Raw genomic sequence first — 72089 nt, forward strand, 5'->3', positions numbered from 1 at the left:
TCATTGTTATTACAAGTGTATAATAGCCAATAGGTACAGTATAGATCATCGTAGTGCCACCAAACTTGTAGTATACATAGATAACTTCATCTAGTTCATACTACAACTCTTACTTTGGGAAAATACGCTAAACTTTATTTTTTGAAATTTTTTATTGTTATTACAAGTATATAATAGCCAATAAGTACAGTATAGATTATTGTAGTGCTACCAAACTCATCATACACATAGATAACCTCATCTAGTTCATACTACAACTCTTACTTTAAGAAAATGTGCTTAACTTTATTTTTTGATATTTTTTCTTTGTTATTACAAGTGTATAATAGCCAATAGGTACAGTATAGATCATCGTAGTGCCACCAAACTTGTAGTATACATAGATAACTTCATCTAGTTCATACTACAACTCTTACTTTGGGAAGATGGGCCACAGATATTTCTAATATTCTCCATGTAACATTAAGGGCAGAAACTATTATCCATCCATCCGTCCATCCATTTTCTGACCCGCTTTATCCCTCATGGAGTCGTGGGGGTGTGCTGGTGCCTATCTCCAGCGTTCACTGGGCGAGAGGCGGGTTTCACCCTGGATAGGTCGCCAGTCTGTCGCAGATAAAGTATTACCATCATCCACAAAGTAACTTTTATAAGTTGTAGGGTGACAAAAATCACATCTACACCTTATCAGATGTATTTACACAGCAACACTTGGCTTGTGAATTTTGACTCTCAATTCTGAGGAATAATTTCACATAAAAAATAATACAAATCTTTCTCCATCGTTTTTATTAGCAGTACTCAGTTTGAACTGCAGGAATCTCGAAGCCAACACTCTTGCCCTGGAAACCATTTTCACAATTTTTTTTCTTTACAGGTATAACATTAACACATTTTTTTTCTTTACAGGTATAACATTAACTAAAAGTCAACATAGAGTCTAAAAACATGACATTTTCATGTGTTGTCATTGATTTTTACTTTATTTCAAAGATGTTTGAGGTTTGGTTAGTTATTTAATTTATTTGATTAAATGTGCTGGTATTGAGTTTTTACCTCATGGCTGCCTCATGGCCACTGCCGTGCAACCACACCACCAGACACAATCAGACCAATTAGATGCTTAGTGTAATGAAGTCCCAGCCAATCATGATCAGCCATCAATTAAGGTCAGTAGAGCAATAATCTTTTACAGTTTAGCGGAAAAAGAGATTATGAGGAAGTTGAAATATCAACAGAATTTCCACGGTAAGTCAAACCATTTTTCTTTTCCTTGTCATTTTGATAGTTGTAATGAATGATAAATGTTTATATGCCAGGTTAAATTCAGTTTCGATGATGAGCTGAAGCTTTTGACCTGATTCAATGCTACATTAATTTAACCTTTCTTTAGCTACATACGTAACTGTTGGCCATGTTAGACATTTTAGATTTAGACTTCAACAAGCTCGTTTTCGTTTCACTTGTATTTGGATAATATTTTTAGTAATATATATTTAGTAAAATATTTAAGTACTTTTTAGTCTTTGATATCGTACAGCATTCTTGTAGGGCCTCAGCTTTGCATTTTACTTTCCTTATGTTACAAGCTTTGTGGACAATGGGTAGGTTAGGTTAAAAAAAAGGTAAGACTGCTGTAAATTTCTTTATGTCCAAAGTTTTACAGTGACACACATGTTTATCCCGATGCTGTAGATACAGTGTGAAACTTGTGGATGATGGTTCCACACTGAATGCACTGAAATGATCCCAGCACAGATTCCAATCAAAGACACCCCTTGGTACTGTGTGTTGTGCACCAACAAGAGAATCTCAGAGTAACTATTGCTGACTGTCACTGAGCGTGTTGTAGTGATGTGGACCTTGCAGCTCTGTTGTCCTCACAGCAGGCAATTCCCACGGAAGTCTCCCTCAATATCATGCCGGAAACAAGACATGTTCACTTTAGTGTGAATAATAATCTGCATGCTTTTCCACTAAAGCTACTTTGCAATAACATCCCAGGCTTTAAGATGCTATTTTTTTTTAGTATGTTTGGTTTTTAATGACTAACATTTTGTTTCCATTTTGACAGTTGACTGGAGCAAAAAGCAAAACTTTTAAATTATTGCATTGAAGTAAATCTTAAAAGAGCTTTAAAAAGGCTTCGAACATAAAGAATACATGGCCAGCTATTCTTAGTGTATTAAAAATGATTCTTAAGTGTTAGTTTCAGGTACTTTAAGCCTTATTGCCTGTAGTTGTGAATGAGTGAAAGTTCCTATACTGTCTTGTAGAAAGTGCAATACTGCATGCATACTTTCTGTTAATAGAAATGGATTTTATTTCCTTTTTATATAGGACATTTTTCGACCAATCTGTATAATGTGACTCAATCTGATTGAATTTGACTTTGGTAAGTGCCTTGTTTCATGATGGTGTAAGACATGTTTGGTAAGAAATGTCTTTTCATGAATTGGCACTAAAAAAAGTGAATTAAATTAAATTAAAATAATAACAATGAAAAAATGTCAAAAAATAAAGTTAAGCACATTTTCTTAAAGTAAGAGTTGTAGTATAAACTAGGTGAGGTTATCTATGTGTATGATGAGTTTGGTGGCACTACAATAATCAATACTGTACTTATTGGCTATTATATACTTGTAATAACAATAAACAAATGTCCAAAAATAAAGTTTAGCGTATTTTACCAAAGTAAGAGTTGTAGTATGAACTAGATGAGGTTATCTATGTATACTACAAGTTTGGTGACACTACGATGATCTATACTGTACTTATTGGCTATTATATACTTGTAATAACAATAAAAAAATCTTAAAAAATAAAGTTAAGCACTATTCCCAAAGTAAGAGTTGTAGTATGAACTAGATGAGGTTATCTATGTATACTACAAGTTTGGTGGCACTACAATGATCTATACTGTACCTATTGGCTATTATACACTTGTAATAACAATAAAAAAATCTTAAAAAATAAAGTTAAGCACATTCTCCCAAAGTAAGAGTTGTAGTATGAACTAGATGAAGTGAACTATGTATTCTACAAGTTTGGTGGCACTACAATGATCTATACAGTACCTATTGGCTATTATATGCTTGTAATAACAATAAAAATTGTCAAAAAATAGAGTTTAGCACATTTTCCCAAAGTAAGAGTTGTAGTATGAACTAGATGAGGTTATCTATGTATTCTACAAGTTTGGTGGCACTACGATGATCTATACTGTACCTATTGGCTATTATATACTTGTAATAACAATAAAAAAATCTTAAAAAATAAAGTTAAGCACATTTTCCCAAAGTAAGAGTTGTAGTATGAACTAGATGAGGTTATCTATGTATACTACAAGTTTGGTGGCACTACAATGATCTATACTGTACTTATTGGCTATTATATAGTTGTAATAACAAAGGAAAAATGTCAAAAAATAAAGTTAAGCACATTTTCTTAAAGTAAGAGTTGTAGTATAAACTAGATGAGGTTATCTATGTGTATGATGAGTTTGGTAGCACTACAATAATCTATACTGTACTTATTGGCTATTATATACTTGTAATAACAATAAAAATTGTCAAAAAATAGAGTTTAGCACATTTTCCCAAAGTAAGAGTTGTAGTATGAACTAGATGAGGTTATCTATGTATTCTACAAGTTTGGTGGCACTACAATGATCTATACTGTACCTATTGGCTATTATATACTTGTAATAACAATAAAAAATCTTAAAAAATAAAGTTAAGCACCTTTTTTCCAAAGTAAGAGTTGTAGTATGAACTAGATGAAGTGAACTATGTATTCTACAAGTTTGGTGGCACTACAATGATCTATACTGTACTTATTGGCTATTATATACTTGTAATAACAAAGGAAAAATGTCAAAAAATAAAGTTAAGCACATTTTCTTAAAGTAAGAGTTGTAGTATGAACTACATGAGATTATCTATGTATATTACAAGTTTGGTGACACTACGATGATCTATACTGTACTTATTGGCTATTACATACTTATAATAACAATAAAAAAATCTTAAAAAATAAAGTTAAGCACATTCTCCCAAAGTAAGAGTTGTAGTATGAACTAGATGAGGTTATCTATGTATTCTACAAGTTTGGTGGCGCTACAATGATCTATACTGTACCTATTGGCTATTATATGCTTGTAATAACAATAAAAAAATCTTAGAAAATTTAATTTAGCACATTTTCCCAAAGTAAGAGTTGTAGTATAAACTAGATGAGGTTATCTATGTGTATGATGAGTTTGGTGGCACTACAATGATATAAGGTGTAGTCATTGCTCATTTTATACTTAGTCTAATAACAAAATAGGTGCCATTTGTCATTCAGGCTTTGGGAAATTCCTCAAAAAATGTATTATTTTCAAATTCAATAAATGTGGTATGATATATATGAGATAAGATACATATAAAATGAATTTGATAATAATCCACCTCTCCTTGGTGACGCTGTTGAATATTTCTCTTTGATTATGTTTCTGGGGTAGCAACTTGCACACGGTCCCTGAGTATCTGCGGAGCCGCGAGCTCTGCATTGGGTCCAATGTAATTCTCCCTGCGCGGTGGGAGACTCGTTTTGAGGAAACTACGGTTGTAGCTGACTGTCTGCCTTGCTGTGGTTACAGAGAGGTGTCTGTTTTGTAGAATAAATAATCCGCAGATGAGTTATTGATCCGGAAAAGCCGAATCTGTGAATATCTTTCTAACTTTACCCAAGTCTTCCAAGCACTACTTCCTCTTTCCACAAACTATTTTCTCCTTAGCCTGTCTGACACTTGGACTGCACTAAAATAATAATTCACTCATTTAACGCATAAGTACTTGATCTTTTTAGAAAAGGAAAAAACAATCAATCAATATATGATTCAATAAAGAGAAGACAATCAGTTAAAACATACAATTACAGAGCTCTCTATGTTGCTTTCTTAATACATTTAATGTCCAAATGATTTCTTAATTGTTAAGTAATAGGGAATCTGGTCGGGCTCACCACATCACCAATTTTAGATGTATTTTGACAATATATATATATATATATATATATATATATATATATATATATATATATATATATATATATATATATATATATGTAAATGACCCAGACTATTTGTTCTAACTGATATTTGTTAGATATACTTTCATTCATATATTGTCTTTTGTTTTTATGCCTAATGTTCCTGATTCTTCCGTTTTTAAGTAGTAAATTCTACATTAATAGTGAATTACGGCAAAAAGGTTCACGGGGCTTTTATTTTGAAGGCATGTTTTTCTATTTCCGGTTCCGGTAAAACGGAAAGAAGCGCTACGTTCCAACGCATAGTAATATATATATATATATATATATATATATATATATATATATATATATATATATATATATATATATATATATATATATATATAATTTGTGTGTGTATGTGTTATGAATATAAGGATCAATTGGTTAAATCTAAACATTGTGGTCTTCATTATTTCATAAAACCGTGTCACATGTGAACCTTTAGGAACAGACTTTTTGGGTGAGTATTAAAGAGGTAAAATTAATAATATGAGGAAAAAAAGTCCTAGGTCAATAAAGTAAAAATAAACAAACAAACACAAAAGTGATAATGTTATGATAAAAACATCATATTATGAGAATTAATATGATGTTTAAGCTATCTTTTTTTTGTCGGATGCTTCACATTTTGTGTGGAAACACAAAGTGTGCAGCATCTGTCTTTTTTTCTCTCCCTCCACTCGCCCAGTGTAAATCTTTTTTCAACAGATCTCAAGGCAGCGCCTAGGGACCCCGTGTAAAGTGGGGTCTGGGGCAGTTTGGGGAACGCACCTCACGGCTTGCGCTCATGTAGCAGCGGCCGACTGGGTGTGTTCCTGGCAACGCAAGGCCTCAGTCAATCGTTCCCCCAAAATGTTTGTTAAGTGTATGTGATGGACGGTTGTACTGGAACTGAAATTTCGATTGTAATGCAAATTGCAGTTGACTAATAAAATTGATTGATTGATTGATTGATTGATTGATTGATAAGGGGGAACATTTCCAGAATAATCACAGTTTGCAGAATTATTTCACTCCTGGAGTAATAGGACCAGGTTAGATTATTTTAAATATTTTTATTCTTTAGGAGAATAAATTCAGGAGAATGAAGCTAAAGGGATACGAAAATAAACTTCTAATATTACAAAAAAATACTACGAATACAAAGTATATTCAGAGATTAAAGTCCCTCTGATACTGTTTAAGTGACTGAGTAACTGCAGATTTGCCACATTTAAGATGGCGGACGCTCTGATGCATCGCAGCATAGGCAGAACCCGCCCAATGACGCGTCTACTCTTATATTATGTTTATGTACCTAACGGCCGTACCTAACGGCCGTACCTAACGGCTGTACCTAACGGCTGTACCTAACTGCTTCTTAAAGGACATTACGGGTTCCCTTCCACATTTTTTATGGCATCTAGCTGGAAGGCGAACAGGTATAATTTGCTTTGTTGTGTAGTTTTATGTTTATAATGACTAAGTTTATTAGAGTTTATATATCTAAAAGAAGTTTGAATAAGCTAATGCTAGCTAATGGCATTTATCTCTTATGGTTTGTTATGTAAATATGAAACATGGTCATATGTTAATTGGAGTAATTTTGTTTTATTTATCTACAGCTCTTACGGTGTGTCTATGGTGTCTGTTTCTGTCTGTTAATAAATGGGTTGGAATACCCCACCATAGTCCATCAGTCCTCATCAATGAGTGCATCGTCTGAATAAAGTCTGGCTAGACTGCTACAGTAAGAGCTGACTCCTGCATCATCCCTGCTGCCACGCTGCACGATGGAGCCATGAAGACCACGCGGAGCTACGTTGCTACTCAGCTGCCGATGACAACGGATACTTTTTAGAGCAACTTGCCGCCATTTTACGGGTCCGATGGACATAGAGACTTCATGGTCATCACGCAGGCAGTTTATTGGTTTGGTGTGAAGGTCAGACAAGGTATGGAACATTTCATTCCAACTAAGAAGTAACGATCCATCTTCAAGAAGAACGTCAACTCATCTCCAACAGCTAAAGAAGGAAAAAGGGTGTCAATTACAAAGGACATTTACGTTATAAGGACACTTAAAAAAAAAAAAATGATGTTTGATGTGGAAATTGCATTTGAAGCTTACCTCTGAGTTCTATTATTCTTTACACTGTATGAAGGCTATCTGCCCTTTCTTTGATTTGGTGCTAAAGTAAGGAATTTCTTCTACTTCATTATTACAGTCTATAAACTACGGTAAATACGGACAATCTGTTAAATAGGGTTTATTAGAATGGAACGAAATATGAAGGAAATGGAGAATCCCTCCCCACAATCAGAGCTAGAGAGTTAGGTTGATAGCCTCCATATTAAAATTGAAAAGCTTAAAGCATCTCTTAGGAATACATCAGAGTGTGCAGAGAGAGAACTTTTAGAAAAAGTACATCCTTTACAGTTAAGCGAGCGGATGCTGCAGCAGAGATCGCCGCAAAGGAAGCAGAGTTTCAAGGGTTGCTGGAAGAAGAGAAGCAAAAGGAAAAAATAGAGCAGCAACAAAGGCAAATAGAAGTAGAAAAATGCAGACCCGAACGCCTTCAAGCAGAAAAGGATTTAAAGGCTGCCCGTGCCAGACTGCAGGTTTACGACCAGAGAGCATCACAAGAAGGCAGTGTTTGTTCCTCTAGTAGTTCAGAGATAAATCATAGCCCAGCTGTGACCAGCAGTCAAACAAACAAGGTTATAGCATCGTCAGCTGACATAAGTGTGTTATCCCTCGCCCAAGTCTTTCAAGATAGTATGGCTCTAAATAGACTTCCAGTTCCAGAACCATCTGTTTTTAATGGTGACCCTATCCATTTTATTGAGTGGAAAACCTCCTTTATGTCACTTATTGACGCAAAGGCAATCTCCACAGCTGACAAACTTTATTACTTAAGGAAATATGTTGGTGGTCCAGCTCGAAGAACCCTTAAAGGAACTTTCTATAGAAAAGATAATGAGGCTTACAAAGATGCATGGACCAAGCTAGATGACAGATATGGCCAAGCCTTCATTATACAGAGAGCCTTCCGAGACAAGCTCACTAACTGGCCAAAGCTCCAACCAAGGGATGCAGAAGGATTAAGAGATTTTGCAGACTTCTTGAATGCCTGTCAAGATGCAATGACACACGTAAAGAGCCTTGAAATACTGAACGACTGTGAGGAAAATAAGAAGCTAGTCCACAAACTACCAGAGTGGCTAGCATCTCGCTGGAATAGGAAAACTACAGAAGCCTTGAAGGAGAAAAAAGAGTTTCCCAGCTTCAAAGACTTTGCCACCTTTATGGCAACGGAGGCAGAGATTGCTTGTAATCCGATTACTTCAGCCTATGCACTTCACAGCTCTGAGTCCACCACTGAAAAACGAGACAGCAGGGAGCCTAAGCGCAACAAGGCAAGTGTTCTGAGTACTCAGACTGGGACCAATGAGGACAAACAGAGGCCAGCTAAAGGAAAGGAAAGGCCTCTTGTTCATTCTGTCACGAAAATCAGCATAGGCTCCATGGATGTCCCAAGTTCACTGAAAAAACACTGGAAGAGTGGCGAGAATTCTTTAAAGAACATAACCTCTGCTATGGCTGCACTAAACCTGGTCATAGTGCAAAGGACTGCCGATATTGACATACTTGTAATACATGTAAAGGCAGACATCCCACTTGCCTGCATGACAACAATTATGTAAGGAAAGAAAGGGCATCACCTCAGGAAAAGGCCACCCCAAGTAATAGCAGTCATACAGAAGCTGCTGCAACTTCCATGTCAGTGACTACAGGACAGACTACCAACACGTCTATGATTGTGCCTGTATGGGTGTCAAGGAATGATTCACAAACAGAAAAACTGGTTTATGCATTGCTGGACACACAAAGTGACACAACATTTGTCGACCAGGAAGTAAGCAATGCTCTAAAGGCAGAGTCCTGTCCAGTCAAACTAAAGTTAACAACCATGATTGGGCGTGATGTGGTGGTGAAAAGCCAAAGGGTCTCAGGACTTCGTGTGTGAGGCTACTCCTCCTCTCTCTACATTAAGATAAGAGATAAGATAAGATAAGATAAGATAAGATAGTCTTTATTGATCTCACAATGGAGAAATTCACTCGTCACATCGGCTCATACAAGAAGGTGCAGAGTAGGGAAGGTGCATTCAGTTATATACAGTGAATCTTCATATATACAATGGATCAGAAAGAATACCAAAAAATACAAAAAAGGAAATAGGAATGGGCATATGATGTCTCATTTAGATTCTTAGTGGTCTATATATATATATATATATATATATATACATATTATGGCTGGGCAACGATTAAAATATTTAATCGCGATTAATCGCCCTGATTAATCGCGATTAATCGCGATTAATCGCGATTAATCGCATTGTATTTACAAACTCCAAGAATGAATTCAAAAGTAGTGTAAAGAGCACTTTTATTTTAATGTTCTGCTGCCATATGAACAAAAGTGTTGTAACATTTGTAGCACTTATTTTATACTGGATATTTTCAACCCATCTATTGAATTTAGTGCACTAGTTGATCTTTTCTTCATAAGAGAACAGCAAGCACTGCAGCCAAAATATGGCCTTTTTTGACCTGCTGTATATTAGCCAGTCCCTAAGCTTGATGTATCATGAAACTGTTGACCTTTTGGGTTTTGTGGTTTTTATTTTATTATTACAATTAAATAATAATAATAATAATAATGTTATGTTCAGTGTTTTTTCGCTAATCCACCTCTTATATATTTCAATCCTTATGTAATTTTGTCTGTGTTGTGTGCACCTGCCTGTTGCTTTAATCCTATAAATTTCCCCGTCGTGGGATAAAAAAAGGATTAGCTAATGTTATCTTATCTTAAATAACACTTTTTAATATATGTACTGGGTTCTTTCAAGGTCTTAATTACATGTTATGTGTGGGCTCCAGAAACATCCATCCATCCATCCATCCACTGATCTACCTGGATGTTCCCTGGAGGACTGAAACGCCTCAGTCAGAGACGTCTGTGGGTCTGTCGGGGCAGTGAGAGAAGTTTCGTCTCCTTTCTCCGTTTCTGGGGCTCGACGTTTTCATGTTTTTTCACGTGCTTAGATAAATTTGTTGTGTTTCCATTGAAATGAACCGGCTTTTTACAAAACATACAGCTTGATTTCATTTACGGTATTAAAATAAAGCCAAACGGTGCTACTTCCTCTGTTCATGTTTTTTCGCTGCTGCGGTCTCTCTCAGCTGTTTCTTTAAGTTTGTGTGAGAGCTGAGCGGGCGGGCCAGGCTGAGCCTGCGTGCTGATTGGCTGGCGCCGCTGAGCCATGTACGAGAGGGGAAGGGGAGCGGGAGAGTGCTGCCGTGACAGCGCGCTGCAGTCAGCGCGCCTGCTGACTGACACTGACTGAAAGCATGTGAGCAACATGCGTTAATGCGCGATAAAATAAATATCGCCGTTAATAGTCTAATGAATTAACGCGAAATTAACGCGTTAACTTGCCCAGCCCTAATATATATATATATATATATATATATATATATATATATATATATATATATATATATATATATAAACATATCTATATACTTAAATATATACATATATCTATGCGCCTACTTACATACGCACCTACGTGTATGTATGTGCATATACATTGTATACATTTGTACATACATACATACATACATACATGTGGGCTGACTTATGTTCAGGTGGTGATAGCAGCAGAAGTCACTACATCAGGATTATTGCACGGGTTGTAGGACAGTGTATTAAATAGATTATTGCACCTTGGTTATTGCACATTAATTATTACAGTTATGGTCACAGTTGCAGTTACAGTGCAGCATTGTAAAATCTGATAGCAGCAGGAATAAATGACCTGCGGTAGCGCTCCTTTTTACAGACAGGATGTCTAAGTCTTGCACTGAAGGAGCTGCTCAGCTCCTCTACAGTCTGGTGCAGGGGGTGGAAGGTGTTGTCCATGATGGATGTGAGCTTGGACAACACCCTTCTCTCAGCCACTTCCTCCATAGAGTCCAGAGGGCAGCCCAGGATAGATGTGGCCTTCCTCACCAGCTTGTTCAGTCTCTTTCTGTCCCGCTCTGCGCTGCCAGGAGCCCAGCAGACAACAGCGTAGAGGAGGGCTGAGGCCACCACAGAGTCATAAAAAGTTTTTAGCAGAGGCCGGCTCACTCCACCACCCCAGTCTGCCAATCCAGTGGAACTGCCCCCGATGTCCACGCAATGTTGCAGAGCCGCGTTAACCAACACAGCCCCACAACATCCAGAGCCTTAAGGTACTCAGGGCGAATCTCATCCACCCCCGGAGCCTTGCCACCGAGGAGCTTTTTAACAACCTCGGCAACCTCAGCACCAGAGATGGGAGAACCCGACCCAGAGTCCTCAGGCTCTGCTTCCTCAATGGAAGCAGAGCCTGGAATTTAAAAAGGGGGACCGGAGGGTGTGTTCCAACTACAGAGGAATCACACTCTTAAGCCTCCCTGGTAAGGTCTATTCAGGGGTTCTGGAAAGGAGGGTCCGTCGGATAGTCGAATCTCGGATTCAGGAAGAGCAGTGTGGTTTTCGTCCTGGCCGTGGAACACTGGACCAGCTCTATACCCTCAGCAGGATTCTTGAGGGGGCATGGGAGTTTGCCCAACCAGTCTACATGTGTTTTGTGGATCTGGAGAAGGCATTCGACCGTGTCCCCCGGGGGATCCTGTGGGGGGTACTCCGGGAGTATGGAGTACCGGACCCTTTAATAAGGGCTGTCAGGTCTCTGTACGACCGGTGTCAGAGTCTGGTCCGCATTGCCGGCAGTAAGTCGGACTCGTTTCCGGTGAGAGTTGGACTCCGCCAAGGCTGCCCTTTGTCACCGATTCTGTTCATAACTTTTATGGACAGAATTTCTAGGCGCAGCCAAGGTGTTGAGGGGATCCGCTTTGGTGGCCTTAGGATTGCGTCTCTGCTATTCGCAGATGACGTGGTCCTATTTGCTTCATCAGGGCGTGATCTACATCTCTCACTGGAGCGGTTCGCACCCGAGTGCGAAGCGGCCGGGATGAAAATCAGTGCCTCCAAATCCGAGACCATGGTCTTGAACCGGAAAAGGGTAGAGTGCCTTCTCCGGGTTGGGGAGGATGTCCTGCCCCTAGTGGAGGAGTTCAAGTATCTTGGGGTCTTGTTCACGAATGGGGGGAAGATGGAGCGGGAGATCGACAGGCGGATTGGTGCAGCGTCTGCTGTGAAGCGGGCGCTGTACCGATCCGTTGTGGTGAAGAGAGAGCTGAGCCAAAAGGCGAAGCTCTCGATTTACCGGTCGATCTACGTTCCTACCCTCATCTATGGTCACGAGCTTTGGGTCGTGACCGAAAGAACGAGATCCCGGATACAAGCGGCTGAAATGAGTTTTCTCCGTAGTGTGTCTGGGCTCTCCCTTAGAGATAGGGTGAGGAGCTCAGTCATCCGGGGAGAACTCAGAGTAGAGCCGCTGCTCCTCCACGTCGAGAGGAGCCAGTTGAGGTGGCTCGGGCATCTGGTCAGGATGCCTCCTGGACGCCTCCCTGGAGAGGTGTTCCGGGCACGTCCCACCGGGAGGAGGCCCAGGGGAAGACCCAGGACACGCTGGAGGGACTATGTCTCCCGGCTGGCCTGGGAACGCCTTGGGGTTCCTCCTGAGGAGCTGGCCCAAGTGGCTGGGGAGAGGGACGTCTGGGCCTCCCTACTGAAGCTGCTACCCCCGCGACCCGACCCCGGATAAGCGGAAGACAACGGACGGACGGCTCACTCCCAAGGACCTCAGCCTCCTCAGGAGGTGTAGCCGGCTCTGGCCCTTCTTATACAGAGCGTCGGTGTTATGTGTCCAGTCCAGCTTATTGTTGACGTGAACACCCAGGTATTTGAAACTCTCCACAGTTTCTATGTCCTGCCCCTGGATGTTCACAGGTGAGTAAGGTGGGGGTCTTCTCCTGAAGTCAATCACCATCTCCTTGGTCTTACTGGTGTTTAAGCACAGATGGTTCTTCTCACACCAGTCCACAAAGTCCATGATGACCGACCGGTACTCCAGCTCGTTCCCCTCAGACACACAGCCCACAATGGCCGAGTCGTCAGAGAACTTCTGAAGGTGGCAGCTGTCCGTGTTGTAGGTGAAGTCCGAGGTGTAGAGGGTGAAGAGAAACGGAGACAGAACGGTGCCCTGGGGGGCCCCGGTGCTGCAGAGTGCCACCTCTGACTGACAGCCGTGCAGCCGCACGAGGGCGGTCAGTGAGGTAGTCCATGGTCCAGTCAGCCAGATGTTTGTCCACCCCAGCGTCCTCCAGCTTCCCCCTCAGTAGCACCGGTCTGATGGTGTTGAAAGCGCTGGAGAAGTCAAAGAACATGACTCTCACAGCGCTCCCGGTGGTCTCCAGGTGGGTTAGCACCCGCTGCAGCAGGTAGATGATGGCATCCTCTACTCCGATGTTGGGCTGGTAGGCGAACTGCAGCGGGTCCAGGGTGGGGCTCACCACAGTGCGCAGGTGAGCTAGGATGAGGCGCTCCATGGTCTTCATCAGGTGGGAGGTCAGGGAGACTGGTCTGAAGTCGGCCGGTTCCCTGGCGTGCGGCGTTTTGGGAACCGGTACCACACAGGAGGTCTTCCACAGGGTGGGCACCCTGAGAGAGGCTCAGGTTGTAGATGTAGCTGAGGACCTCACAGAGCTCATCTGCACAGGTCCTCAGCAGCCTGGGGGGGATTCCGTCCGGTCCTGAGGCTTTCCTTTGTTTCAGCCTCGTCAGCTGTCCTCTCACCTGCATTGGTGTGACTGTGAGGGGGGAGGAAGGTAGGGCTGAAGGTGTGGATGGGTCAGTCGTTGATCGGAGTGGCGGTGGGGGGGATGGTAGGTCTCTGGAGCGCTGGTGGTTGGAGACATGTGGAGAGTTGAGGGCAAGGAGGGGGCCAGTGTGGGGGGAGTCGAACCGAGTGAAGAATGAGTTCAACTCATCTGCAGTCTTGGTGTCTCCATCTGCAGCCCTGCTGGTCCTCTGCCCGAAGCCGGAGATGTTCTTCAGACCTCTCCACACATCCCTGACGTTGTTCTGTGCCAGCTGCTCCTCCATCTTCTTCCCATAATCCTTCTTTGCTGCCCTGATCTTCCACTGGAGCTCCCGCTGGACTCTACGCTGCTCCTCTCTGTCCCCTGAGTAGAAAGCCCTCTTCCTCCCTTCCTTGACCTTCCTCCCACTTACACCAAGGATTGCATACCGGTAAACCGTGGCCATATCCCTACATGTGAAACAGCCAGAAATTGGAATCATCTTTCAAAGGTTGTAAATGAGATTCCACCACTGCAGGATTGCGAAGTTGGACTTCTAATAGGATACAACTGTGCAAGGGCAATGACACTGAGAGAAGTAATAGCAGGAGGAAACGAAGAGCCCTTTGCAGTTCGTACCGACCTAGGGTGGAGCATAATGGGGTGCTCCTCGCCATGTCTTGATACTTCAAGTGCAGTTAGACAATGTTTTCGAATTGCTGTCAAGGAGCTCCCTCCGGTTACCCCTGGAGATGTTATTCGTGTTCTGGAGTCTGACTTCAAAGACGCCAAAGAAGATGGCAGGACAGCATCCCAGGAAGACATTCTGTTCTTGGATAAGCTCAAGAACGGCATCAAGAAAAACAGTCAAGGTCACTATGAGATGCCGTTACCCTTTAAAGAGAGGCCCATCTTACCTGACAACAAACAGCTAGCCATTGTACGCCTCAGCCATCTTAAGAGAAAGTTGTTAAGAGATGAAATTTACAGGAAGGAGTACATCAAGTTCATGGAAGAAGTCATAGAAAAGGGGTATGCAGTGGAAGTCCATGAAGAAGGAAAGGAGGGCGAAAAATGGTACATACCTCATCATGGCGTATACCATGCTAAAAAGCCAGACAAGCTATGTGTGGTTTTTGATTGTTCAGCTAAGTACAAGGGTACCAGTCTAAACGATCATCTGCTTACTGGACCCGACTTGATGAACAATCTCAACGGGGTCCTCCTTCGCTTCCGTCTCCACTCAACCGCATTTATGTGCGACATCGAAAAGATGTTTCATCAGTTTCACGTTGGAGAGTCAGACCAAGATTACCTGCGCTTCCTTTGGTGGAAGAAAGGAGATCTTAGTGTGCAGCCCCAGGAGTACCGAATGAGAGTACATATCTTTGGCGCAGCGTCCTTGCCTGGGTGCGCAAATTATGGCTTAAAATATCTGGCCACAGCAAACAAAGACCTATACCCACTAGGTTCAAAGTTCATTATGAGAGACTTTTATGTTGATGATGGGATAGTAAGTGTGGATAGTACGGAAAAGGCCATTCAGCTCGCTCAAGAGGCCAGAAGACTCTGTGCTCTCGGAGGCCTTAGGCTCCACAAGTTTGTGTCTAACGATAGAGCTGTTTTGGAAAGCATACCATCCTCTGAACGTTCGTCTGATGTTAAAGATCTCAACCTTACCTATGATGACCTCCCTTCAGAGAGAGCGTTGGGTATCCAATGGCATGTCAACTCAGACTGCTTGAAGTTCAGTATTAATCTGAAAGACCAGCCCGCAACACGCCGAGGCATACTATCCGTGGTTGCCTCCTTGTACGACCCTTTAGGGTTTGTAGCCCCATTTTTGCTCATTGGAAAGGCGGTGCTGCAGGAAATGTGTAGACGTGGAACGAGCTGGGATGATCCTTTGACTGATAAACTTCGTCCACGGTGGGAGAGATGGAAAAACGACCTAATCAACATAGAAAAATTAAACATACCCCGAAGTTATGCACCGGTGGAATTCGGAAAAGCTACAAAAAGAGAGTTACACCACTTCTCGGATGCAAGCATGTCTGGCTATGGACAGTGTTCATATTTAAGACTCATGAATGAAGAAGGAAACATCCACTGTGCCTTAGTCATGGCAAAATCTCGTGTTGCTCCAACAAAGGTCATCACAATTCCGAGATTAGAGCTGACAGCTGCTGTAATCTCAGTGAAAACCAGTATTGTGCTGAAAGAGGAGCTTGGAGATGCTGACATAGAAGAGTATTTCTGGACAGATTCCAAGGTCGTACTAGGGTACATCAACAATGAGGCTCGCCGTTTCCACATGTTTGTGGCCAACCGTGTCCAGAAAATACATCACAGTACGACTCGAGATCAATGGCGATATGTTCCCTCTGACCAAAACCCGGCAGATCATGCCTCTAGAGGGCTATTCATCGATGAACTGATATCGTCGACCTGGTTCACTGGCCCCACCTTCCTATGGGAAAGAGAAATCTACTTTCCACAAGTGGTGATCTCGGAACTACCTGTGGGAGATCCAGAAGTAAAGGGAGCTCAGACCCTAAGCACAGAAACTATAGAACAAGCCTCCATCACAGATCGCTTGTCAAGACTCTCGTCCTGGTCCCGGGCTGTGCGTGCAGTGGCACGCATACTTCGCAGGATTAACAGAGACAAATCAAATGGTCTCTCAACAGAGAAGGAAAGAGAAGATGCGGAGTGCGTCATTATCAAAAACCTACAGAGACAAATATATTCAGAAGAAATGAGGCTACTAATGAAGGGTTCTCAACTGCCACTCAACAACAGTGTGTACCGCCTCAACCCCTTTGTGGACAAGGATGGTGTGATCAGGGTGGGAGGACGACTCCGTGACTCAAATCTCCCTTACGAAGTGAAACATCATTCCAAAGGAACATCACATCACCAGAATGATCATCGCACACTGTCACGAAAAGATTAAACATCAAGGCAAAGGAATGACCATTAATGCCATCAGGGAAAAAGGCTATTGGATATCAGGGATTGGTCGGGCCGTGGCATCTCATATCCATGTGTGTGTGAAGTGTCGAAAGCTTCGGAGATGCACAGAAGAACAAAAAATGGCTGATCTCCCTCCGGAGCGTGTAGATCCATTCCCCCCCTTTTTATACTGTGGGATGGACTGCTTTGGCCCCTTCTACACAAGCAGGGCCGAAACATCCGTAAAAGATATGGGCTTCTCCTTACCTGCTTTTCCTCTAGGGCCATCCATATTGAAATGTTGGAGGATCTTTCAACTGACTCCTTCATAAATGGGCTGCGCTGCTTCATTGCCATACGTGGCGCAGTGCGTCAGATTAAATCTGACCAAGGAAGCAACTTTCTGGGCGCTAAAAATGAACTGAAGGAAGCTCTCAAGGAAGTCGACAATGACAAATTGGCAACCTTTCTCTCCGAGAATCAATGTGATATTGTTATGAATGCTCCAGGTTCAAGCCATGTTGGCGGAGTGTGGGAGTGACAAATTAGAACGATCAGGAGCGTTCTCAACTCCACCCTCTCGCTCTCTCCAGGAAATCTTAATGACTCTTCCCTTCGAGCATTCTTCTACGAGGCAATGGCAATAGTTAACAGCCGCCCTCTCACTGTTGAAAACCTCAATGATCCCAGCCTTGAGCCACTCACCCCTAACCACCTACTCACCATGAAGTCTACTCCAGCTTCTCCTCCCCCGGGCAAGTTTGTCAGAGAAGACCTGTATGCCAAAAGAAGATGGCGCCATGTGCAATATTTAGCAGAGCAGTTTTGGAGCCGTTGGAGGAAGGAGTATCTGTCAAACATTGCTGTTAGACAATGCTGGCATGCCCCAAGGAGGAACCTGCAAGTGGGGGATATAGTCCTGATGAAGGACGATGACTTACCTAGAAATGACTGGAAGTTGTGTAGGGTTGTTGAAACTACAGTGGATAGAGATGGTTTGGTTAGGAGAGTAAAGATATGTTTGGGTGACAGGAAGCTAGGCAAAAAAGGTGAGCGTCTCACCAAACAGTCAGTACTTGAACGCCCAGTTCAGAAACTGGTTCTGTTACTAGATAGTGAATATTGACATATTTTTAGTCATTGGTCATTTTTTAGAAATCATTTGTGTTTCACTTTCTGTGGTTATCTGCCTTTTGTTTTTGTTTTTTTTGTTGTTGTTGTTTTTTGAAACACCAATGATTTGGTGGGAGTGTAAATGACCCAGACTATTTGTTCTAACTGATCTTTGTTAGATATACTTTCATTCATATATTGTCTTTTGTTTTTATGCCTAATGTTCCTGATTCTTCCGTTTTTAAGTAATACATTCTACATTAATAGTGAATTACGGCAAAAAGGTTCACGGTGCTTTTATTTTGAAGGCATGTTTTTCTATTTTCGGTTCCGGTAAAACGGAAAGAAGCGCTATGTTCCAACGGCTGTACCTAACGGTACGTACCTAATGGCCGTACCTAACGGCTGTACCTAACTGCTTCTTAAAGGACATTACGGGTTCCCATCCACATTTTTTATGGCATCTAGCTGGAAGGCGAACAGGTATAATTTGCTTTGTTGTGTAGTTTTATGTTTATAATGACTAAGTTTATTAGAGTTTATATATCTAAAAGAAGTTTGAATAAGCTAATGCTAGCTAATGGCATTTATCCTTTATGGTTTGTTATGTAAATATGAAACATGGTCATATGTTAATTGGAGTAATTTTGTTTTATTTATCTACAGCTCTTACGGTGTGTCTATGGTGTCTGTTTCTGTCTGTTAATAAATGGGTTGGAATACCCCACCATAGTCCATCAGTCCTCATCAATGAGTGCATCGTCTGAATAAAGTCTGGCTAGACTGCTACAATATATATATATATATATATATATATATATATATATATATATATATATATATATATATATATATATATATATATATATATTGCAGCTGCTCTGTGAAGGCATCAGAGCTTTGTTAGAAATCAGCGAATTTTATATATATATATATATATATATATATATATATATATATATATATATATATATATATATTGTAACCGGGTGGTTTATTGGTCGGGAACAGTGGAGTGGTTGTAAATTCCTAGCCATTTAATGTCCCTGAATGCATCTGTGCCCTATTTCTCCACCTTCCTCGGGTTTGCAGCGTTGTTGGGCTCATTAGTAGGTGTATATAGGCACCAGATGTGCCTGCCAAGCTAGGAGTAGATTTGGATCTCACTTGGCTGACCACTGGAGCTTAGGCCGTTTCTCAATATGCGTTCTTGAGCGTTCTCGTGTGCTCGTGACACGTCATCAGCCTCAGCCCGAGCACTGTTCCAATGCCGAGAACGCCAAATCGAGAACGCGCCGAATTCCCCGGATGTTGTTCTCGCCCGCCCTCTTTATCGAGCATGCATCAGAGCAGACTTGTGCGTTCTTCAGACTGACCGCTTGCCCAGAATGCACCGCGGCCGCAGCTTGATTTGAGACAGCGCAAACAGAGCTCACAGCGGTAAGTTAAAAAAAATCTCTTTTCTGCTGCTGTTGTTGTTCAAAAGTACGTTTTAAGATCGTTTGAGGCGAGAATATTATACTTTTAAGCTTTCCTATGTGGCCTGTTTACAGAGTTAGTGCGTAATTTAAAAAAAGTAGTGTGCATAATACCGCTGGTTATGATTTATTTGTTTTGTGTTTATCTGACTGACGTGTGTTGCTGTATTAACTCAATACTTGCTGGAATAAATTGTAAATGTCTCCCTAGGACGGAAGCAGCATATAAAATAAATAAATAAATACATTCTATAAATGTTTTTCCTATCTAAGTGAGTTTCTTCTGAGTCAGGACACGAATAATTGAGAGGAGAAAGAGGGAAAGAAAAAATTAGTAATAATAGTATATGAAAAAACATTTATTTTATACAAATGTTTTATCTTTGGAACAGAATGAAGGTGTAATATATTCAACAAATTATTAACAGTTACTAACATGGTTTAAAACAAAGAAATAACTCCTATTAAGATCTTATACAAACAGACAATGCCTATAAACTTACAATTAAAAATAGTTGGAAAGGAAATTAATTTACGCATTATTTTATGTATTTTTCCAGGTGGTGAAAAAATGAAATGAAGTAGCATGTGAACATGACTCCAACTGATCTACATTAGGTCAGGTGTAGTCATGTTCACTTAAACATGCAGCCAGCTGGAGCCGCTCCCTGTCTTCAGCCGCTGGATGGTCATCCTCCTCTGGATCAACCTCCTCATCCTCCTCTGGGTCATTCTCCTCTGGGTCCACCTCCTCGTCCTCCATGTCCAGCTGGTCACCTGCTGCTATACTAATATTGTGGAGGATGCAGCAGGCGGCGATTACTTTTGGGGCAAACGTCGGGCGGACCTCCAGCGCCCTTAAGAAGATGGAACGCCACCGTGTCTTCAGACCACCAAAGACACGCTCAATGATGTTAATCAGCCTTGGCGTGGTGCCTGTTGCGTGCCTCCACTAGACCTGTACCAAATATAACATTAACCTGTAATTTAGGTAAAATGCTGATATGTCTTAATCTTCTATCCAATTAATATAATCTATTAATCAATTGTGTGTCATTGTTGGCTCTATTTAAGGACAAGAAGGTAAGAGATCTTACTGGCAAGCTGTTTCCCTATAGGATGCACCACAGGCCAGCCAGTAGAGGGTCACCAGCACCTCTATCTCCTGTGGCCATCCATGGACCTTCTGATGGGCAGCAGCTGAAGGAGGAGGACGATGGTGGACCTGTTCAGCCTGAAGGCTGGTTTCAGGTCCCCTTCATTAAAAAATATTTGGAGGATTGGCACAGAGGTGTTTATCCTCACATATTTTGTTTCTTCCTGTAAATAAAAAATGACAAATGTTACCATAATTGTTTTTTGTCACCTTTTCTATGCATAAAACTATACCTGTTTAACATGCAGATTATTATAGTTCTCAAGAAAGAAAAGGTAAAATGTATAGTAAATGTAACAAATGGCTTCCCTTCTCTGGTATTTTTACCATTTCACTGAAAAAATGGGCTGAACTAACTGCACATAATTTATAGATTAATCACTTTAAAGGTGGACAGACATAAAAATGTTTTTTTTTTTCCCTTTCTTAATGATCAATGCTGTGAAGGTCAGGAGGTGCAATAAAGTAGCTTAACCCTACTGTTATTAATGTTAAAACTGGGTCTTCATTTTTATTAATATAGGAAAAATAGTCACAATTTCAACCTGATCACGTTTTTAATATCATCATCAATGTTTTTTTTTTAAAGATAAAAGTAGGAAATAGGCTGTCAATCTTAAAATGCCTACCAGATGGCAATAGATGGGTGAGCAAAGCCTGCCTTCTGAGCCTCCTCTGCTGCATCAATCTTCTCCTTGCTCAGATTTGCCTCCTCAACTGCATCACCTCCTCTTCAGCCTGCTGGTAAAGCTGACCAACGACTGAAGCAACAGCAATATTGCTCGTATCGCTCATTTTGCTTCTACAAAGTGCTGATTTTTAAAGAAGATTCAATCGCCTCTACAACTACAACAATTACAACTCCCCACAAAGAAATTCACGCTATTGCTGGTTTTATACCCACAGTTCTGTAATTATTTTAGATATTTTTTATACTTTTTAGAAACTAATTTAAATAAAAAACGTTTTCAATAAGATATGATGGTGTAGTGTATAAATAGTTTTGAACGTTAAAGGAATGCTCAAGCGCTGTGGGTGTGATGACGTCACGAGTATACTTCTGTTCCAATGCACAATACGTGCTGCGTGCTCGCGTTCTCGTCAAGTCCGATCTTCCTGTGTTCTTACCGAGAACAGACTTGACGAGAACGCGAGTACGGACTCGCGTTCCCGTGAATTGAGAAACGGCCCCAGTTTTTTTTTTTTTTTTTTTTTTTTGTCATGCGGTCCACACTCCATACCAGTTGGTGGCGGTAATGCTCACCTAAACGTTTTTTTGCCAACCGCCAATAAAAATCAAGAAGAAGAAGAAGAAGAAGAAGCCCACTGGAGCTGTTAGCCTGCTGTATCAGGAAATTGCTGGGATCATTTTAGTGACTTCACACAATATTGCAGCCGTGTTGGGAAAGGGAGAGGAGACAAACAGGCAGAGGCGGACAGAGTACACAGCTTCATTACTTGAGTAAAAGTACAGATACCCCTTGCTAAATTTTACTCAAGTACAAGTAAAAGCACTGCAGTCAGATGTCTACTTAAGTAAAAGTACTGAAGTACTTGTTTTTAAAAGTACTTGAGTATCAAGAGTACATTTTCTAAATATTGCATTACTACTGCCACAGTGCTTACATTTTTGTACAGAAATGTCCTACACATCGAGTTATGAAAAATGTTAATGTTAATATCTTGGAGAATGTAAAAGGAATTGAAAGTAAAACCAAGTCATTTAATCTTTTACCATGTTGCTTTATTTAACATTTCTCACAAGGCAGTAGCACAATGGCAACACTCTGACAAACCTCTGCTAGAGTTTGAATGGATTTTTTGCACCCACATTTGAACCTGACTGTGTTAAACACACCGCATACTAAAGAACATCAAACCAAATGCTCGGCTTAATTTTTGTAGGCAGTGATGAAGTTCTGTTTGGGTAAACACAGCAAACACTTGAAGCAAAAACTATCATTCAATTGTTCAGAAAATTGAAATAGTCGGGCAAGGTGGGGCCACGGGTTGACACATTCCCGGGATGGAACTGCTGCGTCTTCATCCATTGTTCGTCTCTTGTCTAATAAATCTGACCATGGAGTTGATTTCGGCGGAAACCTGAATGGGATTGCTGATAGGCTGTCCCAATCAGTGGCGCCTTGCCGCCTGCACAATCCAATCACGTTTGAGAGGGAAACAACAAATTAAAGGTTTCCGAGATTTTTTTATTTTATTTTTTTAGAAGATTTTTTTTTTTTTACTCACAGTTATGGATAGAAATGTAGCGGAGTAAAGAGTACAATATTTACCTCTCAGATGTACTTGAGTAAAGTCATGAGTACTCCCCAAAAATTATACTCGAGTAAAGTACAGATCCCTCAAAATTGTACTTAAGTACTGTACTCAAGTAAATGTACTCCGATACTGTCCGGCTCTGCAAACAGGAAGTTTTGGATGGATAGTGGAAAAAAAAGTAGAAGAACTTGAATTAGATCAAATTAAATGTAGTCCAACTGTACCGTTATCAGTAAGCCCTCCCTGGCTCATACCTGAAACAACAGTAGATTTGTCATGGTTGGAAAAGAAAAAAGAAGGCAATATTAATCATAAACTCATACAGGAATATGTTAATAGTTATTATGGTTATATTCAAATATATACAGATGCATCTAAAAATGTGAATGATAGGTTAGGTATTGCATTTTATGTTCCAGATTTCAATATCAAAGTAAATAGGAGAATAAATAATGAATTATCAGTATATACAGGAGAATTATTAGCAATATTATTAGCATTACAATGGATAGAGGAAGTAAGACCACTAAGATCAATTATATGTTCAGATTCGAGTTCAGCTTTACTTAGTATACAAAATCATTTTTCAGATAGTAGATTAGATATATTAATTGAAATACAGCAAATTCTATATCAAATTCAAATGATGGGTATTAGTGTTATATTTATTTGGGTACCAGCACATATAGGGATTAATGGAAATGAAATCGCAGATAAGATTGCTAAGGAAGCATCAAAAAATAGAACTATTGATATGATGATTAATTTAAGTAAGACAGAAATTAAAAGTATCATTAAACAAAGAATGAAGGAAAGGTGGCAAAAACAATGGGAAGAAGAAAGGAGAGGAAGATGGCTGTATAGGATTCAACGGAAAGTCGGAGAAATGAGGATAGCAGAAGGAATCAGAAGAGAGGAGACAGTTATTTCAAGACTTAGATTTGGACACACAGGATTAAATAAAACACTATTCAAAATAGGGAAGCATATGTCGGGCAAATGTGAATATTGTGAACAAGATGAAACAGTAGAACATGTAGTGATGTATTGTAAGAAATATGAAGAGGAAAGAAGGATTTTGGTTAGAGATCTTAATAAGGAGAAAATTAAATTTGATATAATAGATATTCTGCAGAAAAAGTCAAAAAATAAATGTTATCAATACTTATTTAAATATTTAATAATAACAGGAATAATTAGAAGGATTTAATATTTGTAAATTTAATATTATAGATATAGACATATAGATACATAAATATAAGTATCTTTGGGAGTATGGCCATTTTGACCCACACTCCTTACCAGTTGGTGGCGGTAATGCACACCGGAAAGTTGTTTGCCAACCGCCAATAAAATCAAGAAGAAGAAGAAGTGACTTCTCACTGCAGCATCTGAAGGTACCAGTTTTTCCATTGTCTTATGTCTTGTTGTTAGCAGACACTTTATTGTAATCTTTTTGGGTATTTCAGGTTGCTGCTGCTGCATATTATGCTCTCACCCAGGTGCATGGTTAATGCTCTGGGTTAATTAAGAAAAGGGGTTGTTTAGAGCTGGAGTTGTAGCACCACACACACTGAACCAGACAATAGTGCGGGGTTCCTTTAAATTTTATTAATTAGCTGATTTGGCACAGCTTTACAGGACTGGATTGATGCAGTTTGAGACTTGTTTTTTTTTTTTTGGTTATCTAACATTATTTTTTGTCGTTGGTTGTTACTAATTTGGGTTGCAGTTGTTTGTTTATTTCTCAGATTGTTTCTAGTATTGTCCTGTGTTCCTGTGCTTTATTGGGTTTTAGATTGGTATAATAAAGTCTATTTTTAATATTGTAAAAGACTGTAGAAATAAAATATATATTGTGTATACTATATCTGTTTCATAATTCTTAAGCCAGACCTACCTGGGTACTTTTAATTGGGAGACCCTAGGCCACTTGATATTTAAGGTCTACCAGTTGGCTTTATAGGGCCACGTCCTCTGTCACAGTCCGGGCTCCATCTCCCCATGTTACTATCTATCTATATATATATATATATATATATATATATATATATATATATATATATATATATATATAGGGTGCGATTTGCTGGGGGGGGATTTTCCCCCCCTCTGGTTGTGACGTCCCCCCCTCTGGTCATTCATGTTTTATCCCTGGGGGGGATACATTCCTCCCCCTTCTGATCTGAATAAGTAATATTATCAGGGGTTTAATGTTCTCTGTCGCTGTGAGGGACTTTTGTCATTTGGAAAAAGAGCGCAAAATGTTCCGTGTAGACTTTTTATTCAAGATTTTAAACAGAAACCGCGCTCAACCAATTAAATCTGGCAGAGCCAGGACATTCTCCAATCAGAAGGAGAGTAGGGCGGGTCTTTGCAAAGCGGAAATCTACCAGTCTGAGGTTTATCGGTGTTCAATCATTTTAACTTTTAAAAGAAAATCTCAAACTGACCACAGATGCATGAATGAAAGTAGCGGTAGTCAAAGGTTTTCTTTGGATTTATGTAAACCAGCAGGTCAGAAATTCAGTGCATAAAACAGCTGACAACAACTTCCCTCGGTAAGTGTGTCTGTATGGAGGCACCGGTCCGAACCCAGCAGGGATAAGCGTGTTAGAAAATGGATGATGGATGGTCTGGGCTATTTCTTTTTCCTTGCCATCAAGATCTTTCCAACTGGCGCCAGAAAATGCTATTATTGGGCTTTCTTCGTCTGGAAACAAATGTTCACAACACCTTACAGATTGAACGCACTCAGCTGACAATACAGCGATCTGATTGGCCGAGCAGCAAAAATCAAATCACGTGACCTCTCGGACGGGAGCGCAACCGTTTAGATTTTTTTATCAGCAATAACTTATTAATGTGCAAGTGAAAACGTGGGAACATTGGTGTTTTGAGATCACTGCTATGTGTAGCAACTTTTCCCGGTGGAAGAAAGTTGCCGTCTGACAGTTCATACGAAACTTCTTAAGGAGACGTCCCACAGATTCTGGCCCACGGACTAAGACTCGTTTTGAGGAAACTACGGTTGTAGCTCAGCGTCTGCCTTGCGGTGGTTGCGGAGAGGTGTCTGTTTTGTAGAATAAATCATCCGCCGATGAGTTATTGATCTGGAAAGCCGAATCTGAAACCACCGAAAAACATTTCAGATCCCAAATGTACAGCGTTCTAATTCTTCCAGTCTATTAGCAGCTTCCCGTAAGAGGTCGGACACTGAACGTCTGCCTGCTGAGTTTGAAATTACTAAACAATTCTTTAGTGCGGGGAAAAGCCATGTAGATTGACCGATGCAGTAAAAATGCTAACCAACCAATGGAAAGAAGTTGAGCCCTTAAGACACAGCCCCTCCTCATTTGCATAATGAGGCAGAAATGCATACAGAAATGTAAAAAGGACAGGCAGAAATGTAAAAACGAGAAACAGAAATGTAAAAATGAGAAACAGAAATGTAAAAACGAGAAACAGAAATGTAAAAAGGACAAACAGAAATGTAAAAAGGAGAGACAGAAATGTAAAAACGAGAAACAGAAATGTAAAAACGACAAACAGAAATGTAAAAAGGACAGACAGAAATGTAAAAAGGACAAACAGAAATGTAAAAAGGACAGGCAGAAATAAATAGCATCAGAGAAATGGGGCAAAAAAATACAAAGAAAGAATAAAACAGAAAAAATATTATAACATGCACATAAATAAATACTTTTAAAAAAAATAAGTAATTAATAAATAAAGTGGCTAATTAAAGGAGATATATACATTTTGTCTCACTGTATAATTTATTTTCTACCTACATTTATTTGTTTATTATATTTTTGGTGGCACATAATTGTATGCATATTTATTTATTGAGCATTTATTTATTTCTGTATTTATTTTTAATTATGGAAGACTTGGTCCTCCATATGTCTGTTGCTGTTATGTTTTATTTAAAACTGAAAGAGTAACGCTGTAGCTTGGCTAATTTAGCATGACGCGCTTTTTTTTTTTTAAGAAGAAGGAGGGTTGGAATGTGAAACGATGTCCCGGTTTGACTGGGTCTGATTTGAAAAAAGTAAAAAAAAAAAAAAATCATAAATATTATTCCACCTGTGCTTTTCTGTAACAAAGAAGGTCGTGGAGGGGCTGTTGACCATCTCCAGCAGTCAATGAGCGAGAGGTGGGGACACGGAGTATATAGGATTGATTTATATTGAATGTGACAGTGGAGTTAATGCACAGGTGTGAAGAAGATGATGTAATGATGCAAGCTGCTGTCTTTTGAATTAGCTGCAGTTTATGGAGGGTTTTGAAATTGTAAAGTGGAAAGGTGATTAATATCAAAATTGATATTAATACATGTCTTGTGTCCTTCACATTTGTAAATTAATTTTGTTGTTTGTATTTAAAGAGTATTATTACATTTTCTGCTCAAAGCGGTTAAAGTAAGAGAATACCCACTCCTGAGTCCCGACAGTAGATGGCGCAAGTTTAAAAACAAAAGTCTAACCTACTGGATCTAGCTTGCTACCTGAAAGAGCACCTGCTAGCTAACCATTATTAATAAAACTTTGATTCATTAATACAACTTTTGAAATTATCCCCCCCTCTGTTTTTTTGCAAATTGCACACACACACACACACACACACACACACATATATATATATATATATATATATATATATATATATATATATATATATATATATATATATATATATATCTATATATATATATATATCTGTATATGTGTTTTTCTATGTATTATATATATATATAGTATATGTACTATATATGATATATATATATATGTAATATATGTGGTTTTTATATATATATATATATATAATATATATATATATATATATATATATATATATATATCGTATGTGTTGGTATATGATATATTAGATCTATTAGAGATAGATATATATATAAAAACAACACCTATAGATATATAGGATATATGATCATATATATATATGTTGTTTTTATATCTATAGATGCTATGATATAATATATATGGCTTTTTATATAGCTATATGATATCAGATTATTATATTATATATATAAAAACACATATATATATATCTGTATATGTGTTTTTATATATATAATAATTATATATATATATATCCTATAATATCTATATATTATTATATATATATCTAATTATATAGATATATATATATGTGTGTGTGTTTTTATATATATATATATATGTATTAGAGATAGATAGATAGATAATCTTTTTTTTTTTTACATTACAGTGTGCGATTTGCAAAAAAAACAGAGGGGGGAATCATTTCAAAAGTTTTATTAAAGGAGAAGTCCGGTCAAAATCAGTATTCAAACTGCTGAAAGTACTTTAAATATAAAATTACTACATGCTGTGCAATAAATTATACGTTTTTTTTAATTAAGAATAATTTTCATTTAATCATGTTTATGTGGAGGAATCCATCTTGGTCAACAATAGTATTGTCACCTCCCATTTTGTGACGTCACTCAGCGGACCCACTGTTGAGCAACGACACACTATTTTCCAAGACGGCGACAACTGGTGGCTGATAATATCAATGGATATCAGAAGCTTTTTCAAAAAGCAGACGGCTGCACCAGCACCACCACCAGCAACGCCAACAGCTGCTGCAAAACACACTGATGTACCAGGTATGTGAAGCTTTGACTGATTCTGAGACATTGTTTGTCCCGGCCTCACCGGTAAAGAGAAGAAGCTTTTATACAACAGTTCTACAAACAACAGTATTACGGGACAAAAAATTGTGATTTGTTTGTTGATTTAAATATTTTTTGGCTCCGCCAACACAAACAGTTCATCAGCTGGAAGGAAACAAGGCTGTTGCTAGGCAACATGTCAACATTTTCAGAACAATGTGTCTACACACAACAGCGCTGCTTTGTACCATTTACATCTACACATCAGCACCTGATCTGATCTCTGGTATCCAGGCCTCCCTCCTTCCTTTGTCCTGCTCTGAGTCTGATGAAATGTTGCTTGTGATGTTTTCCATACTGTGATGTTTTCTATACCTAGGTAGAGCGGCTCAGTATAAAATGGCAACTGTTCAAACCCTGATAGATCTCCGCACAGATGCAGGGGCTGAGGATGTGTTTATGAAGGCCAGAACCATATGTGAGGAAAATCACATCCAGCTCCCTGTTGGTCCCAGGCAGAAACAAAAAAGATTGGATCAGTTTATGGTGGAGTCAGCCTGTGGGTCAACCTCCAATCCTACCACCCCTGATGATTTCAGACATCAGCTTTTTATCCTTGCCTGGACCGGATGATACGGGAGTTCACCCATCGGTTTTCAGATGTTGGAGAGGAACTTATGTCAGGCATTCAAGCCTCTAAGCCAAACTCATCGACCTTTCTTTCTGAAGATGCTCTCAAGTGCCTTGCCTTGCATTATAAGATACAGCTGAAGCCAGAAGAACTCTTTGTGGCAAAAAATTTCATTATGAGAAGGATGGAGAAAGAGGAAGCCCCTGACGCAGCCGCTGTGTTCAGACTACTTGATGGAGACATGTTTCCCAGTCTGAAGGCGGTCCTCCAAGTGGCCCTGACAATTCCAGTAAGTAGCTGCAGCTGTGAACGCTCCTTCAGTGCCTTGCGACGTCTTCACACATGGTTGAGGAGGACCATGGGCCAAGACAGGCTCAATGATCTAGCCATCGTGTCATTGAAAAGGAGAACCTGCATGCTATAACTCCTGATAATGTCATTGACAGATTTGCTCATTTAAAGCCACGCCGGCATAGCCTTATACTGCCACCACAACAAAATAAGTAAAAGTTATAAGACAAAGGATAAGAAGGAATGAAAGGTAGATCCGAAGAGGAAGGAGTGAGAAGAAAGTTAAGGGAAAAATCAACAGAAATGGAAGTCACAAAAATTTGGGGAGAAAGCAAAAGAGGAGAGACCGGAAATGAAAAAGGGTTAAAAATAAAGGATTGAAAAACAGAGCAGTAAAGGACAGTTGATGTGCCAGCCAGTGTCACGGGTAGCCTGCAGTAAGGAAGCAGGATCCCTTTTATTATTGTACTTTATTTTACATCCTTTGTTATCAGTGTCAATAACTTTTTGTTTTGTATTTATTTCTTTCAGTGGACAGTGAAGCATATGTTAATGTTCATGCTCTGAGGTCTGGGGGCCAGTCCCAGCTCATGGTTCCTAAGATGAGACTTAAAACCAGGGGGGACAGGGCATTCTCTGTTGTTTGTCCCAGACTCTGGAACACTCTGCCCCTCTGTGTTTGAACAGCCCCCACTGTGGAGTGTTTTAAGTCTCGTCTGAAGGCCCACTTTTATTCTCTGGCTTTAACACTGCGTGACTTGTATGGTCCTATGTGTCTTTTACTGTTTTAGCTGATTGTCCTATTTTATTTTATTTTATCGGATTGGATTTATTGTATTGTTTTATTGTTCTCTTATATTCTTTTAGTCTATTTTATAATTTTATTTATTATTTATTATGTATTTTATTTGTGCAGCACTTTGATGAACATGTTTCTGTTTTAAATGTGCTATATAAATAAAGTGGATTGGATTGGGTAAGACGGTTCTCCGTGCCTCTCTGCTGTGGTGAGTTGAAGTACAAACAAATTGTAGTTTTGTGTGCGAGGCAGCAAAAAAACGACGGGAAAAAGTAATCAGCATCTGCACCCTCAGGGCTAAGCCCCATGATCTCCTAGAATCCTAGATCCGCCACTGGTACGAAGCAGAGAGTGATGAGGTACTTAGTGACAGTGATGGGAGTTCCGTGGAGCCATCATCATCTGATAGCGATATGGATTTTTTTTAGAAGAGTTTCTTGACAGAAACCGGAGTTATTTCCAGTGCAAACTCAGTCGGGTCCCACAAGATATATAAGTTTTTATATGTGCGTGCGCGCCACTGAGCTATATAATACACTGGAGTGCTAATCACCGTCTGTTTGAACGAGTCGCTTTGAAGCCACCAGCCGCCATATTGGTACTCCCTATTTCCCCCCAGTAACTAGGGAATATGTGCGCTACAGCATCGAATAACGAGGATTTTATCATGTTCAGGGGGGGCTTAAGACTTTTAAAATGTCAAATGCCATATACTTTTATGTTATGTTCTAAAAATATCAACTACTGAGAAAGTCATGTGCTGAAATATTTAGCATTTTATTCATTTAAATATATATGTTTAACATTTATAAATATATAAATAACAATATACAAAAACATATATTTACATATGTGTATAAATATATATACATAAATACATATACACATACTTATATATACATATGTATATATTTAATATGAATAACATGTAAAATATTTCAGCACCTAATTTCCTAGTGGTTGATAGTGTTAGTACATCCACTGACTGTAGAATTACCTGTGAAACGTTTTCACTGAGCCAGAAAACTGCTTGTTGTTGCAACCAAATCCTATGGGATTCTGTGAGAGTAGGGAGTAGCAAGATGGCGGCCAGTGACTTCAGTTTTTCGGCAAAATCAGCACTCCAGTGTATTATATAGCTCAGTGGTGCGCGCGCACATATAAAAACTTGTGTGCGCGCGCACGCACATATGTGTGTGTGTGTGTGTGCGCACATGCTGGAACGCACAGATGCATAAGCATCCCCGCAAACTCTAAATTAAAAATTCTAAATTAAAACATAACTTACCGAAAATCCTCGCTCTCATGTCATGTTCAAAACATTCTTCTTCGAAATAAAATAAACATTAATTAAAAATAAAATAAATTAAAAATAATAATAATAAATAAACATTAATGGACAGAAAAAAGTAGCTCTATATATATTCTGAGTGTTTATACTCTCTTTTTGTCTCTAACGACGTTATTTCTCCCACAGCGTCAATAATATGCACATCACATCATGTGGCAGATTATGCAAATTAGGCGATGACGTCATTCAGCGACTTCTAGCGACTTTTAGCACAGCCAATAGCTACTTTCCTTACTGAGGAGTTGGCAACACTGTCGATCAGCACCTGGCGCTCACTGAGCCGGGCCGTGGTACACCATCACACCAGAGTTGCAAAATGGCTTAAAAAACTTGGTTCATTATTTTGTTTACAGTTCAGCTTGGATTTTATTTACTGTGCAGCATAGCTTTGCTGGGCGCGCTGAATCCAGATGCTGTGCGCGAATGCTCACGTGCGCAGTTTAGAAGGAACATAAACAGTTTGGCGAGTCAGTTCGAAACAGTTCCTGTATCGGTCACGAAGCGCATACCCGCATCGACACAGGTTTTGCTTTACGAGCTCGACTTATGCGCCGACGCATCGGTGTTGCCGGACCTATGTTCTTGTGCTTTTCGCTGTTTAACTCAAAATAATGTGCTTACCTCCAAGAATCAAACGCTGTCTTCTTGGCCATCTTGCCGGGGTACAAACACAAGTAGCTTACACACACACACAGAGGCAAGGAGCAGGGTACAGACGCAAGCAGCCGCATCTGACTAAATGCAGAAAAGCAGGGACTTCACTTTCCTTATCGAGGGAAATTCTTAAAGTAACGGAGTAACGAGTGCATATTTTGGAAAATAACGGAGTTACTGATTACTGAATTCGCAAAACTAACGCGTTAGATTACTCGTTATTGGAAAAAAAAACTAATAAATGTACTCTAACGCGTTACTTATAACGCGTTACTCCCAACACTGATAGAGAGATATAGGTCTACATGTCCAAGTTTTTGTGACTTAGTCTCTTCAAAATTGCATCTACTCTGTGAGGGCATCAGTATGGAGGACCAAGTCTTCCATATTTTAAAATATTAAAGATAAATACATAAATAAATAAATAAGCATACAATTAATTGCCACCAAATTAATAAATGTAGGTAGAAATTAAATTATACAGTGAGACATAAATGTATACATCTCTTTTAATTAGCTTCTTTATTTATTCGCCTTTGTAATAATTACCTTATTTATGTATTGTCCTTTATAATCTTTAACTTTATTTATTAATTACTTATTTTTTTAAGTATTTATTTATGTGCATGTTATAATATTTTTATTTGTTTTATTCTTCCTTTGTATTTTTTTACCCTATATATTTCTGTGATGCTATTTATTTCTTCCACATCATCCAGAGAATGTGACATCATCCAGAGAAGACGGCTCACCCGCTATTACCATCTAATGTAGAACAGATTACTGGATCAATGTGTGCTTCTGTGCTTTTTTGTCTGTCTTGTTGTGTCTCTGCTCTGTCTTCTGTAACCCCCAGTCGGTCGAGGCAGATGACCGTACACACTGAGCCTGGTTCTGCTGGAGGTTTTTCCTTCCCGTTAATGGGAGTTTTTCTTTCCACTGTCGCTTTGTGCTTGCTCAGTATGAGGGATTGCTGCAAAGCCATGGACAATGCAGATGACTCTCCCAGTAGATCTATGCTTCTCCAGGAGTGAATGCTGCTTGTCGGGACTTTGAAGCAATCAACTGGTTTCCTTATATAGGACATTTTTGACCAATCTGTATAGTATGATTGAATTTGACTTTGTAAAGTGCCTCAAGATGATATGTTTCATGAATTGGCGCTATATAAATAAAATTAAATTGAATTGAATAGTGGTATCAATTATTTTCATTACCAGTTTCTTAACCACCATTGGAATAATACAGCATGAAAGAAATCTTTATTAACCAGGAGGTCCAACAATCAGAAATGAACCATAATACAGGATCCCAGCATGAGCTACTATTTTCTTCCTGCTGGGTTGTCAGCAACTGTTGTAATTTATCATGGATATTGGTCATGTTGTAGACAGATCAGGAATAAAAGTGCAGCATTGTTCCCCAATTATGTGACAAACACCTCCTTTCTTAGCCAGTAGGTACTCCAGAGCAAGTCTGTTTTGCAAGGTCATATTTCTGATAGCCTGTTGTTCCTTTGTCAGAGAGGAGAAAACTTTTTCAGTTAAAACAGTGAGATTTTCTAATTGAACAGACAGGTCATTGGTTCTATGTGCTGCATTAGCAACACCAAAATGAGGAAATAAGGTAACCAAGATCCCGTTTGCTGTTTAAGCCTTGCCTTCTGTTCCAGTAATGGCTAATTGAATAAGTGGTAATGGCAGGTAGTAAAGGAGCTAAAAAATACACACTCCAGACCAATCAACAGGCAGATACAAATATGATTTACTTCCACACATCCAAACCATGTTCTTAGGACACGAATATCTATCTCTGCTGGGAAGATTTACCACAACTGTGGTTAAGTTACCTGTACCATACAGTTTACTTCCGTGGCAAAGCTGTAAGATTAAGGGTTAAAACGTAGGGTGCTGGAAATGAAGATCCTGGAATTGTATAATGGTCAGATCTAACTACACATGACTTGGAGGAGTGATTTCTATGGGTCATTGCACATGAAGCAGGTGTATAACTTTACACCCTACTGTCCTTCCCAGAAAATGAGGTGTGGATTCTTGCTGCGCTAAACAGATGCCTGGATCTCTTATGGGATTCCTACTACCTCGAAACCTGTTAAGAGTTTCTGTTATGGCACAAGTTAAATTAGTCACATCAGAAAACTTACAGATCTCTCTTTTTGGACTTATGGTGTAATTCTTTACCCACGGAAAAATGGTCTCTACTAACCTGTTAGATTAATGACTAGGGAAAAAGGCTGCTAGAATATAGGCAGTGTCAATAGAAACATGTACTAACAATTGTCGGTTATCAAAAGCATGTGGAATCAAAGAACACACATAACTGTCGTTTTTCGTTTTCCATACAGTCTGATTAGTTGTCACAGATGTTATCAGCATGATTATGAAAGTCACTGAAGTGATGGGTCTCTCTTCGAGTCAGCCGATGGGTATGATTGGTGTGATTACTCATGTTAGTCACAAATTGTTCGTGCTGTACCTTTTCTCCGATGAGCACAGGACTGCTAAAAAAAATGTGATGCCAGTCACCAGTTCTAAAAACTTGAGTCTTCCCTACCGCTGCATGTTGATCTTGGCTGCGGATTGGATTGTCCTTTCTTCTGGTACTCAATACTGTTTTTTTTTTTTTTAAACAGAAACGAAAAACAAAATAAAAAATCCCGCTGCCTCTCCAGAGTGGCGTCTGCGCTTCACACTGCCCTGTTACCGGCCTGGTACATCTGGGCGGTCGTTGGAAGCCCCTGTAGGCACGGGGGTTCTGACCCGGATGCTGCTCAGGTGGTGTTCCCTTGAACATTTATGTATTGTCCTTTATAATCTTTAACTTTATTTATTAATTACTTATTTTTTTAAGTATTTATTTATGTGCATGTTATAATATTTTTATTTGTTTTATTCTTCCTTTGTATTTTTTTACCCTATATATTTCTGTGATGCTATTTATTTCTTCCACATCATCCAGAGAATGTGACATCATCCAGAGAAGACGGCTCACCCGCTATTACCATCTAATGTAGAACAGATTACTGGATCAATGTGTGCTTCTGTGCTTTTTTGTCTGTCTTGTTGTGTCTCTGCTCTGTCTTCTGTAACCCCCAGTCGGTCGAGGCAGATGACCGTACACACTGAGCCTGGTTCTGCTGGAGGTTTTTCCTTCCCGTTAATGGGAGTTTTTCTTTCCACTGTCGCTTCGTGCTTGCTCAGTATGTGTGATTACTCATGTTAGTCACAAATTGTTCGTGCTGTACCTTTTCTCCGATGAGCACAGGACTGCTAAAAAAAATGTGATGCCAGTCACCAGTTCTAAAAACTTGAGTCTTCCCTACCGCTGCATGTTGATCTTGGCTGCGGATTGGATTGTCCTTTCTTCTGGTACTCAATACTTTTTTTTTTTTTAAACAGAAACGAAAAACAAAATAAAAAATCCTGCTGCCTCTCCAGAGTGGCGTCTGCGCTTCACACTGCCCTGTTACCGGCCTGGTACATCTGGGCGGTCGTTGGAAGCCCCTGTAGGCACGGGGGTTCTGACCCGGATGCTGCTCAGGTGGTGTTCCCTTGAACATTTATGTATTGTCCTTTATAATCTTTAACTTTATTTATTAATTACTTATTTTTTTAAGTATTTATTTATGTGCATGTTATAATATTTTTATTTGTTTTATTCTTCCTTTGTATTTTTTTACCCTATATATTTCTGTGATGCTATTTATTTCTTCCACATCATCCAGAGAATGTGACATCATCCAGAGAAGACGGCTCACCCGCTATTACCATCTAATGTAGAACAGATTACTGGATCAATGTGTGCTTCTGTGCTTTTTTGTCTGTCTTGTTGTGTCTCTGCTCTGTCTTCTGTAACCCCCAGTCGGTCGAGGCAGATGACCGTACACACTGAGCCTGGTTCTGCTGGAGGTTTTTCCTTCCCGTTAATGGGAGTTTTTCTTTCCACTGTCGCTTCGTGCTTGCTCAGTATGTGTGATTACTCATGTTAGTCACAAATTGTTCGTGCTGTACCTTTTCTCCGATGAGCACAGGACTGCTAAAAAAAATGTGATGCCAGTCACCAGTTCTGAAAAACTTGAGTCTTCCCTACCGCTGCATGTTGATCTTGGCTGCGGATTGGATTGTCCTTTCTTCTGGTACTCAATACTTTTTTTTTTTTTTAAACAGAAACGAAAAACAAAATAAAAAATCCTGCTGCCTCTCCAGAGTGGCGTCTGCGCTTCACACTGCCCTGTTACCGGCCTGGTACATCTGGGCGGTCGTTGGAAGCCCCTGTAGGCACGGGGGTTCTGACCCGGATGCTGCTCAGGTGGTGTTCCCTTGAACACCTTGTACTGTGTGGCGTGGATCCAGGTGTTCCTTACATGGACCTTCACGGCAGTGTGGGTCACCAGCAGGATCTGGAACAGACGAGTCCAATGCTTGTCTCTCCAGTGGCTCCTTCTGGTGTCTCTGACCAGCACCCACTGTCCTGGCTGGAACTGGTGCAGGATTTATCAGCCACTAGGGGAAATGCAGCTCTCACAGCCTAATGAGAAAGAGAATGTGACAGAACCTTACAATATTCTAACATTGAATATTTAAAATAAGCAGTTATAAATGTGGATAAGTTAGTATTGGGTCCTCCTCCCCTGTGCTCGCAAAAAGGATTTCAAAGGACTTAGATTAGCTCTGGATCTATTTCACATCTGCATGTACAAGAGAACCATAGGGAGAGCTTTTGGCCAAAATAAACCTGTTTCTTCACAACATTTAGCCAGTTTGCTTTTTAACGTGAACCTTTCCTTTTCTGCAGCTACTCCTGATTTGGATGATAAGCACAATATATTATTATGCTGAAAGAAGTGACTTCTGCTGCTATCACCAAGTGAATATATATGTATGTATGTATGTATGTATGTATGTATTTGTGTGTGTGTGTGTGTGTGTGTGTGTGTGTGTGTGTGTGTGTGTGTGTGTGTGTGTATGTATGTATGTATGTATGTATGTATGTATGTAACCGTGAATGTACATATGACATCATCTGCCTACTCCGATTTCTTTTGTATTTTTATGCTTATTTTTTCTCATTTTCTTTTTGATCCACTGTATAAATGAAGATACACTGTATATAACTTATGCACCTTTTCCTACTTTTGGCACCTTCTTCTCACTATTGACTATTTGCCGAAGAGAAAAGTGAATTTCTCCAACGTGAGATCAATAAAGCCTATCTTAACTTAATTAGAAACCCAGAAGTTTGCTGATTTCCTGCAGAGATTTGTTTACTAAATGTGTCCCATTATCACTGGAGATGACCTCCGGGACCCCCAGCGGGGCAGGATCTCTATCAATAAAGCTTTAGCGACAGCACTGCGCTCTGCGTGTTTTGTTGGAAAAGCTTCAACATACTCAGAAAACATGTCTACGACCACTAGACAATAATTCTTTCCTTTAGCAGGTTTCAGCTCAATGAAATCCATCATCAGATGTTGGAATGGAAATTGTAGAGGCTGATGTGCAGCTTATGGCTCTGCAGGAACCCTAGACGGGTTGTGAGAAGCACAGATCAAACACTTTTTGCAGTAATTTTCAGCTACCACTGAAAACCCATTTGTGTACCAATGTTTTCGTTAACCATATCCAGCATCGCCCTCTGAACGCATGATCCAATTCATGTGTCCATACCACAGTTTTTCCACCAACTTACAAGCCTCAGTTAAAGGGATGAGTTGAGCTGTTTGAGCAGAATAGGAGTGCTGTAAAGGACCTTAGTGCAAACCACCTGAGTCAGAACACAGCAAACCCATCTCAGTTCAAACCTGTAGCAGAAACGGGAGGAGGAGCCGTCAACATACAATACAAGATTGGCGTTAGAAAAAAGAGTGTCTTGTAAGTCAGGATGAGGGGTACAAACAACATTTAAGACAGCTGTGCAGTCATGACTTTCTCATTCTACTCTGTAGGCATAAGTGTGGCTGGGTTTAAAGTAGTGCATCATTTTACATTAATGTTAGGCGTGTCCAATAAAATTGAAGAATATTTGAGCCATCTTACTGCCGATAAATGAGAAGTCTTTTGTTCCAGGAGGATGATAGAAACACAATGTGGAACAAAAACTGTCAGAGAGTTGTAGCCACAATGTCACGTGATGCTAATACTGCTTTCTCAGCTGCAGCAATAGCGCACAAACAACCAAGTAAACCAGCTGCAACAGCGTCAGGTTTACTGGTATAATAGGCCACAGGTCGCAATTTGTCACATTGGACATGAAACCAGATTTTTTTTATCCGTCATTTGAATAAATGGTCTGTCAGGGTTTGGCATAGTCAGCACCAGTGCAGAGGACAAGGCTGCTTTTATCTGAGAGAACTTTGCCAAAAAATGTGACTTCTTCCTGTACAAACTGCATTTTAGATTTTTAGACTTTTTCATAGAGATGTTAAAGCTATTTTAAGATGTCTGTCCTGCATTGATCAGCTGATTCTGCACAGATTAACAAATCATCAACTTATTAAATGAAAACATTTAGGAGTCAAAGTCAGGTCGGTCAGACACAAAGGAAGTACAATGTAAATCATCTGAGTCATTATGTCACTGTCTGGTGTCACAGCATTTACTGCTGAGACAAAATGTTAAGGCACAGGACCAGCTGGAAGCTTCCATTTGTATGCATACAAAGATTAATCTAGGACCCAATGTACTGCAGTAAAGTCATAGTCGGAGTCCTGAGAGTGAACCATCAGTCCGTCATAGGTGGAATGATAACATTCATCTACACATAAAAGCTCTACCCATAAGATTTAAAGGACACAGAGGAGACACCAAAAAGAAGAATGCTTCAGCTTCACTCCCTCTGGAGTGTAACATTTAAAAAAAAAACAGAAAAACTTTCCCTAACTGAAGCTGAGACAGAATGAACATAACCACTGAGCTTTGGCTGCTCCTTGATAAAACAGATAAAACCTATAGCAGATAGCAGATAAAAAAGAGTGAGTTGCACCTGAGTCAACAACAAAAGAAATTTCTTCACCCATCACCAGCATAGAAAACATGTTTAAAGGCATTTTTTAAAAGCCAGGGGTCTCTGCAAACTATATGGATCAGTAGAAGCAGGTACCATTTCAGCATTCAAACACAGGTGTAGCATGTGTGTGTGTGTGTGTGTGTGTGTGGGTGTGAAACCTCACGCCCCTTGGCAGGTCCCTTCTTGACGAGGTTGGCCTCCGGATCCAGGGTCCGTTCCCCCATCTGTCAGTTGCCAGCACCAGTCCGCTGCGATTCCTGTTAGATCTTCCTCGTTGAGATCCATCAGAAAACAGGATTAGGGCAGCCTTGTGCAGATCAGTGTCTCTTCTTTTTCTTTCCTTTACTGATGACATCACCGCTGTGCAGAGCATGTCTCTTTAATTCAGCCATGACTCCAGTCATACAAAGTTTACTTTCTGCAGCAACTTTTTTCCATCCTCTCTGGGATTAGGTAGGAGGGCAGCACTGGCCAGGATATCAGCTGCAGTCCTTGGTCTAAACACCAGCTGGGTTCCATTCACTCCGGCCACCTCCTGCATGGGAAATTGATGAATCTTTCTTTTGTTTACTTGCTGTTTCCCATTTCTCTGGCATGTGAAAACTGGAGAGGTGCGATTAAAAGGAGAGTTCAGTCCAATTCTGGCTTTGAGATGACTCTTGTGTCTGCTCTGCCTTTGGAGTGACTAGGTCCGATGAGAGTGGGATACTCCCGTAGTTCTCCACTCGCTGATCCGGATCAGCCACCTGGAGGGCCTGCAGCTCCACCTGCAATATAGCATATGGAAAGGAGGGTGAAGCACCACTAGGTCAATATGTAATTTTGAACAAGGGGTCATCAGCAGCACAACCAGCATTGTCACGTCGTCTGTTACCCACGTCCCCAGATAAATATTTTCCCCTGCCCTCTGTTTCAGTTCAGAATTTAGTTTAGCATTCATTGCAGCACTTTATTCATCTTTCCCTCAGATCTAAATCCCTTTTTAAGTTATATATATATATATATATATATATATATATATATATATATATATATATATATATATATATATATATATATATATATATATATTATTTTTTATTTATTTATTTTTTTCTCCCAGTCTCTACCCATCAACTCTTTCACTTTATATAACTGATTTATACTTAAAGTTCCACCCTGTGGAAAACCAAACTTATCTTACCAAATTAAAGCACATTCAACACAATCATCTCCACTTTTCCCCCTCATAATTTTATATATTGGAGAGTCTGGAGGAGAGGGAGACACCCGCGAGGCCTTTTAGGTTCCAGAACCCATTTTTTTTTACCACGTCTGCCCATCTTGGCTTTCTCCTTTATGAGGTGTAGAAATGCTAAAACCACCCGAAAAACCCTTTGTTTCGCTTGGTCCTATTTTTACCAATAGACCGGGTCCTATTGTTGCCAATAGACCAGCCCTGTTCTCCTGACAGAGCGAGGCCCTTGTGCTGATGTTCCCACTCCACCAACTCTGCGAAATTAAATAAGTATTAGGAGATGATGGTTAATGTGCAACAAAATGGTTTAGAGCAGTGTCTCACCCACTGTCTCATCACAGAAGGTTTTTGGATTCGGATCCGATCGGCCAGGAGCTGCGGGCTCCAGGACTCCCCTTTTTTCAACATAGGTGGACTGAAGATAAGTTTTCAGGCTGGCCAAGCATCCTTATCCCTCACCACGCAGTCCTCCTGACACGTCGGATCCTGCCGACAATGCCAATGTATGTGTGTGTGTGTGTGTGTGTGTGTGTGTGTGTGTGTGTGTGTGTGTGTTATGAATATAAAAGTAAATTGGTTACATCTAAACATTGTGGTCTTCATTATTTCATAAAAACCGTGTCACGTGAACCTTTTAAGTTCTGGTATAGTCACAGGTTAGGAACAGACATTTGGGGGGGAGTATTAAAGAGAAAGTTACTAATATAAGAAAAAAAAGTCCTAGGACAATAAAGTAAAAAAAAAAGGACAAAAGTGCTAATATTATGAGAAAAACGTCATATTTCCAGAATAGTCACAGTTTGCAGAACAGTCCTGGAGTAATAGGGCCAGGTTAGATTATTTTAATTATTATTATTATTATTATTATTATTTTAATTGTTATTTACAAGTATAAAGTCAGGAGAATGAAGCCAAAGGGATACCAAAATAAACTCTTAATATTACAAAAATAAAAATATTACGAAGATAAAGTATGTTCTGAGATTGAACTCCCTCTGATACTGTTTAAGTGACTTAGTCTAACAAACTGCAGATTTGCCACATTCAACATGGCGGACGCTCTGACGCATCTGTAGCATAGGTAGAACCTACCTGACGAGGCGTCAACGTAAATGATGTCTATGGGCATTATAAACGTAGACGCCGCGTCGTCGGGTGAGAGGCGTGCCGACAGAGCAGCCATCTTGGGTCAGACCAAGCTGTGGTCAGACAGAATTCACGTCAATTCAGGAAAGTGGTACTTTATGTTTTCAGACACTCTGAATCCGGTGAATTCTCAACCGATTTCCAGATAAATTAGCTGACTGAAAACGTCACCCTTTTAGGGGCTACATGGGACCAATGGATTGAATTAAATGACTGTCTAAGGTAATACATAATTTCGATTTTGTATTGACAATTAGCAAACTTCCAGAGCTACTTCCCAGGATGCCCGATTTTTGCTCCTCTTATCGGTGCGCAAATAAGTTGTAGAATCCCACTTGCTTTTTATGTATCAGTGCAATGGGGAAATAGCGCCCCCCTCTCTGTGTGGTTGGTTATATGTTGCTGGCCCCTGTAGTCAGTGCCAGTCTGTGAAAACTGCACAAGAGGTGAGTTGCAATCTTCAGCACATAGTAGAAAAGTGTTAGCATCATAATAAAACATAATTTTTTTTACTAACTTAGACAAGTACTGCATAATGATTAGTTACTAAATGTGTGCCTGGCACCAATATCTGTACTTTTATTTTGTTAATATTGTAAAACACTTCACGTGCTAAGTTAAAAGCTAACATAACGCTCTGTTGTAGCGTGCTGAGTGAAGCTGAGCCGTTGCACTGATTCAAACCCTGATATATTTCCATTCAGGCACATCATTTATTATTGTATTCTTCATTGTACATTGAAAATATGAAAGTTTTGCTGTAATTACGGCCAGTCTGTGAAAGCGGCACGAGAGCATGCTGAGTGAAGCTAAGTCGTTGCACTGATTCAAACCCCGATATGTTCCCATTATTTATATATATATATATATATATATATATATATATATACACACCCAGTATATATATATATATATATATATATATATATATATATATATATATATATATATATATATATATATATACTGGGTGTATATATCTCATCCGGTTTGACTTCAGTTTAAATTGTCTTGGTTCTGAATAAATCTGTGTGATCTAACTGAAAGGTCATGACCATTGTGAACATATGATTAAAATGAGATCTGAGCTGCCTCCTATTCATTCTGACAGCAGCTGTCTGATCTGTGGTCTGACCCAAGATGGCCGCCTTATAGGCACGTCGGCCTAGCGGCTGGCAGCGTCCAATGGGGTGTCTACATATATAATGTCTATGGGGTTCTGCCTATGCTGCCGGTGGGTCAGAGCGTCCACCATGTTGAATGTGGCAAATCTGCAGTTAGACTCAGTCACTTAAACAGTATCAGAAGGACTTTAATCTCAGAACATACATTATATTGGTAATATTTTTATTTTTGTAGTATTACGAGTCTATTTTTGTATCCCTTTGGCTTCATTCTCCTGACTTTATTCTTGAAAAGAATTAAAATAATTATAAGAATCTAACCAGGCCCTATTGCTCCAGGACTAAAATAGTTCTGCAAACTGTGACTATTCTGGAAATGTCCCCCCTTAATTGTCATAATATGACGTTTTTCCCATAATATTACCACTTTTGTCTTTTTTTTACTTTATTCTCCTTTGACTCATTTCTCATATTAGTAATTTTATCTCTTTAATACTCCCCCACAAAGTCTGTTGCTAATCTATGTCTATACCAGATCTTCAAAATCTATATGCACATTGCTCAAAACAGCAATCAAAATCCAATTTGGCTGCCAATCTCTATCAATTAATCTCGATATATTTTTTACAAGTATATGTAAGCTCCATGTATATCTTTCTATCTGAATACCTCAAACATATACACAGGGAACATAGACGTTCACTACTTTCTGCCACATACAATATGGAGGTGACGTTGACGTACAAACCTGTGTCCAATGAGGCGTCTACGTATATAATGTCTGTGAGCTACACTTTAAATCGAAGTAATTCCGGACAGTACCTTTTTTTTAATTTAACTTAAAGAATAAACAAGTTCAACAATAATGTATAAAATATACGCAACAATAAACAAGTACAGTCAGGCAGAAAGACAAATAAACTGACAAACACATGTGCTGAGGGGTGTCATATATATGACACTCCTCAGCACATGAGCTGTGTCTCAATCCGGCGGCTGCGTCCTTCGAAGGACGCATTTTAAGGTCGGTGACGTCACAACGATGCGCGGAGGCTGTCCCATTTGGCAAAAATTCTGAGGATGCTTAAAATGCAGCCTTCAAATGCGTCCTCCTTTTCCCCGAATTCTGAGGATGCACCGCGACCATCCTTACTGGCCTTACCTGCCATAAGATTTCCCAAGGTGCTTTGCTCGCTTTTTTTTTTAGTAGTTTAAGAAGAAGAAAGAAGGCGGATTTTCATCAAGACTAAAGGAAAGCAGCAGCAGCGCTGGCAGTAGTGCTGAGTACAGCTATGTAAGTAGTTTGTTTTTATTTTTTTTAACTGAACATTATTAAAATACATGACGGTAACAGAGCCACCGGAATTTGTAAGACCAGCTATAGCTAAAGCTTAGAGCTAATCTGTTGATACGAGACTTTTAGCAACATTAAAAGACTGAATAAAAATGTCACAATTTTTTATTTTAACCTACATATTATTGTAACTGTGCTGATAGCCATGTCCCTCACAAATCCGATCAATTTATTCTCATACAGTTTATTACAAGTGATTAGAACTGTCAAAGCTTAATGCAGCTGAAGAAATAAAATCAGTCCAGCTGTGCTGGGCTGTCAATACTGCAAACGTTTTGTTTGAATACTTAATAACGTATAGTTAATTTACAGTACAGTATAATAAGGTTTAAAGTATAATTCACTTGAAGAACAATACCAGCGTAATTATACAGAACAGTCATTTTTCCTGTTGACATAACAGAAATATGCTTTACATGTCGTTTTGTTCTAGGGAGCAGGGAGCATACAGAGGAGTTGATAAAACTCCGTGGGCAAAATAACCACCTCTTTACCGGGGCCAAGAACACTGCCGCAGTCGGATGGAGGTAAGAGTTGAGACATAATTCCATATACATGTTGCATTTATATGTAAAAGTCACACAAGTTCAAAGAAGTCCTGTTCAAACACCAACGTACAAATATAATCTTTTGATCACATCAAATGATGCCCAGATATTACTTTTTTTTTTATAAATCTTATAGTTGTGATAGTAGGGATCCTTGTGTGTTTATCTCTTCTCGTTTCTCTTGTTTAGAACAATCCTGCAAAAAACGGGCCTGGAGGGTGTGGTTGAGCCACAACAGGCCAAAAAAAAGTGGGACAACTTGGAAAAAAAATACAAAGTATGTTCAGGTTTGGCTAATGTAATGAAATACACACACACACACACACACACACACACACACATATATATATATATATATATATATATATATATATATATATATATATATATATATATATAAACACTCCTTTTTTCTAGCTTCAAAGAAACACTACAGAAAATTGCATCTGTTGACACAAATTGTTTTCCTCTACTTTAGGAATGCAAAGATCCAGGGACAGGGCAGGGGCTCAGTGGGAAGCCTACTGCTGCCACCTGGCCATGGTTTATCCTCAGGTTCTGTGTTGCTGTTATTGTTAAATTAAAGTATTAAATTGTTTATAAAAGTTATTGTTGTTTGTGTGTTCTTAAAGTCTTTTAACCTTTTACATCATCTGTTTCATCACTTCTTTACAATTTAAGTAAACTTAGAACAACTTCTCAGTGATAACATCTATTTATTTTTAGGGAAACAAGTATTTACAATAAACTATCAAAAACATTTTAACTATTTACAGAAGATATAAAATAAATATTACTAAAGAACATATATATATATATATATATATATATATATATATATATATATATATATATATACACAATTTTGACTGAGCAGGAGTCTCTGGTGGTGCTGCTGGATTGGATGGGATGCCACACAGATGACCTTGGAGTCTTCTGACTGCGAGTGGGACATCATCTGGGGGGTGGGGGATGCCTCTCTCCACTGTTCACCACATCGTCCATCAGGGTTTGCAGGGCTGACCCAATCGACGGCTGCCATGTTCCTAAAAATGTTTAAGACGACGCAGAAAATGACTTTACTACAACTGTTTTCATAACCCTTACATGAGAAAAGCTAAAAAGTGATTATACTTGCCATCTAAATGTAATCGTGGTCGGGTAGACCCTCCTCCAGGGCAGACACCTCGGCAGACAGCTGGTCCCGCCAGGGAGCACCACTGACTGCCTCCAACACGTTCTCCCCCTCCTCATCCTCTGGCATGTCGTCCTGCACTTCATCGTATGGGGCCATGATGTCACCGGCTCCCAGGCAGATGTTGTGCATTTAAGTTGATGCAGCGGTACATCGGCCTTGTCTGGATAGAGACATGAAGATTAAGAACAACAGGATTAGATGATAGCAATGTCATTTTAGCTGATATAATTCTAGTGAATGTTAACCCCTTAACGCCTGGTGTTGCTAATTTGTGACCAAACAATTCTGGCCTTTACTTATTTTACTTCATCAACTTTTTTTTTTTACGTTTTTATATTTAGATTTATATTTCCTGTATTATTTTTTCGTTATATAATTACAAATAAAATCAGGCAGTAAGGGGATAACAATTTAGACAAATAATGATTTATTTCTCAATATTAGTTTGGCTTCTCAACACAACATTAGTGATAGTGAAAGTAGTGATTTAAGTCAGTTATTTACAGGGTTTGTACACATTTAACTATTCAATTCAATTACTAAAGTTACAAACATAAGCCTATATCAAGTCTTACAAATAAATATAACATTTTATATTTAAACATATTCATCAATCTGCTGACAAGCGTTTGTTTAATAACTGGTATATTATGATCATTAGCAGGCCCCTGTGGGTGAAAATAATAGCAGGTAAATGTTACCTCTCCACTGCGCTCCTCCAGCCTGAGAAAAATTCGTCGCCGGTTTTACTGCCGCCGAAGCCGGCTAAACCGACTCTCCTCCACCAATAACAAGTAAATAAAAAAAAAATTCAATATCCATTTTTTTGCGTCGTTTATCGGCGCTGGTGCTGTTTTCGCCGGGCTTGGGGTAGACGTGATGACGTCGTGTCGCAACCAGGAAGTGCTCCAAAGGCTAGACCGTCCCATTTACCAACGGCTGAGGATCCTCCGGAGCATCCTCCGATGGCTGGGTCCTCCTAAGGCTGAGTAGGCTGGGTCCTTCGAAGGACGCAGCCGCCGAATTGAGACACAGTGACCAAAAGTTTGTACACACCTTCTCATTCAAAGAGTTTTCTTTATTTTCATGACGATGAAAATTGTAGATTCACACTGAAGGCATCAAAACTATTAATTAACACATGTGGAATTATATACTTAACAAAAAAGTGTGAAACAACTGAAAATATGTCTTGTATTCTAGATTCTTCAAAGTAGCGACATTTTGCTTTGACTAAGCAAAATGTCGGAGATAATTTCCTGCCAAAAGGTTGTAAGCAAAAAAATGTGTTGCACACAAATAAAACCTGTTTTGCACACAAAATGATATGTTTCACACAAAAAAATTGTTTTGCAAACTGTTCGCCAACCTTGCACTCAAAATATAATTTATAAGTTTTCCTTGAGTACAAAACGGTATGTGCTCGCACAAAACTGCCTCTGCTCGCACAAAACAGCTTCTGCTCGAGTACGAAACAATCCCACCACCGCTGCAGTAAATTTGTGCCAAAAGTCACATGATGCATTGTACGTGATGCGTTCAGACTTCCCGACAGCAGGGGGCGCACGCAAAAAAAACTGAAACGTGCCAGTTTGGCTGAGGAAGAGGGACGTGATATCACAACTAACAGCATCAGCACCATAGACATCATATACGTAGACGCGTCATAGGGCGCAGGTTCGCACGTCAACGTCACCGCCATATTGTATGTGGCAGAAAAAAGTCGAGTTCTGTTATTGTGAACGTGAATCAGAAAAGATGCCTCATTCCTGTGCTGCAATAAATACACACACACACGCATATATATATATATATATATATATATATATATATATATATATATATATATATATATATATATATATATATATATGTGTGTATGTGTGTGTGTTTATGTGTTATGAATATAAGGATAAATTTGTTAAATCTAAACATTGTGGTCTTCATTATTTCATAAACCCGTGTCACATGTGAACCTTTAGGAACAGACTTTTTGGGTGAGTATTAAAGAGGTAAAATTAATAATATGAGGAAAAAAAAGTCCTAAAGTAAAAATAAACTAACAAACACAAAAGTGATAATGTTATGATAAAAACATCATATTATGAGAATTAAGGGGGAACATTTCCAGAATAATCACAGTTTGCAGAATTATTTCACTCCTGGAGTAATAGGGCCAGGTTAGATCATTTTAATTATTTTTATTCTTTAGGAGAATAAATTCAGGAGAATGAAGCTAAAGGGATACGAAAATAAACTTGTAATATTACAAAAAAGAAATACTACGAATACAAAGTATATTCAGAGATTAAAGTCCCTCTGATACTGTTTAAGTGACTGAGTAACTGCCGATTTGCCACATTTAAGATGGCGGACGCTCTGACGCATCGCAGCATAGGCAGAACCCGCCCAATGACGCGTCTACTCTTATATTATGTCTATGATCAGCACCCCACAGGTAACTTTCAAAGCCTCACAGCTCACTGATAGATCATGTAAGATTTCAGTTAAAGGCCCTGTTTAGTTTTATCTCTGATCTAAAAATGCTGTGTAACGGACTTTTGAAAAATAATGTATTTAAACCATGATTTGATCTTTAACTCTTCTTTCAGAATTGAATGTCTTTGGAGAGACGTGTGGTGCGCAGGAACTAACATACACAACAATGTGCTGCACTTAGGAGAGGACAACAATTTGCTTGACCTGTCAAACATGTTAGATAACTTCTGTTGTCACTATTTATTTGTCCCAAGACTACAACTAAGTTTTCACACCATCAGCAGTGGCTGGGATGACCATTCACTCAGAACTGAGGGGAATCTAACACTCAGTCAGTTATGGGAGATGGGAAGCATCCAGCATGCTGCCGTAGAACCAGAAATCACAGAGGTAAGAAGGACTTTTTTGTGCTTGCTATTATACAGTTTCTCACATTAATGCGTATATTTCAAACCAGAAATGAATTTATCTGATCATTTATCTGATCACTCCAATACAACAAAACATTGAGTACATCAGAGAGGTGGCACTGAAACTGGTTTCTTTGAAATCTGTTTATTATGGTCCTTCAAAATAATTAATGGATTTTGGAGTCATTTGCTTTTCCATCCTTAGCTTGATGAATTCAATTATATTCAGTAAGTTGTAGCAACAGAATCATGGCCTCTTTTTATTCTCTATATATCTCCGTCTTTCTTGCAGGGACTCTGCCTGCCTTATATTGACTGGGACGACAGTGGACTGCTTGATGACCCACACTGTGGGCTCACTATTCCTGAAACTGGCTATGTTAGTGTATTCACTGAATAAAAGTGTAGAACTGCTGGGATTATGATGGTAAATGTGTATGGTACTGTATAAACATTTTGAAAATGCTGAGGATATTGGAAAAAAGGGCACATGGGGCTGTTACTAAAACTGAGGATGCAAACATTGTGGGAAAATTAATTACCCTTTCATAAAGTCTTCATTTCCAATTCTTACCAATATCAATCAAAGTGAATACACCTTTCCACAAGGATTGCTTTTATTGTTGAAATTAAGACTCCAGGTTTTTCCCAGTAAACAATCCATGTATTACCATAAAGCGGGCTGTATAAAAAAAAACTGGCTGATGAAATGGATGAAGCCAAAAACAGGACTATGAAAAACAATTTCTGCATGTAAGACTGTCAGGAAAATTAGAACTATCTCAAACCTGACCTTTTTTTTAACCTTTGTACAGCTATGAAGGACATGCTGCAACAGTTACTGATCAAAGTAGTTAATACTGGGAACTAAAACGGTTACATACTAAGTTATTTTTAAACAAGCCCAAATCATCTGCCGTATGTTTAAAGATTACATCAAATTTTGAATTGTTCAAGTCTTGGTAGTCTTGTGATGGAAGTTGGCGTGTCTCAAAGCAGGTTGATGATCTGGTAGCCTTCCATCCAGCCCAGAACTTTGATGACCTTCACCTCATTAGTGGATGCTGGAAAACAGATATGTGTTATGGTTATGTAAAGGATAATACTCTTAAAGAAAAAAATAAATCACCACTAGGATGAAAACAAACGTTTTAAGTAAATATCTGCCCATGTGGCCAATTCGAGCTGTGGTTTTTGCCATGGCCAAACCAATTTTATTAAGTGCACAACACATATTTGCAATTGGGCACAGATTACCTTATTTTTACTTTGAAGAAATTAAGGAGTTAGAAAGGTAGTAAGATATAATCTAGATCTGCTGCTATATGCTTTACTTGTAACATTCATATTTATGTTAGAAAATGCAATTTTTAATTAATTTCCTTACCAATTTTCATATAATCAATATCCACTCGTTGCAATTATTTTAAATTGCTTAAGAATCCATTTTGCACATAAGCATACATGCATTGGTTTAACAGTTTTAGGATAAATTACCAAATCCAAACACCAATTTAGGTTTACACCAAGAAGAACAACAGACAGTCATTTGAAAACAACATAAAAACTAATCTTTTAACAATATGTGTGAAACATATCTTTTTGTGTGCAAAATCAAGTTCAATCATATTATACAGATTGGGTCAGATTATACAGATTGGTCAAAAATGTCCTATATAAGGAAACCGGTTGATTGCATCAAAGTCCCGACAAGCAGCATTCACTCCTGGGGAACCGTAGAGCCACAGGGTGAGTCGTCTGCATTGTACATGGCTTTGCTGCAATCCCTCATACTGAGCAAGCATGAAGCGACAGTGGGAAGAAAAACTCCGCATTAACGGGAAGGAAAACCTCCGGCAGAACCGGGCTCAGTATGAACGGTCATCTGCCTCGACCGACTGGGGTTACAGAAGACAGAGCAGAGACACAACAAGAGAGACAAAAAAGCACAGAAGCACACATTGATCTAGTAATCTGTTCTACATTAGATGGTAGTAGCGGGTGAGCCGTCTTCTCTGGATGATGTCACAGTTAACAGAACGCCAGACCAGGTGTACCTACTATGAAGAAAAAGAGAGAGAGCAAAAAGTTAAAAGCTGAAATGACGATAGTCATTTCAATGTAATACAATGCAAAACTGGAGAACAGTAGACTGAAGAACAGTAGAAATCAGTAGAGTGAGAAAATTAGACCCTGGTGTCCTCCAGTACCCTATGCCTATCACAGCACAACTATAGAGGTAGCTCAGGGTAACATGAGCCGCTCTAACTATAAGCTTTGTCAAAAAGGAAAGTTTTAAGATTAGTCTTAAAAATAGACAGGGTGTCTGCCTCACGGACCAAAACTGGGAGTTGGTTCCACATGAGAGGAGCCTGATAGCTAAAGGATCTGCCTCCCATTCTACTTTTAGAGACTCTAGGAACCACCAGCAGACCTGCAGTCTGAGAGCGAAGTGCTCTGTTAGGAACATACGGGGTAATCAGAGCTCTGATATATGATGGAGCTTGATTATTAAGGGCTTTATACGTTAGAAGGAGAATTTTAAATTCTATTCTTGATTTAACAGGAAGCCAATAAAGGGAAGCTAAAATTGGAGAAATATGATCCCTCTTGTTGATTTTCATCAGAACTCTTGCCGCAGCATTTTGGATCAGCTGAAGACTTCGAACTGCATTTTGTGGACTTCCTGATAGTAAGGAATTACAATAGTCCAGCCTTGAAGTAACAAATGCATGGAATAGTTTTTCAGCATCACCCCAGGACAGAATGTTTCTAATTTTGGCGATATTCCTGAGGTGAAAAAAGGAAACTCTGGAAACCTGTTTAATATGGAATTTAAATGACATGTCTTGGTCGAAAACAACACATGGTCCAGGTTTTTTCTTTTCTTTTTTTTTCACTTAAAGTCAATAACAATAACAATATATATATATATATATATATATATATATATATATATATATATATATATATATATATATATATATATATATATATATATATACAAATAAACAAGTATGCCAGGGGGTATGTCACAATAAACAAATACAGTCAGGAGGAAAGACAAACAAATTGACAAACATATGCGCTGGGGAGTGTCATATATACATGTGTATGTATTCTACAAATAAACATATCTTCTATAACATTAAGTTGTCCAGAACTTTTAGTTGGGAACAGATTGCTATGGTTTTTTGTGCCTTCTGATGAGAAGAGAGTTGAATAGAATGAAAATATAGCTTGATTTCTATTAAATAAACATTAAAGTTTGGCTTTTTTTTTTTATTTTTATTTTTTTTAGAAATTTAAACTTATGCAAGTGAAATTTGGCCAAGATAATTAAAAGTTTGATAAGGAAAGGTTTGGGAAACATTTTACTTTGCAGTTGAAAGCCAAATAAAACGTTTTTCCAATAAAGCTGAAAGTTTTTTAAAATATTTGAATGCACATAGTCACAAAAGTGTTGCCAAAAAGTCTTAGAGTATGGACACAACCAGAACAAATGTGTAATAGATTCTGGGAGAAGATCACAAAAGGTGCAGTTCACAGAAATATCAGATTTAAACCTTTTTAAGTAGTCTTTGGCAGGATAAATCCTGTGAATGAGTTTGAATGAGACTTCATTCACCTTGTTAGTGAGGAGAAAGTGATTAGGTAACAGCCAAGTATGATTCCAGGGCACATCCGTCACAAAACGGTTCCAATATGATACGACAGCGGGAACAGATGCCACTTCTCTCTGAAAGAGGGATCTGATTAACTTATTGTTCTTACGAAGAGATGAGGTGAGACATATTTTGCCAACAGGAGAGTCCATGGGAGTTAGAGAGGGAGATGAAGAAGAATTGAGTCTTGGCCTCTGTCTGTATAACATGCAAATCCCAGATCAAATAGCTCCATAAACCTTTGCATATTCTCCAGAAGAAGTAGGAAGGTTAAATTTAGAGAGAAACCCCTCATAATTGAATAAAGTGCCATTGTCATCAAACAGTTGATCAACCAGAGTAATGTCATGACCACGAATCCAAAAAAAAAGATCTTTTCTTGTACAGGATGTCCTTATTGTTCCAAATAAAATACCGGTGAGGCGAAAAGTTGTGCTTGTAGATAAGCGACCATGACAAAAAAGCCTGCTGGTGAAAATTAGAGAGTTTGATAGGAAGTTTATATACATTAAAATTACAAACCAGGAAGAAGGTTAAACCCCCAAGTTTTGAAAAAATGTAATACGGAATAGTATTCCATATAGAAGTTTGAGTTTAGCGATCACCAAGGCTAATATTTTATAGTCGGTATTCAGAAGGCAAATAGGTCGCAAATAAAGGGTCTTTGTTGGGTTTTGGTATGAGGGTGGTTAAGCCCTGAGTGAGAGTAGCAGGCAGAGAAACTTTTTTAATGCTTTCATTAAATACCTCTAATAAAAAAAGGGGCGAGGTCATTAGAACATTTTTTATAGAATTTGGCACTTAGACCATCGGTCCAAGGGGATTTGTTGGTTTTCAGATGTGCAATAGCATCAAGAATTTCATGGTTATTGGCTCCTCACAGCGTTTCTGGTCGATGTTACAAATAGGTTTTACTATTAAATTATTTAATAAGGAATCAATTGAGGCTTGACAGAGGTTAGAACGGTACAGATTTTCATAAAATTAACAACAGTATTTAGCAATATGATCAGGATCATCAGTTGTTGAGTTGTTAATTTTTAGTCTGCTAATAGAGTTATTGACAGCATTATGTTTTTCAAGATTGAAAAAGTAATGGGTATTTTGTTCTCCTTCTTCCAGCCATTTTCTTCTTGATCTAACAAATGCACCTTTACTTTTATTCATGTACATATTGTCTAACTTAATTTGGCTAATTCTTGTTGTTCTAAATCACTTTTAGTAGATGGGTTTGAATAAGAAGCTCAACAATTCTGGAAATTAGATAATTTTCGTCTGCTCTAATAGTTTTGACCCTATTACTACTAAGTTTTCTCAAGAATTTGCCAGATTCAAATTTGAAAAGTTCCCAATTAAGACTATAGTGAGCATCTACATGGGCTTTAGACCAGTACTGATTGAACAACATTGATATATTGGCAGAGACTTCTTCAAATTGCAGTAAGGAGCTGTTCATTTTCCAGTATGATGGTGAGCAAAAGGACTGTATTTTGCCTGAAGATTTAAAAATCAATTCAATAGCTTTGTGGTCAGTAAGAGGAGTAGGAAGTATATTAACAGTTAGATCCTCCTTGTTTACTGTATTTGATATTAACCAGAAATCACTCATAAGCAGCCTTGTTGATGATTTATTATTCCAAGTGAGTCAGGAGGATGGATAGCTCTCCAGATATCAGTCAGGTTGAAATTTTCCATAAAGGATTTGATAGTTGAGTTGGAGGCATTAGGTCTGCTTGAAGGCCATTTATCAAGATCTCCATCAAGAAGGGTATTAAAATCTCCTCCCATGATAATTATAGCTTTGGGGAATTTCTTTTCAATTCAATTCAATTCAATTTTATTTATATAGCGCCAATTCATGAAACATGTCATCTCAAGGCACTTTACAAAGTCAAATTCAATCATATTATACAGATTGGGTCAGAGTATACAGATTAACCATACTAAAAGAAAATTCCATACTAGAAAAAAAATTCTCTATTAAGAGTTTATCATTCTCTCCTTTGCTGTTGTAACCATAAATATTAGCACAAATGAAGTGATGGTATTCAAAAGTAAGAACTTGACTGATATAGTGTCCCATTAGGTCATATTCAGAGGTAATAATGTTCCCTTTAAATCTATGCTTTAACGTCATAACTTTTGCAGAATGCTCAGAACCATGAGGAAACTAAATAGAATTCCCCCATTGGGTCTTCCAAAAATGAACATCAGTAACAGTTGAATGAGACTCCTGAAAGAAACAAAAATCAGAATTAGCATTTTTGGCAAATAGAAACAAAGCTTTGCTTTTTAACATATTACGTATGCCCCTGGCATTGAGAGAAATAAATGAAAGATTTAACATTTAAAGAACAAGAAAAAAGTGCTTGGTCAGGGAAGGTGAATAGTAACATAAACATCATGGACCAGCACTTTATTAAGGAACAAAATATTAGTTGTCAGTAAAATATGCATTCTTAGAACAATAAAGTGAATCAAACAGGATATCTAAACTCCAGATTATTCCTCCACCGGGTCAAAAGTTGTAGGGATCTCCACGCCGTTGATGACCACCTATGAAATATGCTGATTTCCCCTCTTCCCAAGCTTTTTGGATGGACGGCCATAGTTTCTGTCGGAAGTTGCGGTCTTCTTTGCACAGATCTTAGGTAAAACGGGGACCATTTTTTTAAAGAAAGTCGTTGCCTTTAGCTGCTTTCCATATGTAATCTCGAGACCTTCTGGCAACAAAACAAATGATAATAGGACGAGGACGGGAACTGCCGGCGAACTTTTTCCCCACTCGATGAGCAACATCAATAAAGAGCTGAAACCTCTCTTTTTCTCTCAGCAAAACTTCTTGACAGACCCTGGTCACCTCTGCTACAACGAATCGAACAGGCTGTGGTGTTTTTTTCAGTGAGCTCTACACGTTTTTCCATGTAGTCAACCTTTTCAAAGAGTTCCATTTGTTCAAGCACATTTCCCAACTGCATTTCAAGTGCATCACGTCTTGTATTGATCAGGCAGTAACACCTCCTCATCCTCCTCAGCATCTATTTGTGGCTCTGTGCCACTGTAGTTATGGTCGTCAGTAGCAGGCACGGTAGTTGTGAGCAACTTGTGCTCATTGGCTCTTTTTTTTGGCAGCTTTTCACATTTTCTTTCAACAGGAGTAGTAGAATGTGATAAGAAGGAATTTTTCACAAACTCTTATTTGGGGAATCTAGAAATTAATTGCCATTTGACGTTCTGGTACTGGTTTAAACTTCCGCCATCTTGCCCAGACTCCTCCGGACGGTACCTCTAAGTTTGAAAGGAGAAAAACGTGACGTGATTGTTGATGGAGAGGACCGATTGTTTATTGGGAATGTAACTTCCATCTTTGGTGACAAATGAGAGTGATTTAAGTTGATTTTACGGCAATAATTAAAGACAAAATCACCCTCAAACATAAACAGAGCATTTAAAGGTCCACTGTATAAACATTAATTAGTTAACAAAGAATTTTATTTATCTCACCATTTGTAATACACTATCTCCAGATGTTGCAGAAATAATTTTTTGAGAAAGTTGTAACACAAAAACATTCATTCCATCAGCTCATGTTAAATGGTTTATGGAGCACGTTGCAGAGCTTTATGTGACTACAATATTATATAACTTAAAAAAAAATAATGGAAAGATTAATACAAAAACTGAAGATAAAATTTGTATATTTTTCACATTTCAAGTGCATCTTATTAGCAAAATGGCAAGCTTTTGAATGCAATTACTTAGCAAGGAATTAAAAAATAAATGAAGAAATAAACAGAATTTTAGCCTTTAGATCAGGGATGGGCAACTGCCGGCCCGGGGGCCGCACATGGCCCTCGTCATCACTCAGGGCGGCCCGCGAATACATCAATAAAAATTTAATAATGATTTAAATAAAAAAAATAAAAAATAAAAAAATTGTAATTATACTTTTGGCTGATAGGGGGCCGTACACAAACAATAGAGGGCATGGGCCGCTTTGCAACAGCGAGGAAGAAAGTCAAGAGCCATGGCCATAAAGGGAAAACTTGACCGAGAAAGTCAAAATTTTTAGACAAAATGGGAAGAAGTACGGACATGGGGAAGTTATTCATTTGTTGGTCTCTTGTCATTTACACACAACAATAAACCGTGAGAGCCGACGTGAGTTTTAAAACTGCAAAGCTTTGTCTTAAGCGGACGATCAGGCGTGCATCTGCACAGCACCGCGTTCAGTGTGATGCATTCGTGAGCATCAGAAAGCTATGGTGCATTCAGGAGCATGGGACATTAGATTTTTCATAATAAAAAGCTAACAGACGTGCATAATCAAAAAGTAACAGAAATACAATTATAGAGCAATCTGTATTGTAAGAAAGCCCACACTGTTTCTGGATAGACACATTATTGTTTGAGTTAAGTTCTGTTCCGTTTTATGCCTCTTTCCTTGTAAATTTGAAATGTCCCATGCTCCTGAATGCATTGATATGGAGGAGTTTAAATTCCTTTTTTGCAATTTTTTTTAAAGCAAACGGTTTGTCTTTTTCTTAAGGACATATTAAAATGCATTTATATGCAGAAAATAGTTATATGTTGGTGCAGTAAACATACAGATATAAATTCATCTAAAATTTATTCTTATTGAGAATAATTTGTAGCGTCTTTCATATCCAATTATTTGAAGTGCGTGATCAAGTGGCCCTCCAATGGTCGTGCTGAAAAAAATGTGGCCCTCTTTATCATGGAAGTTGCCCATCCCTGCTTTAGATGGAAGACCCCATTAAAAACTATGGATTTTGGATGCACATAAAACCAAACTTATTCTTCGGCTGTAGAGCAGTCACATATCCCACCGTTGTCTAACTGAGAAAGGTTTTCACATGCTGTCAGTAAACTGCCTGTTGCCATTCTTTCTTACAGTGTGGCCACATTTATATCACCTCATCATCGACTTCTTCCCCGCCATACATATATGAAAGACAAGGTTAAAAATTCAGCTGTTATGTAGATTAAATCACGAAAACAAATCATCACCCAAACACATGTTTAAAATCAAATATAACAAAATTACAAACTATTCCTTTTATTTTTCAACTGTTTCACTTACATGATCAATATAGCTGCTAATCTCATCTGGGTTGGTAGGACGAGGTCTGTACTGGTTGCTTTCTAACTGACGATCTGGAGTCACATGAATCCTAAATTGTCGTTTTTTCCAGAGCATGATAGATTGGACTCAGATCATATTCTTGCTGGAGAGATGGAATATCATTGTTCAAAAATATCGGGTTACCTTCTAATCCACAATCATCATTTGGTCCATTTAATTCATGAGGCAGAAGTATGGAGCTACAAGCCAAGTCAAAATTCCTGTTTTCCCTGATTTTCAATCTTTACAATGTGTAAGGCAATGTTTCAGCAGCATAAACATGTTCTTACTCTAACAGAGCAATGATCTAGTGTCACAATTTACCTGATCATCTTCTCCTCATCCCTCATCATCATAGTAAATAATCTCATCTCTGAACTCAACCTGTGGTGCCAGAAGCGGGATGTTCTCTTTTTTTTCCTGTTTTGAAACCAGCACTACGACCACCACTAAAACAGATAACGCATCTTGTTAATTTTTTTCTTCTTTTTTGTAGCTTTTTTTATTCATGTATAAACTTTTTGGTGTTTTGCGATAAACCTTATGGTGGCTACAAGATTAAAGGGTTTGTTTTGATTACAAAGTTGGTTTCTCAGTAGCTGTAGTGTTGCTGGAGTCATTACATTACCAGATTTTGTCCTTCATTAACCTTGACAGTAGGTGAAGATGTGGCAGAAACTTATGGAGTTGCTGGAGTCCCAAAGCCTTACAAATGAATTTGTAACCAATAACTCATCGATGTGACTTTTTTTTCATTATCTCATTATTTTTTTTTGATCGGGATTGGTTCCTATTGTTATGGAGGGTCAGGTTGTTTCGGATAGCATTTACTTTGGAAATGATCCCTGAATTATCATAATTTTAGATTTAATCTAGTGTCGTGCCAAGGTAGGTATCCCGGACAGAACTTCTATTGCCTGCTTCGGCAGTGCATTTCTAACCATCTAGACATGTCAGTAGTAATGAAAAAGTTAAAGATGAGTGTCATTACTTTGTCATTCAGTTAGTGGGCTACAACAGAAAAGGACACATTTATTATTCTCAAGTGGTATTGCACGTCATAATTTGAACATTCCGAGTACATACTATTTGCCTAATACAAGAATCATAACATCTGTGTAAACTCAATTCATATAATTCATTAACCCTCATTATTCCATGGTCTGCTTGAGTACTCAATTCTGATTCTGGCTGCAGGGTGTCAGTTAAAAAGTGTTATGGACAACTTTCATGGTCATTTCCGGTTTACTTCTGCAAAAGCTAATTCTGCAATTAATTTCTGGGTGAGTAAGATCAACATTTATTTACATTGGATGGTGATGGGTCTAAATTGGGTACATTCTTTCATCTCATGAAAGGTCGTTTATCAATTCTTCACCCTGCTACAATGTTGAACTGGGAGGAAAATATGACAAAATGGCCTAATGTTACAACGAGTAAAATATTTTTGTACTTTGTTGAGTCCGTAGATGGGAAGGCTGTGCACAACCTGAAAAGCTCAGAAGCTTATCAGTACTTACATAGCAACAAAGTCGGATGTGTGCTGATACACAAACAGGGCAATTTAGTGTACATGAAGGCGGATGTTCAACCAAGCCAGTGAATGAATGATTACTGCAATAATGCTTGAGTTGTGGTTACAGAGGATGAAGGACACTCAGATAAGAGACGTACACGCTCAGATAAGAGAAACAGGCATACATGCCAGTGGTGCGCAGGTCTACTCAGACCGCAGGTATTGTAGCCTACTTTGTTAATGACTCACAGACGCCAGCAAAAAATTATAGAGTACCCTTCAACAAACTCGAAACCACGCCCATATTCCAAAGTGACAGCCGGAAGTCCCGCCTTCCACTTCCGGCAGAAGTCCCACCTTCCTTAACCGGAAGTCCCGCCTTCCTTAACCGGAAGTCCCGCCTTCCTTAACCGGAAGTCCCGCCTTCCTTAACCGGAAGTCCCGCCTTCCTTAACCGGATGTTCCGCTTTCCACTTCCGGGGCCGATGTCCCGCCCCGGAAGTCCCACCCTTAAATTATTATTGTTTTTAATTATTTTTATTATTGTATCAATTATAATTAAATATTTATTATTATAGTTTCTTAATGATTTTAATTATGGAATTCATTTGTGCAATATCTCGATGCTCAGGAGATGTGTTTTTTCTAGGGTTTCTTATCATAAACGTTATGATGGAATTTTGTTTGACAACCTTTGTTTTATCTACGTGTGTTTACTCAGAATATAAAGCACAAAGTTTTTGTTTCCGGCACATTTTTCCCTCCATACAGCAAGTCTCCATTCCGGCACATCCAACCGTCCATACATCTCAGCCTCCGTGCCGCTCTGTCAATAACAACGGCAAGATAGGTTTTCTCTTCACTTTTTCCCTCTAAGCAATCGGTAAGCTCTTAACTTAAAAGCATTTCACAGAGCGGGCCAGCTTCTACGCGACCCAGCTAACAGCAGCGAAATCCGACAACCCTCCTCAGGACACTGAGTAGAATGTAAGCTCAAGCTGGTCTGTTTGGAGGGAGGAGTTTGCCAAACACTAGCCCGCACCGCTAGTACAGGTGTGGGTCCGTGTATCTTTTGGTCATTGGATTTTTGTTTCAGAAACACGAATTGAAAAAACAAAAACAAATGGCCGTTTGATTTTTGTTTTAAAATACAAAAAAGAAAATCGAAATACAAAGCGTTTCTCTTTTTCATTGTCAAATAGGGAAAAGTAAAATTTAAAAAATGATTTGAATTTCATTTTCTATTTTGGGTTACAAAACACAAAAAAGCTTTTAAACAGAAACGCTCGTTTGTTCATATCACGAGACCGGATGTGGTTCCTAATGCCTGAGACTACTTTCCAAAATAAAAGCAATATGTTTGACGTGCATCAGCCGATTTTACTATTTTTTATTTTTTTTTTACACATGTCGACTACAGTTAGTTTATATAATTTCTTTCAGCTTTATGTAATATTGTTTTTATTATTGACGTCTGCTGGTGAATATGGAAATATATATTCTGGTCAGAGTTTAGCCTAAATAAATATTAAAACAATAGCATACAAGCTTAAACAGGCTTGCTGTTGCGATTACCTGGATAAATGAGAATTTGCACAGGGATACTAATACAATTTGTTTTCCCAAGTGACTACTTTCACTTGTAGATGACAGATTAAGATCTCGAGATGTTACTCATCGAAATCCATCTACTTGATGTATTTCAAAATAAAAGCCCTCCAAAATCTCTTTGTTAAGTCAGTTTAACCTAAGTTATTGAACGGTACGTTTTCAATGTATACTGTCACATCAACATGCCAGTAGAACACCTCCAGATGTTGCTCAACAAATATTATTCCCATCTGATGTGGAATTTCAAAATAAAAGCCCTTCAAAATCTCTATATATAGTCACCTTGACCTAAGTTGCTGTCAATGTTGCTACTACAATGTAAGTTTTCAGTAAAAATTTAAAAATAGAAGCAACTCATCGTAAGATTTTACAATTCTCTTTATTCAAATTGCTCTATGTTAAGTCAATTTGACCTAAGTTGCTGTCATTGTTACTAGTAATCGGTACGTTTTAAGTGGGTATAGTCACTTCAATCTGACAGTAGAACACCTCCAGATGTTGCTCAACAAATTGCATCCACATCTGATGTTGTCACTGTTAATATTCTGAAAGGGTAGCTATTGTTGAAGAAGAATGCAATCAATGGAAAACACACCTTAACATTCAGGTTCAATAAATACTTTTCTTTTGATAACAGATTTGTTACTTTAAAAAAATGTGAAATTAGATTAAAGACATAAAACAACCGTAAAGTCTATCAAAAGTATATGTGTGTGTGTGTGTGTGTGTGTGTGTGTGTGTGTGTGTGTGTGTGTGTGTGTGTGTGTGTGTGTGTGTAAAGGGGGGGGGGGTGGTTGGCTCTCACAAATACACAAAAAAGCTGGACGATGTTCTTATGTTGTAGTTCAACAAGCTCGGTATTCATAAAATTTTGGTCATCCTTTGTGATATGGCTTTTTACATTGAAAATACGGTAACAGATTTTAATTGTTAGACAGAATCTAACTGTTGTATCTTAAAGCCATAGGCCTACTTACCCTTGCTGATTCTTGGACATCCTTCTTTCCCAGAAAACAAGGCTTTAAGCGATACATTCATTCAGCCAATAACAAATAAGGCAAAGTTCCACTGAGAGTCTCTTTTATAGAAAAGATCTCAACAACAACTAAAATGTTCTGTGTGCTTTCTTCTTAGACTGGCTTATAATTTTTTAATTCATATTAATGATTATTTTTATCTGTGTATGACAACAAATATACAGTTTCCAATACATTGAGAAACCTTATACACACTATATTGTATTGTATAAGTATTCACTCACCTGCCTTTGACTCTTCTGGGAAGGCTGTCCACAGGGTTTAGGAGTGTGTTTATGGAAATTTTTGACCATTCTTCCAGAAACGCATTTTTGAGGTCACATACTGATGGTGTACAACAAGACCTGGCTCCCAGTCTCCACTATATTTAATCTCAAAGGTGTTCTGTTGGGTTGAGGTCAGGGCTCTGTGTAGGCCAGTGAAGTTCATCCACACCAAACTCTTCCATCCATGTCCTTATGGACCTTGCTTTGTGCTCTGGTGCTCAGTCATGTTGGAGGAGGCAGGGGCCAGCTCCAAACTGTTCCCACAAAGTTGAGAACATGGAATTGCCCAAGATGTCTTACTCTGTGGAAACATTAAGAGCTCCTTTCACTGGAACTAAGGGGCCAAGCCCAGCTCCTGAAAAACAACCCCACACCATAATCCCCCCTCTGCCAAACTTTACACTTGGCACGATGAAGTCAGCCAAGCACCGTTCTCCTGGCAACCGCCAAACCTAGACTCGTCCATCAGATTTGCAGATGGAGAAGCTTGATTTATCACTCCTAGAAACGTGTCTCCAATGCCTTGCATTGCACTTGGTGATGTAGGGCTTGGATGCAGCTGCTCGGCCATGGAAACCCATTCCATGAAGCTCTCTGTGCTGTTCTTGAGCTTATCTCAAGGCCACATGAAGTTTGGAGGTCTGTAGTGTTTGACTCTGCAGAAAGTTGGCAACCTCTAAGCTCTATGCACTTATCGGAGCGGGGTCAGTCCGACAGTTTACATGGCTGAGTTGCTGTCGTTCCCAAACACTTCCATTTTCTTATGATACAGCAGTTGACTCAAGAATATTTAGGAGTAAGGAAAGTTGACAACTGGATTTTTTGCCAGCTGACATTCTATCACAGCTTCACACTGGAATTCACTGAGCTCCTGAGAACAACCCATTCTTTTACAAATGTTTGTGAAAACAGTCTGCATGAAAAGGTTTTATACACCTGTGACCATGGAAGTGATTGGAACACCTGATTCCAATAATTTGGATGGCGGAGCGAATACTTTTGCAATATAGTGTATCTAGTTATGTTGGAAGTCTTTTATTTTGAAATTGCACATCAAATCTTAATGAGCTTTGTTGAGCAGCCTCTGGAGATGTTCTACTGTCATGCTGAATCAAAAATGTTCCCTTAAAACATAAGGGTTAGAAGCAATATTATGAGTAACTTAGGTCAAAGCAAATATATAGAGAGATTTTGAAGGGCTTTCACTTTGAAATTCCACATAAGATTTGGATGAAATTTGTTGAACAACATCTGGAGGTGTTCTGCTGTCAGGCTGAAGTGACAGTATCCCCTGAAAACGTACCATTTAGTAGCATCATTGACAGCAACTTAACATAGATATGTTGGAGGGCTTTAATTTAGAAATTCCACATCATGTAGATGATTTTTGATGAGTAACATCTCGAGATCTAAAATTGACGTCTGTAAGTGAAAGTAGTCACTTGGAAAAACAATTTGTTTTTGTATCCCTGTGCAAATTCTCAGTTATCCAACATCGCAACAGCAAGCCTGTTTAAGCCTGTTTGCTATTTTTTTTAGTAGTTATTCAGGCCAAAAAGTGACTGACCAAAATACATATTTCCATATTCACCAGCAGACCTTAATAAAAAATATTACATAAAGATGTGAGAAATTATTTCAACTAACTGAAGTCGATATGTGTAAAAAAAACGAAGAATAGGTTGATACATGTCAAACTTATTTGCTTTTATTTTGGAAAGTCGTCTCAGGCATTACTACCATAATGCATGTTGATCGCATTACCTACAAAACCAATTGAGGGCCGCGTGACCGCAGTAAACTCAGCCATGTTCATTGCAAAGTCGTCTCACTTTTCTTGCAGAATATCCTCTTGCTCCCCTGGGAGATCTGCACTGATAATTTTATGGATTACAAGCCTTGTCTTGATGTGTCTAAAATACAATCTGCGTAAGGTTTGAAAGACATTTTATTCAGAAAAATTTGGTGCTTTTGCCAAACATACGTGACCACTTCCGGTCTCGGAATATGAACAAACAAGACTTTTTTTCGTTTATGTTTAAAAGCATTTTTGTTTTTTGTAAACGTAAATGGAAAATGAAATTCAAATCATTTTTCAATTTTTATTTTTCCCTTTTTGACAATAAAAAAGAAAAATGCTTTGTATTTCAATTTTCATTTTTGTATTTTAAAACAAAAATCAAATCGCCATTTGTTTTTGCTTTTTAAATTTGTGTTTCTGAAACAAAAATCCAATGACCAAAAGATACACGGACCTAGGTACGCACCCATGCAAGGGCTGTACGCTTTCTAACTGTGTCATCAGTAGAGAAAACTGTGGTATATGATAGATATGTATCATATATATGATAGATATGTATCATATATATGTATCATATGTTTTATGATAGATATAAACAGTTCGTTCCACTTGACCTCGTTGATATCCTAACAGACAGATAAGATTTAAACCAGCCTAATGCTTTCCCCTTAATCCCTACAGTATGCTCAAGTCTTTGTAGGAGAATATTGTGATCAACTGTGTCAAATGCAGCACTGAGATCTAGCAGGACAAGTACAGACACAAGTCCATTATCTGAGGCCATGAGAATATCATTGGTGACCTTCACCAGAGCTGTTTCAGTGCTATGATAAGATCTCATATTGTTAACTGTAACAATATGGTTGTAATTCATCAAATCCTGACTAATTTAACCATTACCCACTACGTTTCTAAATATTGCCCTCTTTGCTCAGGATTCCAAAATGTGTATAATCAATAAATCAGTTTTTCTCATTAATCTCTAATTTTGTATCTTAAATGCAGTAACAATGTAAGAAAACAAAAGCCTCAAAATATTTCTACATAGGAGCAGCTAAAATGTCAGACCATTGTTCTCAGTGTACTTTTATGCTAATTGTTCTGATATTCTTCTAAGTTTCACACTATTACACCCAAAAAGTTATTTTTAATAGCTCACCTTTATTCATATATTGTGGTAAACCCATAGTCTCTTATGGAACAAAATGGATTTAACTATAGGATGTAAGAATGTATACCACTTCATATTTTTAGGTCTTATGTTTAGTTTGATTTCTATATGTTATGCTGCTGCTGCTCAATAATTCCCCACTTGTCGGATCAATAAAGTACATCTTGTCTTATTTATGTTAGCTAGATTTATTTTGTGCTTGGATGACATCGAAATGATTTTTCCCTCAATTCTAAACCACAAAAAGACGCGAGGGTTGGGGTGGCGGGAGCCGAAATCTCCCATCATGCATAGCTCCTCATGAGCATCCTCAAACCTTTTAAAAAACTGATGTAAACCATCCGTAAACATGGTTTATTTTGATAATACATTAGAAAACCCCTATATGAAAGAGTTATGGCATGTTTTTATGGGTTATTTAAGTTTTTTGAATGTTTATCTTTAATTCTATTTGAGACCGTTACTTAGACTCGAGTGGCAGTGGATATACTTCCCCTATCATAGCTATTTAGTCTGGTCACCTTCCAACACACCTCGAGAGTCTGCTTTTGCATTGAGAGGATCATCAAAAGTTTTTCAGCCAAGGCATGAACTATCAAATGAAACTAATATAATCTCTTGTTTTTCTGCAATTTGTGGGGGACTTTCCCTTTGTCATAAATAGAAACATTAAGAGTAGTGATGGTGAGATGAAGCCTCATGAGGCATTGAGCCACTTGATCCAACTGGTTCGAGAAAGGGTTCATTTCTTGGAGCTTCATGTGCACACGAAACCATCTACTGGCCGGGTGTATAATCAAAGCCAGCTGTATCTTAACACGTATGATGCATTGATTTTTTGTCCATTATGGCTCTTGGGAATGACTTCACAAAAGGTGTAGGACAAAATAATTTGTCTACATAAATTATGTATACACATATGTGTATAATAAAATATTGTTTGAATGTATTCTCTGTGTGTAATTATTCCCAAAATAGTAGTGTCATGTGATATGGCATGTTGTGTAATAATGTTTTTCTGTGACTCTAGATGGCATGGGCTTAATCAGGCAGAGGACAGTGAAAGTGCCTGTGGAACTAGGGAGGGGGTAGTGAAGAGGCTAATGCTTGTGTAACTTGGATGATTTCATGCATTTTTATTAAGAAACAACAATTTCTCCACAGTTTCTCTTTTTTGACACTACTTCTCCAGCCTTTGAAAAGACACGCTCACATGGCACAGATGATGCTGGGGTGCATAAATAAATAAGTGCAAGTTTGTACAGATTGGGGTACAGTGACCAATGATTAACCCAGTACTCCAGGGGGTTCTCCAGCCTGCTTATGTTTGCCTCTGTCCTGAATCCAACCTCATCCACAATAGTAAAAGGCTGGGTATCCTTCACTATCATGGAGACTAGAGCTTTATCCAGCTCTTGTTTTCTGGTGGCTGGTTAAAAGGGAATAAATACAGTGTCTGTTACCTGTCTTTAGTTGCACAACAAGCAAACATCAGCATGCAAAAATTGTCATAGTGTGTTTGTCATATAGTAATGTAGCGGTGGGGGGGGGGGGGGGGGAAGAGAGTGAAACTGAGTTTTGCTCCCCTTCCTCTATCCACTGCCTTCTAGATCTAATATAAGCACCGTCAGCCTTAGCTTGATATAATTTGTCTAACTTGTTTTGGTTTTCCGATAATTCCACTTTTTCTGCAGAAGACAATTTATCAGGTGAAACAGAAGACAAAGCTGCTATCTTTGAAATAACTTTTGCTTCATCGGATCGCTTTTGCTTTGAAAGATTGCTGCAATATTTCCTAAAAAACTTTCCTAAGTCGAATTTCAAAAGTTCCCATTTTTTCCCATACATTTTGTCGACCTTACTTTCATTCCAAAATTTCAATATCAACCTCTTGACCATAAATTGAACAGCTTTATGAGATAAAATAGAACTATTGAGTTTCCAATATGAAGTATGTGGACGGCAAGAGGAAGGGATCAGAGAAACGTTAATTTGAATTGCCTTATGATCGGTCAAAGGGGTGGAGAGAATATCAACATCTGTGTTGTCTTTAAGATTACTCGAAATTAACCACAAGTCTATTCCAGATTGTCTAGATCTTGATTTATTACACCAAGTAAAGTTTCGAGCAGAGGGATTTTTTTCTCTCCATATATCTATTAAGTCAAATTTTTGCATAAATATTTTTAAATCTGCATTGGAACTAGCACGAGTTCCAGCTGGCCATCTATCCATTGAATCATCCAAAGTGATATAAAAATCCCCTCCACAAATCAGGTAAGCATTAGGAAATTTGGCCAGCCAAAAGAGAATTTTGTTTTCTACCTCATTTATCAAGTCTTTATTTTCATGTACTGTGTTGTAGCCATAAAAATTAATAGTTAGAAAATTAAGGTCGTAAACATTAAGAACTTGGCAAATATAATGACCTTTGCTGTCACTCTCTGAGTGTAAAACAGAACCTGTAAATCGTTTTTTAAATGTGCAAACCCCAGCAGAATGTTCATTGCCCCATTGGGACCTCCAAAACTGCATGTCATTAGACACAGTGTGAGTTTCTTGAAAAAAACAGAAATCCGTTTTACATTGCTTACTGAACAAAAAAAGAGCTTTACGTTTCAAATTATTCCTTAAACCCCTGGCATTAAGTGAAACAACAGACAAAGACATACAATGAAAAGAGTCAGCTAAAGAGCTTTGACGATGAAAACTGTAGTAAATGATGCGAGAACAGCATCAGAATGAAAATTAAAGTATATTGGTAGCCTTCCAAAAAAACAAGAGGCCAGCAGCAAACAGTTCCAGGGTTTTTCATTATTTCGCTCTAAACTGTAGGGAGGATTTCCTTTTTATCAATGAAGGCACGACCGCCCACAAAGTAGGCAACCTTCCCAGCTCTCCTAGCCTCACTTACAAGGGGCCACAGCTTCATCCTGGCTTCTCTGTCGGCTTTGCAAAGATCCTCAGTGAAGCAAAGATTGTTCTCCTTAAGGTAAGAAGAATTCTTGGCTGCCGCCCATACTGCTGCTCTGTGCATGCGGGAGGAGAATTGCAGCATGATGCTCCTGGTGCTGTTAGGCTTTTTTATTCCCACACGATGCACGGAGTCAATAACATCTGGAAGTTTCTCAGCATTCTCAGGAAGCAGCGCTTGGCAGATTCAAATCACCTCTCTCCGTAAATCCTTCTCTTCCCCGTGCTCTGACACGCTGTGTAGCTTCAGGTTCCACCGCCGAGAGTATCGCTCCATTTCTGTGATGCGTGACTCCAAAATATTAACATGTTTCTTTTCTTCATCCAGAGCATGTTCAAGCTGTGAAACTTTCCCCTTCATTTCACTCATTTGGTTGCAGAGAATTTCCACATTTCCCCTCAGAGTAGTTATCTGCACTGCGTTCTCTTGAATCAGGGATTTCAGCTCGTCTGACCTGCCGTTTATTAGCTTCGACAAAGTAGCAACAATGTCTCCGCTATCTGCATCACTTTTACCTTTTTTAACAGGTGGTTTCTCTGGAGTAAGGGCCAGCGGAGGGAAGTCTTCTTCTTCCATCAGAGAGATTTTCGGGATGTCAGAACGGGCGGCATAATCATGACAAGTCTCGATGGGAACGTTAGAATCTTTGCCGCCGGCAGTAGCTTCCGGCCCTGCGGCCTTCCCCGAGCTTTTTCTCTTTCCACTAGAACTTGACATTTTTTCGAAAAAGCAGTTTCTGGGGCTGACGTAAACAATTAAAAGTTCAGTAGAGCTTAGGAAAGAGTGAAGTTATGTCGTTTAAAGACTACTTGTGCAAGTAAAAGTTTAATCTGAAGGCTGCTCTCAAAGTTTGTGACCGTTCACAGCACCATCTTGGACCGTTTCCGCGAAAAGAGATTTCTCCCATGTGCTGGGTGAAGCCAGCACAGGGGAGTGCTGGAGGAAGCACTCCCCTGTACTTCCCCCAGCAGAAGGGGGAAGCACAGGGGAGTCTTCCGGGCCCCATGAGACCCCATGAGGTTCAGGCCAGTCTCTCTCTCTTCCTTTTGTCTCAGGCACGAAGTGAGGAATACTGGGCTTTGTCCTGTGGGAGCAAGGTTTTATAGCATGGAACCCTGTTGAGAGGGGAGGTCCTTTGTGCCTGTTGGGAAATTGTTTTGCTTAAAATCCATTTTGATTTTTTCCCCACGTCACATATTGTTCAAAATTCACTCTGGCTTTAGCAATGGCGTGATGGGATAACAATGGGATATGGATGTTTGTCATATCATCATTATCGCTAAAATAAAGCCAAAGCTTTAAAAGTTAGCGCCGAAGGTCCGCTAGGCAAACAGCTATTAGCTTAGGGAACTTCCGGCTTACCAGATAGGCACAAAAAATGCTCGTTTCAAGCATAAGGTTTGCTTTGTGTCACTCCGCCATCGTTTGATAGTGCTATGAGCGTTATTCCAACATTAATACAGAAAATTAATGCCGATTTAAAGGCGATTTGTTTAACATTAAGATTAGCCGATTTTAGCGACCCCTAGCATCCCGGAAATCAAGCGTTCCTACAGTTAATGATGTTACTGAGAAAATCTTTCTTTAAAATGTTATTTTGTTAAATAATGTTTTGTTTATCTCAGGATTTGCATTGTGAATGGGTTGAAAAACATACCAAATGTTGTTCTGAATTAGTTAAGCTAATTTAACCTCAATTCACATTCTTTAAATTGAACTTTGGTTCTTTAACTCTGATCTGAAGTGAACCAGGATTCACTGAATTATTCTGATGATGATCATAGCCTCAAACAATCCCAGTTTTCCGTCCGTGGTCGTTAGAGGAAGGCAGAAAGGCTGTAGAAGGTGTAATTTCTGCGCAGGAAGATCCAGAAATATGGGTCCAAGACATGGAGGGAATTTATAACTCATATGGTTTAAATGGACATGAGTTCGGACAAGCATTACAGTCGTCAGTGGGAAAACATTGGGGAAAAATAAAGGCGCGTTACACAGGCAGAACCCCACAAGGGAGAATATTTGAATATCAAGAGCAAATGGGGACTGAACAAAGGCAACAATGGACTACTGTAGCAAAAGCAGCATGTACAGTTTTCCACAGGTGTGCGGATTATGGACGTTTGGGGTCCATAAAACAAAAAATAGGGGAAAACGTAGACGAGTTTAAAATACGTTTTGAAAAAGAATATAGGTTTCACAGTGGCATCCCTCCTGCTGACGGAGATGAAACACCATATCAGCAACAGCTAAAAAATATGTTAATGAGAGGTTTCCAGCCGCATATCTCCGCGTGGGTTGAAAAACACTTAGTTACACTGGCAACGTCTAATGCATCCACACTTATGGAATATGCGTGTCACGCCGAGAAACACGCTAAAAAGGGAGGTGGTGCGTCTGAAGAGGGGACACACATTTTCTGGGCAGATCCTACGTGTGACCCAGAAGAAATATTTGCTTTCCAAGCCACCGGACCCCTCAACGACGTCGAAGAGGTTTCCGAGGAGGCAGGGGCGGTCCTAGCGACCGAGGGGGCTTTCAGCCCAAACCAGTAAAAGTAGATGGGGGGTGCTGGAATCTGGTCACCCGTCCAGATTTATGGAATGTCTCAATCAGATACAGTCACCTCATCCGTGGGGACGGAGAAGAATTGATGTGCATGGTGTTGTGCAATTATACACGGTTTAAAGTTATTTAATGTTTCATAAATAACTTAAATATTGTCTGGTGATGATCAGCCCTTAAGCTGATATCAAGACAACGGTTGAAAGGGATGAATTCGAGCACTAGCGATCTTTTAACAGCAAAACCTGCACACACATAGAATAAAGGAGTGACAACTTCTTTTCAAGTTCAAGAATTTAATAACAGAAATAAAATTAACATCCAGAGAACATCACTATGTAATGCTGTTTACCTCAATTAACACAATATTTCGATTAATAAATCCTCTCTACTAGGCTAGTGAAACTTAACTAAACTACTAAACAAAATGAAGTTAAAAACAAGTTAGGCTAAGGAACTGTTTACATGCAAAACAAACAAAAGACAAACAAAAGTGGTTGTTCATAATCAGAATACTTCAGTGAATCCTGGTTCACTGCAGATCTCATTAACAAAAACATGGAATGGAGTTAAAAAACATCTGCCTTGTATTTCAATCCATTCACAATGCAAAGCCCAAGTCAAACAAAACAATATTTGTTGAAATAATATTTTGAGGACCGTTTTGTCCTGTAAAATCATTTAATTCAGAATCGCTTGCCTTTGTTTATGCGATTTTACCTCCGCCCGCTAGGGGACGCTACAGCGATCGTCGCTAACCTAGTTAAAATCTATAGTTATCAAAATTGTCTTGAAAACCGGCATTAATATACCCTATTGATGCGGGAATAAGGCTCATAACACCATCGGAGGATGGCGGCGCAGAACAGTTACACTTTATGCTTTAAAACAAACTCCTTTTGAACTGTCCGAAACCGGATGTTAGCAAGGCTAATAGCATGTTTGGCTAGCGCGACCTACCGGTTAGCCCTTTTGTTCTAAACACCACGGTTTACAAACATTTCCCAATAAACCTTTTACTTCACCCTCAGCCCGCTGCCCAAACCTGTCCTTTTCAGTTCTCTTCAGTTTGGCCATTCACGGAAGGGGCGTTGAAGGAGGAAGTTGTTGGTTTCTTCTTGGCAGGCTAGCGTTAAACTTGCAGCAGCATGTGGCTAATGGCGTGGTCTGGATAGCTTGGAGGCCACGTTCTTTGACCGGGATGCAGTCCGATGAGCAGGGGTTTTCCTCAGCATCCAGCCTTCAGCTCCATTGGTGTTCACTTCCCTGTATATTTATGAAATATAACAGTTTTGTGTTTCATGGTAAGTAGGTGAACTTTGTCCCCTGCTAACCCCCCCTTCACCATGCTCAAAAACTCACTGTTTTGATAACTTTTAATTGACCATGCCTTATGATCAGACTGACCGAGTTTCAAGCCGATCGCTCAAAATCTCTGGGAGGCGCCGTTGAGGAATTTTTTTTATATTTTTTTGACGACCTTAAAATACAAAATTTTTAAATAGTTACCATGCATCTGCAAAGTTTGGTGAGTTTTTGAAAATTAGAAAGCCCCCAAAAAG

The 72089-nt window shown here is 38.9% G+C and overlaps 2 long non-coding RNA genes across 2 annotated transcripts; one reads left to right on the forward strand and one right to left on the reverse strand.

Annotated features, from left to right (window-relative positions):
• Positions 1-43780: 43780 nt before the first annotated feature.
• LOC118558390 lies at positions 43781-45248 on the forward strand. The gene is made up of 4 exons (XR_004928339.1): positions 43781-44063; positions 44557-44650; positions 44861-44948; positions 45150-45248. It is a non-coding gene; the product is annotated as an uncharacterized LOC118558390 (long non-coding RNA).
• A 561-nt stretch (positions 45249-45809) lies between these two features.
• LOC118558389 lies at positions 45810-46841 on the reverse strand. The gene is made up of 2 exons (XR_004928338.1): positions 46571-46841; positions 45810-46029 (listed from the first exon to the last, which is right to left on the reverse strand). It is a non-coding gene; the product is annotated as an uncharacterized LOC118558389 (long non-coding RNA).
• Between the last annotated feature and the right edge of the window lie 25248 nt (positions 46842-72089).

This window comes from Fundulus heteroclitus, unplaced genomic scaffold (assembly GCF_011125445.2).
Source record: "Fundulus heteroclitus isolate FHET01 unplaced genomic scaffold, MU-UCD_Fhet_4.1 scaffold_126, whole genome shotgun sequence".
Classification (NCBI taxonomy): Eukaryota; Metazoa; Chordata; class Actinopteri; order Cyprinodontiformes; family Fundulidae; genus Fundulus; species Fundulus heteroclitus.